This window comes from Triturus cristatus, chromosome 5_2 (assembly GCF_964204655.1).
Source record: "Triturus cristatus chromosome 5_2, aTriCri1.1, whole genome shotgun sequence".
Classification (NCBI taxonomy): Eukaryota; Metazoa; Chordata; class Amphibia; order Caudata; family Salamandridae; genus Triturus; species Triturus cristatus.
In genome coordinates, this window is record NC_140588.1 from 630,467,138 (window position 1) to 630,539,226 (window position 72,089).

The following is a 72,089-nucleotide window of genomic DNA, read 5'->3' on the forward strand; positions in this document are numbered from 1 at the left end:
CAACAAACTGTATATCCATAATTGCATTCCACATCTTCAGAATGACAGGAATGCAGTCATTAATGTACTTGGAGACCACTGTTCTTCTTAGGTTGTAGGTATGTTTTGGCAATTTCCGTGTTAGGGTGTGTTCGACTGCAGACAAATAGCTGTTCACTTTTCCTCCTGAGATGACAGGTCATGGGAATATAAAATGGCATCTCGTGTAAAATATTCCTTTGCATCTGTATTTTCTATAACTGTATTTTCCACACCAATGATTTTCGAATTGTAGAACTTGTCTTAAGATCTTGTCACCAGCATCCTTTGGGATTACTCTAGTCATATACTGCTCTATGAAAGACAACACTGACTCATCAGTATCTGTTCCAAACATTGATGCATCTTCTACCCATAGCAGCATGTGAATATGAGGAGCACCTCTAGCTTGGTACTCTTTGTGCCAAAAGAAATCATTCACTCTACTGAGAGGAGGATTAGTCTTGTTGCAGATAAAAGCCATCATGGCTTCAAATCTGTGGTTAAAATATCTGCCAACATTTGCAGGGTCCAAAGAGCAGAGTTTTCCTGGTGTCTTCAGATTGACGTCTTTTATATTTGAATCTGCCTCTCGCAAGAATTGATGCAGGTCATCTTATACATACTCAGCAAAACAGCGTGTTAGTAACCATGTAGGTGCTCTTAGATTTCTCAACATGCATTTCAGATCACCATGACGATGATACCAATATTTCCTGATCCCACTTTGACATGCCATGAGATTATTTAAATTGTATTCCGGCTGTTCAACTTTTCTTGAGTTTTCTCCCAAAATGTTCTTTCTGATAGATTTTGAAGAGTTATACCTGTTTTCAAAATGTAATCTACGGCAAAAGAAAGTGCAGAGAAGGCACTTTCACATAGTAGATGAAACACATAAGGGGTACATTGGTGAAATCTAAGGTCCTCTGAATAAAGTCTAGTAGGTCTATACTCAGACGATGGTATTTGTACAGGCAGATCATCATACCTACCACCTGCTCCAGTAGAAAAAAGATAATGAAAACAGCCAGTTTCTAAGCTTTTTTCCAATACACTTACGAGAGCCCTTTCTGCTTCTTTTAGTTGATATAGATCAATAGCATCACCCACAATTCCTGTAGGAGGATGAATACTATAATTTTCATAAATTTCTTCTACTCTTGATCAATTCAGTTTTGATATGTTACCTGTGGATGGTGATGTGTTGTCCATATGTGTTATATCTTGAAGAATATCTACATTTTTATAATATATGTTATTTTTTACCAGATATAAAGTTGCCTGTTTAACTTTAGTAACATCTACTAACTCTCGCCATATTTTTTGACTCTCAGGGCGTCATTACAATAGCGGGCGGATCGTTATGTGGCGGGGGGGACCCCGGCGGACGGGAAGACCGTCCGCCGGTTTTCCGCCGGTAGGCAATCCGCCCGAAAAGCCTTGCAGGCACCGCCATCCATATTAGGGTGATGGCGGGGAATTGCCTTTCCATGGCGGAGACTCCGTCATGGAAAGGCAGGCGGTTTTGGCTTTGCGTTGCGGGCCTCCAGGGTGTTCAGGGGTGCGGGGTCATGGACATGGTGGCAGGCACCTCGCGGTGCCTGTCACCTTGTGCATGACAATGCACACAGTGTATTCCCAGCATTGTGGCGGGCAGTGCTGTGAGCACTGCCCGCCACAATGCTGGGAATAGAGGATGCCACTGCCACGGTGGCGGTGGCATCCTAATTGCAGGTGCAGGACCGCCGCACCACTGGCGGCCGGTCCCAGCACCGCTTGGGTGGCGGGCAGACTAAAGTCTGCTCGCCATCCTAATGGGCCCCTTAGTAGGGACAACATTTACTAGATTTACAAGTCCCTCTTCCAAATGTGTCTTTACCCTATAGTTTCAACATTTTGCTTCAAATCTAATGGCAAGTACACAACCATCCGTTGGAGGTAATTTTCATGTCTTAGGCTCCATACGAACTATAACTTGAAATGGATGTATCCATTGGATCAATATGGATTCATAAACATGCTAAACTGTACCCCAAAACACAATACAAGGGACAATTCTCTGCATATTAGACTGGGAAATAGTCAGTTCTTTACCAAATTTGTGAATGGATATCTGACTTCGTATCTGCGGCTGTCGTTGTATATGTATTTAGGTGTCTGGATACATGATTGCCTCCCTTTCTAACTTCTATGGCTCTCTATATGTGCCTCTAAGGAACTGCATGTTTGTCTCCTGGATGCGTTAGTGAGCATTTGTTTGTTTTAGGTGTGTGTGCAACGGCCTTCAAAGCAGACTTAAACATTGTAAACAAAAGTGTAAGTAATGTGTAGGACTTTGAAATGTGAAGTTTGGCCTAGCACTAAAACTATATGGAAAGCCTGAACTGTACAAGGCCTAAATATAAGAGTACTTCTCTAGATGTTAGATTTAAATTACTCTGTTCTTTAGCAGATATGTGAATCAGTGTCTCTGTCTGTATCTAAGGTGTGATTGTATGCGTATGCAAGTTTTTTCCTAAACAAGTATATATTTTCATAACCTCTATGATTCTCTATTTATATCTGTATGGTTTGTGTGAGTTGCCTCCTGAATGTCTTAGTGAGTATAAGGTTTCTTAGATATGTGTGGCGCTATCTTCATTAGTGCTATATAGATATCACTTGTGCCTGTCTATATCGGTGAATCTTTAGATGTTTCTGTCACTATGTCCCTTGGTGTTTTAGTGTATGTCTGATTTTCTTCTAAGGTGTGTCATATTAAACTCTGGTTGGCAAACTGGATGTTTAATGTGGCAAATGAATGTGTATTAATGCATATAGCTCAGTGAATCTTCAGAGTACATGTGTTACCTTTTCAGCACATACCAACCTGTCCTATGGCCTTGCTACAGCCTACCTAAGTGGTGACTCATATTTAATAAAAGATCAGTTCATGCCTTGTTTAGGACTTAAAAACATGAGGGTGAGGCTAGCAGTAAAAGTGCATCCAGATTCTAAACTGTGCAAGGACCAAAACATGATGGGCTATGTCTGTGCATATTATAATTGAAAGTGTCAGTTGTGTAGCAAATATGTGAACAAACGTCTCAGTCATTTCTGGAGCTTTCATTGGAAGTGTATGTCAGTTTGTGGGTATATGACTGCTTCTCTTCGTAACCTGTACGTTTATCTAAATGTGTCTATAAAGGGCTGCATTGTTTGCCTCCTGGATGTGTCAATGAGAATTCGTTTTTTAGGTGTGTGTGCAGGTACCTTCATTAGCGCTAAACAGATATCACTTGTGTCTGTCTATATCAGTGAATCTTTAGATGATTGTGTCACTATGTCAGTGGGTGCTTTAGTGCGTGTCTGCTTTCTTACTAAGGTGTGTCATATTAAATTCTGATTGGCAAATGTCTCAATCCATTTCTGGGGGCTGTCATTGCATGGGTATGTAAAGTTGTGTGTAAATTATTGCCTCTCTTCATAACCTCTATGGTTCTGTAAATGTGTCTGGAAGGAGCTGCCTGGTTTGCCTCCTGGATGTGTTAGTGAGTGTTATGTTTTTTAGGTGTGTGCACAACCGTATTCATTAGCGCTACATAGATATCATTTGTGCCTGTCTATATCAGTGAATCTTTAGGTGCTTCTGTCACTATGTCAGTGGGTGTTTTGCTGCCTGTCTGCTTTTCTGCTAAGCTGTGTTAGATTCAACTCTGGGCGGCAGGGTGGATGTTTCATGGGGCACATTTGTTTTTATGAGCACATATAGCTCAGTGAATCTTCAGAGTACATGTGTTACCTTTTAAGCACATACCAGCCTGCCCAATGGGCTAGCTACAGCCTGCCTTAGTGGTGAATTATAACTAATAAAATATAAGTTTATGCCTTGTGTAGGAGTTTAAAATATGAAGGTAAAACTGCATTCAGACACTAAACTGCACAAAGCCCAAAAAATGATGCAAGTGCTACTTTTGTGCATGTTAGACTTGAAAGTGTCTGTTTTTTAGCAGCTATGTGAATGAATGTCATATCTGGGGCTGTCATTGCATGTGCATGTAAGTTTGCCTTCAGTAGCACTATATAGATATTACTTATGCCTGTCTATATCAGCAAATCTTTAGATGCTTTTGGCACTGTGTCAGAGGGTGTTGTAGTACCTGTCTGCTTTCCTACTAAGGTGTATCAGATTGAACTGGTTTTCAAACTAGATGTTTAATCGGGCACATGAGTTTGTATGAGCTCATATAGCTCAGTGAATCTTCAGAGTACATGTGTTACCTTTTAAGCACATACTAGCCTGCCCTATAGCTTAGCTACAGACTACCTCAATGGTGACTTATATCTAATAACAGATAGCTGTGTGCCTTGTGTAGGAGTTAAACATATGAAGGTGGGTAAAAATACTTCCAGAAGCTAAACTGTACATGTCCCAAACCAAGATGCAAGGGCTACGTCTCTGCATGTCAGACTTTGAAGTGCCATTTCTTTGGCAGATATGTGAATTAATGGCTCAGTCATATCTGCGGTTGTCATTGCATGGGCATGCATGTTTGTGAGTAAACAACTGCCTCTCTTTATAACCCCTAAGGTTATCTAAATGTGTCTGTTAGGGGCTGCATGGTTTGCCTCCTGGATGTGTTAGTAAGTATTCGTTTTTTTAGCTGTTTCCGCAACTGCCTTCATTTGCGCTACATAGATATCACTTATGCCTGTCTATATCATTCAATCTTTATAGGCTTCTGTCACTATGTTAGTGGTTTTTTTAGTATTTGTCTTCTTTCCTACTAAGGTGTGTCAGAATAAACTCTGGTTGGCAAACTGGATGTTTAATGGGCCACATGAGTTTGCAATAGCACATATAGCTCAGTGAAACTTCAGAGTACGTGTTACCTTTTAAGCACATACAAGCCTGCTCCACTGCCTAGCTACCGCCTACATCAGGACTGACTTATATCTAGTAGAAGATCCCTTTATGACTTGTTTAGCAGTTTAAAATCTGAACATTGGCTTAGCACCAAAACTTCACCAAGACACTAAACTGTACAAGGCCCAAAACATGATGCAAGGGCTACTTCTGTGCATGTAATACTTGAAAGTGTCAGTTATTTATCAGATATGCAAATCTCATTACCTATATGGGGCTGTGATCACATATGTATATAAGTCTGTTTGTAAATAACTGCCACTCTTTGTAACATGTATGGTTTTCTAAATCTCTGTATAAGGGGCTGCATGCTGAGTATTTTAGTGCCTCTATGCTTTTCTATATAGCATGCCGTAGTGCATGTAAAATTGTGAACATTGGTCTATAGTACTGCATATAGCTCAGTGAATCTTCAGAGTACATGTATTACGTTTTAAACATATAGCCTCCTGTGCTATGGCCTAGCTACAGCCATCCTTAGTGGGGAGTTATATGTTCTAGAAGATCAGTTTACACCTTGTGTAGGACTTTTAAATAAGAAGACAGCTCTAACAGTAAAACAGCTTGGACAGCTCAACTATACCACACCCAAGACATAATGTCTAGTTTTCTACTTCAGTCAGATTGAAGTCTGGGTGGCACACTTCATGGATGCTTGAGTACAAGCGTATTTATGAGCACATATAGCTTACTCAAACTTCACTTTACATATCTTACATATTAACCACATAGCACCCTGCCCTGTGGTCTAGCTAGCAGTCCCATCTTTAAGAAACTGTACCAGTATTTGACTGTCTGTTTTGAAAGCTCTAGAAATGTGAACGTACATAGATGAATTTATAACTCAGAGCCTCTATTAGAAATTAGATATATATCTTATTTGTGAGTATCTTAGTGGATATATAAGTGCTTCTGTTGATCCATGAGTGGGTGAGAGAGAGCATATATGTTTTAGACAACATGTTGGGCAGTTGCATCATGGGTGCTATAGTTTATATAGTGATTGGGATAACAGTGTGCACATGGTGACTATGTTACAGAGACTCAAACTTTTTTAACCAGAAAGAACCATGGTTTATGGCATACCTACAGCATATCTCAGAGTTCAGGTATGTGTACTAAAACATGCATATAATACTTCACAAACTTATTTTGCATGCTGCTAGTGAGAGTCCAAAGGCACACTCTCAAAAGTTACCCAATCCACATTTAAACACTGTATGTTTAACTATGCCTAGCAGTGCTATATTACACATGTCACTAAGAATATGTTTAAAGAACATATCTCACCATCTATGCAAATACAAACCTGCCCTGTAATTTTCAAACACCTACACCAAAGAGTATGTAATACATAGCTGTCACCTTTGTCGGATTCATGATTCATATACACCTACAGTGCATGGTTTCCACTTTTCAATTCTGAGCATTCTAGTCCTCTTTTATAATGAAACAAATATGACTACAACTCCCACAATTCAAATAAAAACATTGGGTCCTATTCACAGAACTAACTTCCTACAAGATCCTAAACCTACTACCATTTTGGTATTCACAGAAGGCACTTACTCATTTTGGTAATCACAGAATGCACTTACTCATTTTGGTATTCACAGAATGTACTTACTCATACTAACTTTATGTCCGCAGTCGGGCCGGAGATTCCGGCCCGGTGACAGATATTCCGGCCCAATGGCAGAATCTCCGCCTCTGGGCCGGGCTTTCAGCCTCTGGCCCGGAAACTCGGCTTCCGGGCCGGAATAGCCACATTTTGGCAGTTTGAGCCTTACCTCAATGCTAAACACCTGTCCAAATGCCTACCATCCCCCATGATGCATCAGCTTACACACTGCAGCCAATCCCAGCCCTGCAGCACATATGAAAGTAGAGCAGACACACAGAAACTCTTTCAACTTGTAGCTGAATGTATTTGTTGCTCTGCCACTTGCCATGCGGCAAGAAGACTTGAGAAGGAGAAGGAGAAGAGAGAGGATCTTCAGACAGAGGATCAACATCTTTGGGATGTCCACCCAAGATGTAAAGGCCAGATACAGCTTCCCTCCAGAAGTCATCTTGGAGATGGTATGTCATTGTGAGGAGGAATTGACTCTGTTACCTGCTGCTCCCATGACATTCCAGCCTATCTGAAGGTCCTTTCTGCTCTCCATTTTTTTGCGACCGGGTCATTCCAAAGGGTCACCAGTGATGTGGGCATCTCCCAGGCTACCCAGTCGCGGTGCTTGCATCAGGTACTGAGTTGCATCAATTCTAGAGCCCACCTTCACATAGGAATGCCCCATACACTGGCCAGCAGAGAAAGGGAAGCTAGGGATTTTTTTATCATCTCCCGCTTCCCACGTGTGCTGGGTGCAATTGACTGTACCCATGTGTCCCTTCAGCCACCTCGCCACATTGCACACATATTTCCAGACAGTACCCAATACAGCTTCGTATTCCGCATGTCACCTCTTGCCCGGCAGATGGCTGCGGGCGAATTTGGCAACAAGTGGTTACTGGGTAAGTACCAAGTACAAAAAAGAGTTATGTATGCTTCTGAAAGGGCTCATATATAAGCCCCATGCGCTTCCGGTATGTCACTTTCTCACATATGAAAAGTGACACAATGGTGGCGCAAATGGCCTGTCAAGAAGCCCAGTAATGAATGAATGCCACCTTATATCAACAACCATTTTACAATAAGAATCACCAAGCCACATACACGGTCTCAACAGACACTGCATGTAGTAAGTATAGATCATGTTCAGTTCAAATTTAAGATTGAAATGTAACCTATTGCCCTATCTTACCTCCTCAGGCATGCTGTGTATACACTCTCCCCTCAACTCCCCTCAACTCCTTACACCATACAGACATCCAACAACTGTACCTCAGCATAGGTACATTCGGGCACACATACGAACTTGAGCCATCATAGAGCACACTTTTGGTCTGTTGAAGTTGCGTTTGAGATGTCTCAGCCGTACAGGGGGTGTGTTGACGTACTACCCTGAAGTTGTGTGCAAGATCATTACGGCCTGTTGTGTCTTGCACAATATTGTTTTAATGCATGGCTTACCCCTCCTTGTCCCAGCCCAAATCTCATAACATGGTAATTTCAGGTTTCTCTGCTACAGAATAACAGGATGGCAGTGGAATTGTTCTGTGATTGTGAATGAATCAGAATGAACTCAAAATGGCTGACAACTACTTCCTGTGATGTATTTCCTGTCTCCCACTTCCTGTATGTTATTTCCTGTATGTAATTATGGGTTCCCGTCATTTTACGGAGTACTCTGCATATGCGGAAATTGCGTTTTGGGCCGCAAACTCCATAAAATGACTGGAACCCATAATTTCCTACAGAAAATGACATACAGGTAGTGGGAGACAGGAAATACATCACAGGAGGTTGGTGGCAGCCATTTTGTGTTCATTCTGAGTCATTCTCTCTCACAGATCAGATCCTCTGCCATCCTGCTGCTCTTATTAACCTTATTACCCCTCAAATGGCTGATGGTTATGAAGAGAAAGAACCCCCTTTTCAGTGAAAGGGAATTAGACATCCTAGCTGAGGGGGTGATCCAGAAATATCCTCAGCTATGTGGGGGGCCAGAGGAACAGCTGAGTAATGTTGCACGGGTCAGATTATGGGCCAGAACTGGTGAGCCATAGTTGAGTGTCGGCAGTACAGACGTGCAAGCCACCCATAATCTTGTGAGATGTCCATGCCAGACTCAAATCAGGAGATGACAGTGAACATGCACGTAATTTAAGCTCATAAACACTGACAACTCTATAGTGCGATCAGAGGAGAACAAAGTCTGACCTTGGCTCATCTTGATATTTGTCTTGTCCTGACGTGTACAACAACTACATAATGATTTTTCTCACATTTCAGTGGACTCAGCTGGCCAAGAGTACCCGGTTCGGAGCAGGACATCTGTGGTGTGCCGACGCCTACGACCTCTTTCCAGTACTGAGGAAGAAGACGATGAGGCGGGACCCTCAACATCAGGAGGCATGGGGATTGCAACCACCCAGACTGACCAGGAAGACAACTCTGGTGCTACAGACCGGGTGGAGGCTGAGGACATTGAAGAGGGTGGGGTGATGAACTGGACACCTCTGGCCAGGGGGGGTGGAGAGCCACTCTCCCACGGACCATTCACCTGTGAGTTTTGCCGAGGTGGCCCCGGGGCAGGCCACTACGCAACCAGCCCTACCATCAGCCCCTCCCTAACTCCAGAGGCCCCCATTCCATCAGGGCCTCCAGCTGCATCCCTACAATCTGTCCCCCTCATCGTAGCTACCAGGTCGCCACCGACATTGGCTCCGAACCCGAGGTACCACACCCCTCACATGCAACCCAAAACCCTCCCTGTGTTGTTCTGTCTGTGGCTGTACCAGATGACTTGATGTGGGCATGTGAGGGTCAGCCAGACATGTCCTCTCGCATCTTGCTACAATTGTGTCTAGAGGTGCACATGATGCAAGAGGAAAATGCACAAGCTCTGGCCACCCTCACTGCCAGTTTCAATTCCCTGAGTGCAGCTATGTCATCTGTTGGGTCCCTACCTTCCTCCCACACCACCGTCAATGTCTCCCTCTGTCCGTTGCCCCACACTCTTTCACCCCCTACTCCTCGTGTGTCCAGACCCCGTGTGGTGCCTGTTCATGCACTTGCCAGCCAAGAGCACGCATGGGACTCAGAGGATCTGGACATGGTGGTCCTAGAGGATGACCAGAAGGACACTTGAACAGTTGGACAGGTTTTTCTTTGTGGACAATGTTTACTGTTCCCCTTGTAAATGGACTGGTTTTCCTGACGCTCCCTGACGTGTTATGTTTATGTTTCCCCACCCCAGTCCAAGTTCTCTTCTCCTTCTGCAGTAAGGACATCATTTGTTTTCCTTTCTCCCTTCCAAACGGACTGTTGTTGTTTTTTTATCCCCACATATTTTTTTACATAAAAACTTCTTTTGAGTCATACTTTCTCTATCTTGTTTGACTTCATTGTTAATGTCTTGTACAAATAATGCACAGGTATTTTGGTGGTCATCTGCTCTGCACAAATAGGGCATGCTGCAATGATGGGGTTACACTTGAACAAGTGTCACACACTCACATCTCTACCCCAACAAACTTGGTGAACATTAGCCTATCAGGACATGATATGCAACAGAGTTTTGACTTGGGAACAGATTTTATTTTTATTTACACATATTCACACTTTTCAAAAAGTTCCTGGGATGTGATCAATGGGGATCGTGCTTGTGACTTCGCAATTTCTGAGGTGATGATCGATGTGAGGGATTAAGTCTGGGTTGATGTCGAGGTGAAGGTTGGGGTTGTGCATGTGCCTGTACAGGGTAAAGGTCATGTGTAGGGGCGGATTGTGTCTGAACACTTGGTGTATGTGCATGGATAGGGGGTTGTTGTGCAGGTAGTGGTAGTGGCTGTTCAGGAGGTGGTGGTGGATGTGCAGGTGGGGGGAGTACCTGGATGGGGCAGTGGTGGGTGTATACCCTTGTTGTGGTTCTATGCAGTTTGTGGTACAGGTGTGTGGGTGTGATGTCCTGCAGGCAGATGTGATGGCTCCCCTCCCTGCATTGACCGTGAAGTGAGACTTTAGACCACTTTCATCATCTATCCATCATCTTCATGGCCAAGGCACGGTGTCTTAAACTCTCTTCCCTTTGGAAAGATATCATGTCTCTGATATTCTTGGACATCTTTTGCCAAGTTCTATCCAACCTAACCAAAACATGGGTCTGTCTGTCCATCACCTGAGGGAATTGGCGCAGGGCCTCAGACATGTCTGACAGGGTGGCTCCTATGGCACGAATGTCCTGCCTCACATCTGTCTGCTGTTTGAAGAAGTCCTGCTCCCACTGGCCACCACGGCCATGTGCAGGCCCTCTCTGCACAGGTCGGCTGGATGAGACCGCCAGGTCCAACAGCAGGGGGGTGTCGCATGTGGAAGCCTGTTGACAGGAGAATGGTGCCCAGGGGATACTTGCCCCACAACAGGGTTGGTACTTACCTAAAATGGTGAAGAGAATGCCTGGGAAACACTGTATGGGGAGGAGTGTTTAGGGGAACCACCATGTCTGTCCCAGATATGAGGGCTGTGAGGGAGTGAGGTCTGTGTTGGTGTGTGGGTGAGCTGTGGCTGGTTACCTCTACGCTGTTAACAGGCAATCTTTTTCATTGGAGGAGGCTGACGCACTTTGCTGGGCGAAGGGTGTGAGGCCTTGCTAAATGTGGGAAAATTACTGTCCATGGCATCAGATTCTTCATCCTCTTGTTGAAAACTAAAACAGCGATATGATTAAGCATTCACTAAAGACATGAATTCTCTCTAGTTAAAGCATGTTTCTTGTCTTATGTTGACTAATGTCTGGACTCCATTTTGTATTGTCATGTCTCCACGTGCTTTGCACGAGAAGAGTCCTATCTTTACGCTAGTTGCTCTTGTAATCTGCCTAGTAACAGTCTATAAATAGCTCCTTTGTCCGTCTGGCGCATGTCCAGACTTGACCACATCTGTTATCAGTTAGTCCTTGTTTGACCATGTTTTCGCGGGCTCAGGAAATTGTTAACTCCGCCCATATATTGATCCTGTATCGAAAATGTCCATAAATGGTAATGAATTTTGCTCTATGTTGTATCCACCCACTTATGAGCCCCTCTGTTGTGTATAAAAGGGGACCATGTACGCAAGTTCTTTGTGCTACTCTATGCAATACTGAAGAGTGTTGTGTAGGTTGTATTTTGCGGGCCTAGCTGGGGCCTGTACTCATCACTCTGAGGGAATGAACAGACAGTCACTATCCTCCAATCCTTCATACTCCTCAGGTACTTCTTCCTCCTCCTCTTGCACAGTACTTACAGCTGACATTACTGCCTGGAGGAGCAGTGGATTTTCACCTCTGATTGCCCGTCGCCCAACACTGGTGGAAGGTCAATCCTCCTCATCGTCATCATCACCTGGAACACAGAGATTGCAACAGGATAAGTAATTTACCTAGTATGATATGTGGTGCAACACAACGGTTGGATCTACTGTGTTTTTTCATCAACAGATGACGCACAATTGACCTGGTTTGGTACCCCTACAAGTGACAGCTAACACAATAGCACTGAGGGGTGAAACGGAGATGTAAAATGCACAAGCAAACTTACCAGCTCCATCCACAGCTTTGTGTCCTCTTGCGATCCTCCATGATGTCAACTGCTGAACAATGCTCCTCATAGGTACTGTTGACGAAGTGGTCCCCAATCCAGCAGCTGTAGAGGGAAGTGGCACCAATCTCAATCATCTGCATTACCAATTTGCAAACAGGCACATGTGACACTTATGAAATGTAGGAAACTTTGTCGACAGCAACTGCAGGTTCTATGCAAAAGGGAATTTTGATGTTTGTCATGGTTTGATAGGGAGACACTTCACACCACATTTACCTGATGGACAGGTGTGAGAGGGTTTCACTGCTGCAGCCAGGATGTCTTGCATTCCACGGGATGGTGTTGTACACTACACTGGTGTCATCCTGTCAGCAGCTGTGATGAGGCATCCATATCCATATTTCAGTACACCAGATGGTAGCTATGAGCTAACATGTATGTGTCATTCTTAATGACCATTGATATGATATTCCTGGACAATGTGCAGCATGTTTATCTCATGGACTTTACATGTGGGCCCCTGCTCACATGCAGCAATTGGCAGCTGTTACCCCCACACAGCACTGACATCAATGAGATGGCACATCAACAGACAAACGTATATGAGAAGGCTACTGATATAGGAAGGAAGGGGAGAAATGATCAGGACGCCACCACATTACATTGATTACACCTTCACCGTTGAGACTAACATGTCTCATGAGAATGATGTTGTCTGTTGACAAGTTGAAAGGAGTGTACATCCACAGGCTGACCAGTTTCACATTTGCACATCAATTCAAACATTGCATTGCAGAGTTCATATGTGAGATGTGCAATAGTCTGGTACATTTTGTGTGTCATTTGTGCTTCCCTACCAATGGAGTCACAAAGCTCATTTTGGATTGAGAGATCACACATTTGTTATGTCCATCCTTGGAGTATCCTCTGTTCCCATTATCCATTTCTTACATCATGGTAGAACTGAGCTGACAACGAATGATGTCTTGTACCACAGACATCCTTACATCATATATCATACACTCACTTATATAGGTGGATACAGTAGAAGAGGAGGCCAACAGAGTGCAACATTTGACTAGGATCCCACATTGTGGGTAAGTTGTGAATCTGTGATGGTTGCTGCCTACACTGGATTTGGTTTGGGCCTTTTAGCCAAGAGATTCTGAATTGTGACTTCCTGAAGAATCACCTTGGCAGCCCATACATCCATCACAAAAGTACAGAACTGGCATCAGTGCGAGCCTCATCCACACCAATTTCAAATTGTTTTGTCCTTTGGAATTCTGCTAGGGAGTTTTCATATCATTGACTTACAATCCAGCTGTGTCTATGTCAGAGGCTGTGCTTTCACGATGCACGGGAGCAGAATGTCGCTAGCTCCCAATGCCCCTCCAAGATTTCCAGCAATACGCAATACTTGATACACAGTGCTTAGAAACCTCAGGGGGGAAAGGGGATGGGACAGAGAAGAGACGGCCACACTAGTCTGATTCTTCCTTCAGCTTCAGACTCCTGCTGCTCGTCTTCCTTCGGCAATTGTTTTGTTTGCTGTGGAAATAAGATATGCGCTTAGCTTCCCAAGCCTTCCTTCTTCCCGCTCCACTCCCACTTATTTTAAACCTACCCTGAAGTTGTGTGACCTAGGCTCCTATTCTATGAGTGATGCTTGACTGTTGAATGCTGCAACTAAATAAATATGCGTGTTAATCCTCTTGTTCTAGTTCTTATTTAATTTTCTCCTATTTATTTTGGTTTTTTTTAGATTCCTCACCTCAAGTATCACTGCTGTTGCTTCTAAGAATTCTCAGGTAAGTGTTCTCTGTAATTCTTCTCTTTCTCTATTTAATTCTTAATTTCTCAACCTTTTTTACTATACTAATTCTGTGGAACTAATTCTTCTTCTTCCGATATTTACACCAGACTAATCTCTTCATCTGTCGCTTCGAACCCTTTCAAGTTACTAAGTAATCTCTTCCACATGTAGGGTACGTTAATATTCTGGTTCTCAACTTGTGCTGACGCTTAATCTTGCCTCACGATAAAGAAACTATTCTCCAAGGGTTGCGCATGCCTAACGCTACACCTGGTCAAACCACTGCGCACGCTCCCTTCTGAAACTCTAATTTCTCAGCGCATGCCTGACTTCAAATAACAGAACAGTCTTACTGCCGATATCTTCTTCAAAACTTCCGTGCTCAGTAGACCGAAAGTACTGGTCTTGTTTTATTAATCTCGAACTCTTCACTGCTTGAATTAACCAACATCCGTCTCTCTTCCCTATACTGGTGAAGTGCGCCACAGCGCGAGCTCAGCACCTGGACATTCCAGATTGCTGCCTCACACTAGAGACTGAACCTGCTTCCATAGATGGCGCCTGTTGGCCGCCATTTTTAGGGATTGTTAACAATCGCCTTCTTAGCCTTTCTTGCCCAGTTATTCTCTTTGTCCTGTTTTTAAGAGTAAAAACACCCACAGGGAGTCTTGTTCTTCGTGGAGTTTTAGCGATCCTGACAGTCTAGTACAATTCACGTGACACCATATACTATTTTTATGTCCTTTCTGCACTCACTTGTCATATGTTTTGTGACATCCTTTCACTAGCCACCATGGTGTGATCTGGTATATGGTTCAATGCCATATGTAGGCTTATTGTGATGCAGGACAAAAGTTATGTGAAACACATACAACATACAGCGGAGATTAAAGGCACATTAATGGGCATGGTCATTCAGGTTCATTGTTCCTGGGTTTACTTACCATGGCCATGCACCTGCCCAGTGTCCCCGACCAGATGTCACAGCCAAACTTGTAGCGGAAGTCAATGTGTGTCTTGGAATCTGGGATATGTGTTTGTTAATGTGTAAAAAACGTACAAAGATGAAAGTATATATTGTACAGAATGTACACCATTTGTAAGATTTTGCTTTGAAATTGTATTAAATGTTAGAAAGAATCTATCAGTAGTGCAGATTGCAGTCCTAGTAATCTTTTAAGTACAAGGCCACTTACCAAGTCATTTCACATGCCCCGCAAGCACATTGCAATGCTGCACGCATATCAAGAAAAATTCAGTCTTATACTCCCAGAAATCTGAGTGCGTTCACCACCCACTTCCACGTTGGAATCTGGGAGGACATCAGTGGACATACAATGATAAGTGTGTTTGCAACTTTACATTTCTGCTGCCACATGTGATGCACTCAATTTGAGGCACAAAAGATGAGCACAAGCAGAGTGGGCCCTACCGTTGCAGAAGTGTCTGCCACAAATTATCATGAGTGATCCCACATTCAACTTATTATGGCCCCACTGCCTAGAAGCAATGTCTATTAAATTGACACAACAACAATTCCTGAAGCAAGGTTCACTATCATGTTTTGTTAATGGACCAAAAGACATACCATAACATGATGATATCTATGACCAGCTGGTTGGACTGGACAAATTCATGTATGGAAAAGAAACATTTTAAGTTGGACAGTGGACGCAGTCTCAATCCTGATATTTGAATCTCACTTATTGTTCATCATTGGTATATTTGTTATCATTGGATTTTATTGATTTAGTCTACAAAATTAATTGCAATCTAGAGGTAGATACATTTAGTCTTGCGATGGCACTTGATTGCACGATCGAGTTCCCAGTCCTGGAACTGTTGGTGGAATACATGTAATGTTCAGAAAACAGAATGATATGATGAGCCTAGATATGTAAAATTTTGTCTTTCGCTATTCACAAATATAATTTGCTAAAGGTAAAAGTCCTTTGATGAATTCTAATAGTTGTTAGGCTAGTTTTTCCTCTGCAGTTGCCTTTGAGATGCAGACACTATGTATCTCCCTCTGTTGTCTGCTGCCTATGTATGCATTTTGACCATCTCCTGACAAACTTGACTTACCAGTTAGTGAGGGTGCTCTGCGTTGCTCTGGATGATGTTTCCTCCCAGAAGATGCAGGGACCTCTGCTACTGTGGTTGCCTGTACTCTGGATGAATGTGACAATGGGAAAGAAGTGAGAAAAATCAACATATGGAAAATGTACATGTGGAACTTGTCGACATTTCCTCATATCTTGTGTATGCTAACAGTATTGTGCAGTACTGCCACGGCCGGTGACGGTAGGAGCAGTGGGGTGTTGGTGATGTGTTGGCGTAGCAGGGTGGGAATTAAACAATGGGATATGGGAATTAAATATTTTAAAATAAGGATTCTCTCACCTTCTGTTTTGTGATTCCGGCAGGCCCAAGGTGAATTGATTTTTGGATATTTTGTAGTTATTTTCCCTATTCCGTTGTCTGTTGATTTGCCTCTGCGCCGCACCCCCACCCCCTTACATTCTTGACTGACCCAGCCGCGTCTGGGTAAGTGGAAGGGGCACTTTGACAATTGCTACTTAACTGTGTTAGGCATATACAGCAGCAGTACTGGGACTTTGTATTTAATAGTGTGAAAGGGATTTGCCATTTCTAATACAAAGCATTCTGGAACTTGTGGTGCAACATACAGAGGCAAACACATGAGTCTCTGACTGACCATATTTGTATTTGAACTTTGGACAACTTCCTTACTCACAATAGCAGTGAGAAACAGACATTCATTTTGTATACTTGCTCTTGTCACCCCATTTACCTGGTACCACGTTGCGGACATCACTCACAGGCAGCCCATGGATCAGGTGGAGGTGTATTGTAGTGAGGAAATCCTCCTCAAGTGGGGTGAGACATAGGTGGGTTCCAGAGTGTGGGGCAGGGAGTATCCTGTTCAACTCGATCCTTGAGTACTTCTCCTTCGCACTCTGCTTTTCATCCTGCCACTTCCTCTTTATTTCACAGGCTGTGCGCACATCCACCCCCAATGCTGTAACAGCAGTGGCTTACTGCTGCCAGAGAGCTGCCTTCTGTGTGCTACTGGTGCAGTAAGGTGGGAGACCATGTAGAAGTTTGTGGTGCCTCACAATGAACTCCGTAATCATGGTGGTCTCCTAAGTTGTGAAGTTCTTCTTCCTCCTCAGTTTGTAAATTCTCCAGAAGTGATGAACAGCAAAGCAAACAGGAACTCTCTGTGGCCAAACCTGGTCCTTGAATGTGTGCATATTTTATGTGGTTTGTGGTGCTGGTTTTGCAGTTAGTCTTAATTGACTTCAGCTGGGGCATGGTGGGGTATGGTAGGCACTTGAAATGCTCAAATGGGCAAACTGCAGTTATTACAGCCCGGAGTCGGAGTTTCCAGGCCGGAGATAGAGTTTCAGGGCCAGAGTCGGAGATTTCGGCCTGGATGCGGAGATTCTGCCATCGGGCCGGATGTAAAGTTAGTATGAGTAAGTGCATTCTGTGAATACCAAAATGAGTAAGTGCCTTCTGTGAATACCAAAATGGTAGGAAGTTTAGGATTTTGTAGTAAGTTAGTTCTGTGAAACGGGCCCAATCTTTGTGACAAGCACATCATGTGCACACATGTAAAACTTTAACATCTTATACTACAGTATTATATATAAATGTAACCATTATTGGGCAGTCTTTCCTTCTACCCATTACAGAATGGCATAAAGAAGCACAACTACAATATACATATCTCCATTAAGAAACATTGTAAACTAACTTCACACACACCAATCTGCACCTGATACAAACTACAGATATATAAAAACACTCAGAGTATCAGTTATAAACCATCTTATCTTTTTTTAAATACTTTTGTTTATATTTCAAACTGTTGTATTACAATATGACATAGTTATTCCTTGTTCATGTTTTTTTCACTTATAAAGAAATGTAATTGCAGACCATAACATTTAGTTTGTTGGTAAAATAGCTTTTTTTTCTTATTAGATAGGTGCAATGCTCTCAGGTTTTGTAAAAACTTAGCACAAGAATGGCACACTACTCTCATACAAAGCAACAATAAATGGCAACCTTCTGAACATTCCATTGCCTGATACTGCAAAACTCACCAAATAGAAACATTCCTTTCATTTTTATTGTTGTAACTGCATTTCTAAATGGTTTCTGTCTGTTAATCTTTTCACTTACTTTTAGAGATAGCCCTAAAGATAACCTTTGTTTCAATACTTGTGACATAATCGCGATCATCACAAAGAATCTGCACAAAAAAAGAGTCATCGAAAAAACTACATTCCATTAGTTTTATTTTTTAAACACTATATTACAGTTTATTCTAAAATCCTGACTAGGTAATGTTACCTGCCTTATAAAACAATTAACCTAAACCTCTCCAATTTGTAAAAACAGATACCTCTCTATTTAATACCCTTATTTCCAATACACACTCAGCACATTCTCCATAGAAACCCACTTGGACCAGTAGGTCACAGGTTCACAGCACATTCCAGAAGGGCGATACTAGTTACAAAATGAACTACAGCAGGTGTGGTTTACTGCACATTCTGTAAAACATATTCAAGTCTCAATTACGTTTTGTTCTATTTACCAGAGCCAATGAAACCTCTATTTACTGATAAGTTGCAAATGCTACATATTTTTATTCACCTGCATGTTCCCTCCATCCAATCAACCACCACAAATGCATTTTAACTGACTTTCATTCTACCAGGTTCCTCATTCAGCTCTAGCCTTCTACTGTCTGCTACTGCTATATCACTTCAAAGTGCTTAGAGTGTGGATTGTGGGCCACAGCTATCTCTATTTGGCTAGTGAGGCTGCAAGAAAGAGATGTATTGTCAGGGATTTGGGTTTGGCTAATGTGGAAATTACTTAGATTGGGCAGAGAGGATTAAAGTTTCATCAATTGGTGCCTTTGGTTAAAACCTTGGTGGATTCACCAGCCCTTGACCTCATGATTGTGCACTGTGGTGGCAATGACCTAGGCACATTGGCTGGGGCAGGACTGGAAATCCGAATGAAGGATACCTTTGCTAAATTGATGATGCTTTTCTCCTCATACTGTCGTGGTGTACTCTAAAATAGGCTAATGGCAGAAATAGAAGTGGTCTAATCAATTCTGTCCACAGATTGACATAGCTGGGTCTGAACTGGGGTGGCGAAGTGAGCTAAAGAATGATGATGGATTCAACACAGATCTGTGACTTGGGATGAATGTCTGAAAAGTTTCAGCGCTCCGGCCATCATCTCCTTGTGTTTGCTTCACAGATTGACAAAGCCAGGAAATATGTTAATACATCTGTTTCTGCATTCCTCAAGGACCATAACATGGGCTCTATCTACAACAACAAACTGTGTTTTTATGTGCATGGAATCTATAGAAATAATGAGGCATACTTTACAGACAAAGGCAACAGGGTGTTTCTAAGCAATCTTAAACTCTGCATTGGGTCTTATGTATAGCTCTCATATACACACAATCAACACAAAGTCTCTTGTCAGAGCCACCCTAGTACCCAAAATATTATACATTTTCTTGATAAAGATCCTTTTATGGTTTTTGGGAAAGTTCACAACGACGTTGCGATAATTGTGAATATGTCATGCAATTGCAAAACAAAAGCACAAATTCAATGGCCACCACCACATAAAAAATTATAAATAAATAAAAAATTCTAAATCTTACTCTACACACACTACTATCTATATGGCTGTATGAAAAACATGTTTAAAATCAGGTTTTTCTAGTAAGTTTCTTTAAACCTACCTTTAAAACCTATTCTCTGCTTTCAAAGTGATACCGGGAGTCACGATGACGTTGTTAACTGCGGCATTTTTTGCCTTTTCTATAAAGTGTAAAACACATATATGCACACATTTTACAGCATTTTAGACATCAGGTTTTTATTACTGTACTGTTTAACTCATATTTTTCTAGTGATTATCTATGAAAAACATCTTTACATCCTATTTTCCGCTTTAGCTGTGATGCCAGGAGTCGCAATTACATCGTTAACCGCAACAATCACGTATACATCTCGAAAACCTAAAGCAAAAGAAGGAATTCAATAGCCACCGCCACATTAAAAATGTATATCTATATAATTCATTCTAACATCACACTGGATTCTTCACTAATTAAATATCTCTATAAAAACATATATCAGTCTTTGAATGTCTCTGTGACATTGTGTATGGATGATTTATTGGGTTATGTGGCTGGCTCTGCAAACGTGTCACTGAGTTTCTGAGTTAGTGTATAAGGGTCTAAGTGGGTCTGTGACTGGATATGTAAGAGTCTCAGTGGATCTGTCAGTGGATACATATATATCCAAGTGGGTCTATGACTGGGTGTATCAGACTCTTAGTGGGTCTTTGAGTGGGTGCATGATGGTATCAGTGTGAACTGTGAATGGCTGTATGATTGTGTGACTAGGTCTGTCAGTGGGTATATGAGTCTCTTATTGGCTCTGTCAGTAGACGCATCTGTCTTTGAGTGGGTGGGTGACTGGGTGCATGAATATCTGAGTGGACCTATCACTGGGTGCATCAGTGTCTCAGTGGGTCTGTGAGGAATTGCCTCTTTGTACATCTCTTATTTGGTGTATGAGTATCTGAGTGGGTGTGTGAGTGATTGCATGAGAACAACAGTGGTCCTGTTAGTAAGTGCATAAGTGTCTGTATTGGTGTCTCTGAGAGTGCATGCGTATATGACTGGGTGTCTGAGTGAGTCCTTGAGACTCTCAATAAATCTGTGAGTGGGTCTGAAAGTGGGTGTATGAATCTCTTAGTGCTTATGTGAGTGGTTGCATCACTGACTGGATTTATAACTGGGTATATGACTCTCTTAGTGGGTTTATGACTAGGTGTGTGTCTCTACCAAAGTATCTGTTAGTGAGTGTGTCCATCTCAGAGTGAGGATTTCACTGGGTGCATGACACTGAGTGGGTTGGTGAGTGGCTGTCTAAATCTCTAACAGGATCTGTGACAGGATGCATGTGTCTGACTAGGTCTGTGAATAGGTGCACAACCATTTTATTGGGTGACTGGGTGGGTACATAAGTGTCTCAGTGGTTGTGACAGTGGATGCAAAAGTCTTTGATCGCACTGTGGGTGTGTGTGTGTGAGTCTCTGAGTGGCTCTGTCAGTGGGTGCCTGAGCCTCTGAGTGGATGAGATACGTGGTGCAAATGTGTCTGAATAGGTCTGTGACTGGGTGCATGAACACTTAACTGGGTGAATGAGTGGGTGCATAGCTGTGTCAGTGGGTCTGTGATTGAGTGTATCAGTCTCTGAGAGGGTCTGTGAGTGGGTTCATGAGTGTCTGACTGGGTCAATGAGTGGCTGCATGTGTCTGTGCATTGTTCTCGCAGAGGGTGCAACACTGCCTGAATGGGTCCATAAGTCAATGCATCAGTGTCTAAGTAGGTCTGTGGCCGGGCGTGTCTGTGTCTGAGTGGATCTGAGAGTTGGTGCATCAGTATCTGAGTGGATTTCTGACTGGGTGGATCAGTGTCTGAGTGGGTCTCAAAGTGGATCTGTCAGTGTATTAGCGGGTCTCTGAATGGGTGCATCAGTCTCTGAGTGGATCTGTGAGTCAGTCTTTCAGTGTCTAAGTGGGCCTTTGAGTCAGGCATTTCAGAGTTTGAGTCTTTCTATGAGTGGGTGTCTGAGTATCTCACTGAGTCTCCCAGTTGCTGCATCACTGTCTTACTGGGTTTGTGAGTGAGTGCATGCATCTGTGGCTGAGTGCATACGTCTCTAATTGGGTCTGTGAGTGGGTGCATGACTCTTTGACTACAACTGTAAAAGGGTTTCAGTGCTGTCTCAATCTGGCAGGGTCTGTAACAGGATGCATGTGTCTGACTAGGTCTGTGCGTGGGTGCATAACCATTTCATTGGGTGACTGAGTGGGTACATGAGTGTCACAGTCGGTTTGACAGTGGGTGCATGAGTCTTGAATTGCACTTCTGAGTGGGTACATAAGCCTCTGAGTGATTCTTTGACTACATCTGTAAGAGGGTGTGTCAGTGTTTGAAAGCAACTGTCAGTATGTATATGAGTTTCTGAATGGGGTGTCATTGGGTACAAGAGTGTATATTTGTGGGTGTGTGTGTGTATAAGTAAAATAGTCGGCAAGTGTGCGCATATATAGATATATGTTTTTATTTTCGCCAATATTCGCAAAGACACTGATAGTCGCGACCTCCCCGCAACAGTACACGGGAGGGCCATGATGATGGTAGTGGTGTCCTTTTGAATATCGCACATGATTAACAAAAATCCATTTTGGACACATAATGCGTCACTAACACCCCATTTCTCAAACATGGGGTCAGAGAACCTCCACCCTGACCCTTTATATTAACTTTAATAGAACTTTTCAGCCCCAGGAACTGTTCCTGACGATAAAATGGTGGCCGCAACTTTCTCTTCAGGTTGCGTCCAGACAATCACAGCATTCCTGTTGGCGCATGTGTAGAAGATTAATTGTGAAATCATGGCAAAATATTTGTGGCCACAGATATCACTATATTTTTCAACATACATTTCTTAAGAACTGCTAAATGAATTTCCACCAAATAAGGAAAAGCACAATCTGCACAACAACATCTACCTTTCTGCCAAATATGGTGTAATTCCATCCAGCGGTTCGGGCTGTAGGTTTGACTACGCATCCTATGGCAATTAACATGGGAAAATGTACTTTTTGAGCGCTCTTTTTCTCAGCCCCCGCTTAATGGATCACCCATGCGCCACACAATCTACTATGGGACCTTTCTGGGGAAGTTTTGTGAAGATTTGTTTGCTGGCTACACAGATTTAGGCAAGTCAAAAAATGCTTTGAAACTAGGCCCTAACTATAACTACCTACTGGCGTCCTTTGAGATGTCATGTCGTAAGTGATGTCACTGACCATGTCATGAGTGATGTAATATGTGAGGTCATAGGCAGTACATTGCACGGATGTGAGTTATAGTCAGCTCACTAACTATAAAGGCTGAATTTCTCTGGATTTGTATGAGTAAAACGTCAGCCTGATTATAAAGTTCCTGTAATGTTTTCTCAGAGAATTTCTAAGTATTGTTTTATTCCTTTTCCTAATTATAACGTTCTTGTAACCCTTGCTTCTTTCAGTGAATTTCTAAGGTTTTTTAAATGCTTATGCCTACCTATAACATCCCTGTAACCTTTAATTCTTTTCAGTGAATTTCTATGTTTTTTTAACTAGCAGTACATTTGCAGAGTGGTGGAGAAAGAGACCTGGCCTCCGACTAACACTCCTGACTCCCACTGTGTAGAACTTACAAGAGGTACCTGGAGGGCTCCTTGACTTCAAGGGCCCTAAGGAGTAAAGTGGACTTCATGACCCAACAAGTAGTGCACCATGAGCCTCATTTGCAGATTGGTGGTGAAAGGGGGCATGGCCTCTGAAGATCTCTTAGTAATCCTGCTGCGTGGTACATATTGGAGAAAACAGGAGGGGTGGTTGGCCCCCAAGGACATCATTCGGGGCCACCTACCCCTCCTGTTACCTCAGGTAAGTCCCACACAGCAGTATTGCTGAAATCTGGCTGGAAGCCCCCTTTGTCTACAACTCTGCAAATGTGCCTCCTTTGCACTACTAGTTGGGGGTGAAGTTCCCTTTGCTCTTGAGTGTCCTTGGAGGCCAACTAGCCCTTCTGTTACCTCTAGTAACACCCACACAGCTGGATTGCTGAGAGGTCATCAGAGGCCATGCCCCCTTACTCCACCACTCTGTAAACACAGCTCCTGGTACACTCCTGGTTGGGGTAAGAAGTCCACTTTAGTAGTGCGGCCCTGAGACATTTTTTTTAAAAGGGAAGGGGGGCTTGTGGTTCCCTTCTCTGGGCCATTTTCAGACCCAAGGACACCACCCCCTGGGGCATGGCCTTTTAATTGTTTTAAAAATATTTATTTAAAGGGTGGGGTCCTGCCTCATTTAAATGTTTTAAAAAAAAGAACATGGGAGGAGGGCCTGGCCTGTACTGTGGGTGCCCTGGTCCCAGCCCAGGGCACCTAGTACCAATGATAGCGAACGCTGGGGGAGCCTGAAAGCCCCTGCAGTGCCTGCTGTCTCCCCGCCTCCTGTGGGAGCCTGCAAGGGACTGCTAAGTCTGTTTCCCTGCTTGCTTCAAAGCGAGCAGGGAAACAGACATTCTCTTCTTTCTGCAAACGGAGAGCTTTCTATGGCTTGACCGAAGCACCGCTCCTGCCATGCCATAGCAAATTGCAATGTCCTGAAGGGGAGCACCCTGGGACATTACTGGAGCTGGCCCTGAGGGCTGGTGGTCCCCAGGGCCCTGTGTGGCTCCAGGCGGGGGGGGCTCCCTGTCCCCCTCCTTCCTTGAGTAGGGTCCTATCCCGGGCAGGTAACAGTCTCCAGTGCCAAGAACGTCTCTGGAGGGTGGCCACAAAGCCCCCTCCCATTATTTTAATATATAGTTAGGCCCCAGGGAGGTGGTGATCTCCGGGACCAGGGTGTCCTTGTGCCCCCCCATTGAAAAATCTTTAAAGGCCCAGGGATACCTACTGGCAATATTTATATATCAGTAGTAGGTAGTTACAGCTACAACCTAGTTTCCATTGGAAAAGCATGTTTTGACTTGCTTATTAATTTATCATTGTTTGACCAATCTTGATCAATCGCTAGCAAGGCCCCCTCACTTCCCATCATGGGGACATCGTTAATATTGAGGTAACACCATGAACATTGGTAGAAATATAAAAAACATATATATATTTGTATTTTGTATATTTGGTCACCATCACAGACTCACGTATGCACTCACATACCAACTCACACACTTATACATTCAGTCACATACCCACTCAGATACTCATTCACCCACTGATATACCCATTCAGGTACTCATGTACAGACCCACTCAGAGACTCATGCTCCTACTTAGAGACCCACTCATAGACTCATGCATACAGTCTCATATCCACTTAGAAAAGTTTACACCCACTCACAGACCCACGTGGGCATTCATGCACCCACTCACAGACCCACTCAGATACTCCTGCACCCACTTACAGTCTCACTTGGAGAATCATGCACCCATGTACAGACCCACTAAGAGACTCATACACCCACTCATGTACTCACAGACCAATTGAGACACTCATACACCAACTCACACACACATACAGTCACTCCCACACTGAGTCACAGGCCCTCTCAGAGACTTATGCACTCAGTTACTCACTCATTCACTCAGAAACTCACCCACCCACTCGCAAAGCCACTCAGATATATACACACCCACTCACTCAGCCACTCAAGGCTCAAAAATTCACTCACAGACCCACCCAGACACTCACCCTCCCAGTCACAGACCCACTCATGCACCCATTAACTCACCCACACAGAGCCTTATGCTCTTATTCACAGACCCATTGAGACACTGATACACCCACTCACAGATCCACTCAGACACTCATACATCCACTCACAGACCCACTCAGAATCTCACACACCCATACAGTCACTCACAAACCCACTAACATACCCATTCAGACACTCATGCACCCACTTACAAACTCACTTAGAGAGTGATGCACCCATGTACAGATCCACTCAGACACTCATGTACCTAGAGACCCACTCATAGACTTGCGTATGTACTCACAGACCCACTGAGACACTCATACACCCACTTACAGGTATACTCAGCATTCATACACCCACTCACACACACATACAGTCACTCCCACACTCAGTCACAGACCTGCCCAGAGACTGATGGGCTCAGTGACTCACTCTTACTCTCAGAACCTCATACATTCAGTCACAAACTTACTTAGATATAAACACCCACTCGCTCACCTACTCAAGGCTCATGCATCCACTCACAGACCCACCCAGATACTTGCCCTTCCAGTCACTGACCTGCTCAGACACTCATGTATGCACCCAGTCACTCACCCACACAGAAACCTATGCTCTCACTCACAGACCCATTGATACACTGATACACCCACTCTCAGATTCACTCAAACACTCATACACCCACTCACAGACCGACTCAGATACTCACACACCCATACAGTCACTCACACACCCATTCATAGACCCACTCAGAGACGTATGCACCCAGTCAGTTATACACTCACAGACTCATGTACCCACTCACAGTCACACTCAAAGACCCATGCACCCATTGACAGAACATATCAGACCTTCACACTGCCAATGATAGACTCACTGAGAGACTTATGCACTCACCCACAGACCCATTCAGACACTCATGCACCCACTCACTCACCCACTCAGACACCCACTTAGAAACGCATGTAGCCACTCACAGATTCTGTCAAACAGATATATACCTAGTTACAAATGCACAAAGGCACTCATGCACCTACTCACATATTGAGTGAGAGACTTATGCAACCAATCACAGATCCATTGTGATACTGATGCACCCACTCATAGATGCTCAGAGGCAGTCACACAGTTAGTTACAGAAGTATTGATAGACTGATATACCATCTTTCAGATTCACTCAAATACTTATACAGTGAATCAGAGATTTACTGATACAGTGAAGCATGCAGTTATAGATGACACTGAAAAAAGTATGCTCTGTGTCATAGAGATATTAAGGGAATTGTGTATGCTATTATACAGTCTTTTAGATAGTAATGAGTTTAGTCTGTTGGTCATAATCCATTTTACAGTTATAAGTTTTAAATATGGTGGTGGCTATTTAATGTCTGCATTAGATTCGTAATTTTGCGATGTATTTGCGGTGACCGTGGCTACCGATATCATTGCGACATCCGTCTACACTGCAAAAATGAAAATTTGGTTTGAATGATTGGTTTTATTCAAAACTCCGTACAAAAATATGACTGTAATAAACCGCAAGTGACTAAAATACTGTCAAATGTGTGCATGTATGTGTTTTGCACTTCCTTAAAAAGGCGTGATCATTGTTTTGTTATCGAAGTCATCGTGACTCTTGGCATAGTCATGAAAACAGGAAGTAGGGTTCAAACCCAGTTTCTTAATAAACGTACTTGAAAAATATGTGTACAAATATGTTTTTAAAACAGTGATGTAGTTATTACTGTATGTATTGTAATACTTAGAATGAATTTGTTAGCTTACATTTTTTTTAATGTTGTGGTGGTCTTTGAATATCTGCATTTGTTGTGTGACATGATCATAGCAACGTCGTCATAGATTAAAAAATTCACACAAAAATAATTTTTTCAAGAAAATGAACTTCCTTTTTGGATCTTTGGTGGCTCTAACTAGAGCCTTTGTGTTGAGAGTCTTTATAGGACAGCTATCATAAGACCGGATGCAGAGTTTCAGGTTACTTATCAACATCTTGTTGCCCTCATCTGTAAAGTGCACTCTATCATTTCTATACATTCCATGCATGTTAAAACACAGATAGTTGTTGTAGATAGAGGCCATGTTATGGTCTCTGAGGAAAGCAAAAACAGGTTTGTTAACATGTCTCCTGGTTTTGTCAATCCGTGAACAGAATTCATTTGAACACTTCCTCTGTTTTTGGCATATATTAGAGTACACCAAGGCAATGAGGGAAAAGCAACATCAGTTCTGCAAAGGTAGCCTTCATTAGGATTTCCAGCCCTACCCCAGTCAATGGGCAGAGGTCATTTCCACCACAGTGCACAATCATAAGTTGAGGAGTTCGGTAATCCACAATGCTTTTAATCAAAGCACCAACTGATGAAACTTTAACCCTCTCTGGCCAAACCAAGTAATCTCCACATTTGGCAAGCCCAAGTTTCTGTCAATACCTCTCTTTTTTGCACCCTCTTAGCCCAATAGACATAGCTGTGACCAACAACCCAAACTCTAAGCGTTTTGAAGTGAAGGAGCTGTAGCAGTCAAAGGAAGGCTGGAGCTGAATGAGGTTGTTTTCCAAATAAAAAGCAGTTACAATGGAGGTGTGTATGCACAGGGGGGCACCATAGGTGACCCCTTGGCCCCCAACAGGAAGCCACAAACTCGTATGCTCAATAAAACATTTAACTTTTAACCTAATGTGCGCAAATTAATTGTGCTCTACCGCAGCTTAATACTTTGCATTGAAAACTCGTATGCTCAATAAAACTTGCTGTATTAAATGTCCGTAAGCCGTATTTAATAATAGACACAACAAAGCCTTCAGTTCTATAGTACTCGTCTACAATTGTAGCAACGTGAACTGATGTAAGTTTTGTTATCGGCAACATTATTTAAATGAGGCGGCTTACGGACATTTAACACGGCAAGTTTTTTTGAGCATACGAGTTTTCAATACAAAGTATTAAGCTGCGGTAGAGCACAATTAATTTGCGCACATTAGGTTAAATGATTAATACATTATTATGTATCAGAATAATGAATAAGTATTTTTGCACAATATCTAATGTTTAAATGTCAGAACTTTGCAGTATTTCTTTTATGTCTAGAGCACGTGACCGGCACTTGCACTTTAAAATACTCTCTGTTGACCGTGAAAAAGGAGTGCCATTAACTCCGAAACGCGTCGGACCTAGTGTTTGAAATAAACACCGTTCTCAAATGAGGCCACGGCTCCAGTGTTTGTTCTTTCACCCGTAACCCAGGAGTTAGACGCAGTGGAGTTTTTGTGGATATATATGTATATATATATATATTCACTGAAAAAACATAGGTTTCAGGGGCGTTATAGTTAGCTGGACATTTCCCTTGTACAAAACCCTAGAAATTCATCAGCGATGTCATCAGTGATGTCACTGACCATGTCATGAGTGATGTAATATGTGACATCATCAGCAGTGCATTGTGGGGGCACGAGTTATAGTTAGCTGAACTAACTATAACAGGGGAATTTCTAGGTTTTTGTACGATGGAAATGTCCAACTAACTATAATGCCCCTGAAACCTATGGTTTTTTCAGTGAATTTCTAAGGTTTTTCAAATGCCAATTCCTAACTATAACGCCCCTGAAACCTTTAGTTTTTTCAGTGAATTTCAAAGCTTTTTTAAATGCCAATTCCTAACTATAACGTGCATGAAACCTATGTTTTTTTCCTTGAATTTCAAAGGTTTTTTAAATGCTAATTCCTATCTATAACTTATCTCTAAAGATATCATGTTTAATGATTTTCATTGGATTTCTATATTTTTCAAATTCAGTGTGTCAATTTCATTAATTATGTTTTTTTTAAAATACGTTTTTATCACCATTTTTTAAACTTATTTTTTCAATTAATTCTTTTAAAAATTAAAACATATTATTTGAATTTAATGGGTTTTTCAAACATATTTTTTTATATTTTTCAAAATATTTTTTTAACTATGTGTTCAAAACTTTATTTTAAATATATTTTTTCCATGTTTTTGGATCCGCCCACCCTATGTGCACCGTTCTCGATCCCTACGCGTTAGCATCCGCGCATGGTATGCGTTGGGTACGTGTTTAGTGTGCGATCGCAATGCGACTGGTATGCGACTCCCAATAGGTCCTAACATAACTATCTACTGTAGATAGTTATAGTTAGGACCTATTTTCCATAGGAAATCCGCAACATTCTATTCCCAATAAGTCTGGGGCCGGTTGATGAATCCTCGCAAAATTTTCCAAACTTTTGGCCAGCTTCGCTCCACTCCTACCCTGAAAGTTTTGTGGTGATTCGTCAAGCGGGGGCGGAGAAAAAAGGGGGGGTCCCAAAACGCGTTTTCCCCTTGCAATTTCCCATAGGATCTGTTGTCGCAGCTACAGCCCGAACCGCTGAACGGAATGACACCAAATTTGGCAAAGAGGTAGTTCTCAGTTCAGACTCGTGCCTTTTGCATACATGGTGTGAATCTGTTCAGTAGTTCCTGCGAAAATTAGGGTAAAATATTTGTGATATCTATGGCCGGGGAGGATCCGCGCACCGTAAGCGCACCCTCTCCGAACCGAGCACGCACCCTTATGATCATGCGCTGAATGCTAATTGGCTGTCGAGTGTCTGTCTACATTCGAAACCAGGAACTGTTAGTGGCCATTTTCTGCCTCGGTAGAAGTGAGTCCGAAGAAGCAAGGGGAATAAGTGTGTAAAACATATAAAGGGGGCAGAGTGGAAAAACTCTGACTCTCTAGATCTGCTTAGGGGTCCCAGAAGGACCCCCTGGGGTCCCCATTTTTTTTTAAACAGCGAAATGCGCGCAGGGTGCGCGTATCCTATCGCGTTGGGTGCACGGATTCTCTCGCGTTGGGTGCGCGGATCCAAGGGAAAAAAAATTGCAATTTTTGGGAGATAAACATCAAGCTTAAGTGTTTTGTTCTTGAGTGGCTCTAAAAAGAGCCGTTGTGTTCATTGAGAGTTTTTGGTACTTATAAGTAAGTACCTATTCAGAGTCTAAAGTTGTTTAGGAAGACTCTGTTTCCTTCATCAGTAAAGTGTACTCCATATCTCCTATACATCTCTTGCATATGAAAGCGCAGATTGTTATTGTAAATGGACCCCATTCTATAGTCTCGGAGAAAAGCAGAAACAGATTTATTCACATGTTTCCTATTTTTCTCAATTTATGGACACAAATGATCAGACCAGATCCATTTCTGCCTTTGGCATATGTTAGAATACACAAAGGCAGTTTTGGGGAAAAGTGAAATCAGTTCTGCAAAGGTGTCCTTCATAAGCATTTCAAGACCTACCCCAGTCAAAGTGCCTAGGTCATTGCCACCACAGTGCACTATTATGAGGTCAGGGTGTTGGATATGCATGAAGGATTTCACCAATGGCATCAATTGGTGCCACTTTAACCCTCTGTGTCCAATCCATTTAATGTCTACATTTGGCAAACCTAGGTCTTTGTGAATGCCTTTGTTTCCTGCATACCTTTGGCTCCAGAAAATATAGCTGTGTCCCACAATCCGCACTCTAAGCATCTTGAAAGGAGGTCTGGATGCACTCAGATGGTCTCTGTAAATGAAATGGCAGTTTGGAAAGTAAGATGTTTCTAAAATGGTGGCTAGGTTGCAGTTTTGAAAAAAGACAAGAAATCATTGGTTGTTTGACAACCTTCTACACTGAAAGGTAGGGTGTATATTTCTGTTTTTTAAACACATGATTCTTATTGGTTAACAAAAACTGATTGTAAGGAACATTATATATGATAAGCTGATATGTTGAAAAGTCAAGCACACTTGCTGTTTTTATTAGCAACATTGTGTGCTGAACGTGTGACCTGTGTGCTCAGTACAGTGTTCCATGACCTGTTTCTATGGTAACGGGCAGAAGGCAGATTGGGGGAAGGGTTCAAATGTATGTCATTTGGAAAGGGTTGAAATGTTTAACCAATAGAAATGTGTGTTTGCGTTTGAATTTATGTGGGAAGGAATGTGATTTGATGTTTACATGTATATGTGTGGAAAATGAGAGGGAAACTTTGCCATTTTTTGGTTTTGCTGAGAGGTGCACAGTGCAGAGATTATGTATAAGAAAATCTGGTGTGTGACTGATATCTGGTGTATGACTGATATACTTCTTAATCTACAAAACAACTTGAAAGGTGAGTTATTTAATTGTGAGGGGATGTATGTAGACTATTTTGATTTTAATCAGACTAATGTGTTTCTCCTGCTAAAGTGTAGGGAGTACTTTTTTGTCTACAATCTTATTGACAGTGTGTGTGCATGTAGAAACAATTCTGTGATAAGCATTTGTGTTTTTCATGTGTTTGCAGACAGATAACTGTGCTGTTTTTATATTTTGGTAGAATTAGAAACCAGTCATTGTTTATGAATTTGTGAAATGAGTTATGTTTCTACACTAAAATGTAGTACTCCTTCTAGATGAAGAAATGTGTTTTGGTATAGTGCAAGGGATAGTGTTGTTTGTCTAGAATCACACAGTGAGTCTGTGTGCATTTGGGAAACACTGTGAGATAATCAATTGGTAACATTGTGTATTTGATGACAGTTAACTGTTTTAAAACCTGCCTTGTTGTCAAGTTTTAGTAGCATTAGAAGGCAGTTTTTGCTTATGCTTTGATTAAATGAGTCAGGCTTTGAATCTAAAGTGCAGTTCTGAAATATGTAGTTTGTGTATATTCCCCTTACCTCTTCCACTGTAGTGAATGAGTTTTGGTAAACTCCTAGGAATAGTGGTGCTTGTCTAGAATTACACTGTGAGTGTGTGTGCTTTTGGGAACCACTGTGAGAGAAGCATTTGGTAACATAATGTATTTTCTGACAGATAACTCTTTTAGAACCTGTCATGTTGTCAAGTTTTAGTAGCATTAGAAACCAGTCTTTGCTTATGCATTGATAAAAAGAGTCAGGCTTTGACACTAATGTGCTGTACTTTAATATGTATATTGTGTGTAGTCCCCTTACCCCTTGCACAGTAGTAAATGAGTTTTGGTAAGCTGCTAGAGATAGTGTTGCTTGTCTAGAATGACACTGTGAGTCTGTGTGCATTTGGGAACCACTGCGAGAGAAGCATTTGGTAACAGTGTGTATTTGCTGACAGATAACTGTTTTAAAACCTGTCTTGTTGTCAAAATTTAGTAGCATTAGAAGGCAGTTTTTGCTTATGCTTTGATTAAATGATTCAGGCTTTGACACAAAAGTGCAGTCCTGAAATATGTAGTTTGTGTGCAGTCCCCTTACCTCTTCCACTATAGTGAATGAGTTTTGGTAAACTCCTAGAGAGAGTGGTGCTTGTCAGGAATCACACCTGGGAGTGTGTGTGCTTTTGGGAACCACTGTGAGAGAAGCATTTGGTAACATCATGTATTTTCTGACAGATAACTCCTTTTAAACCTGACATGTTGTCAAGTTTTCGTAGCATTAGACGCCAGTCTTTGCTTATGCGTTGATTAAATGAGTCAGGCTTTGACACAAAAGTGCAGTCTTGAAATATGTAGATTGTGTGCAGTTTCCTTACAACTTCCACAGTAGTGAATGAGTTTTGGTAAACTCCTAGGGATAGTGGTTGTTGTCTAGAATCACACTGTGAGTCTGTGTGCATTTGGGAACCACTGTGAGAGAAGCATTTGGTAACATTGTGTATTTGCTGAAAGATAACGTTTTAAAACCTGTCTTGTTGTCAAGTTTTAGTAGCATTAGAAGGCAGTTTTTGCTTATGGTTTGATTACATGAGTCAGGCTTTGACACAAAAGTGCTGTCCTGAAATATGTAGATTGTGTGCAGTTCCCTTACCACTTCCACAGTAGTGAATGAGTTTTGGTAAACTCCTAGGGATAGTGGTTGTTGTCTAGAATCACACTGTGAGTCTGTGTGCATTTGTGTAACCACTGTGAGAGAAGCATTTGAGTAGTTCATTTCTTTGAATATGCATAACTGGTTAAAAAATTTCCTGTTGTCAAGTTTAGGTAGAGTTAAAAGGTAGTCATTCCTTATGTATTCACCGAGGAACTGTCCTTGCAATACTGTAAACATTCAGTTAATATTCAAGTAGTAATGGAGTGAGGCAGGCCTTTGCACATGCATTGATGCAAATGCTTATCTACTATGCATGCAGCTCTCTAACCATCTACATAGTTCTCTTTTATACCTTTAATTCCACAGTCAGTATCCATACAATGCAAGTAAACACCCTGTCACTCCCCATGTACTCCTCTAGTGACCCATTCAGCACCATGTACTAATCCATTCACTGCGCAAAAACCCAAACACTTATAAATTCTCCCAGGCACTCTCTTTGCAGTACTTTAATCATTCAGTCAGTGTCTAAGTACTCATGGTGTGAGCCAAGCCTTTCAACATGGACTGCTTTAAATCCTATACAGTATGCATACAGGCTTCTAGTCACCTACACACTTGTCTTTCACTTCTTTAATTAACTCGTCAGTATCTATATATTTCAATAAACATCTTGTCAGTCATCTTGCACTCATCCAGTGACTGATTCAGTACCATGTACTATTCTGTTCACTGCGCCAGAACTGAAAATTTAAAAGTTTTACCCAGGCACTGTCCTAGCAGTAGTCTGATGATTTAGTCAGTTTCCAAGTACTCATGTTGTGAACCATGCATTACCACATAGACTGCTTCAAATGTGTGTGCAGTATTTATGCAGTCTTCTAACATACTATACACTTGTCTTTAACAGCTTCAATTCCCCAGTCAGTATCCATGTACTTCCAGCAAACATTCTGTCACTCCCGTTGCACTGTTCTAGTGACCCATTCAGCACCACGTAGTAATGCATTCAGTGCGCCAAAACTGAAACACTTATAAATTCACCCAGGCACTCTTCTTGCAATAGTATAATCATTCAGTCAGTACCCAAGTACTAATGGAGTGAGACAGGCCTTTGCACATAGTTTGATTCAAACGTGTTTCCACTATGCATGGAGGCCTCTAACTAGGCCTGGGCAGCAAATTCCGTTCCACTCGCGAAATTTGCGGAATTTCGGTAATTTTGCGTTCCGCGGAGAACGCGAAATTGCCCATAATTCTGCTTTCCGCCACTCCGCGAAATTTTTTCTTGTTCGCGTTCTCAAAATGCGTGTTCGCGAGATATTTCTCCCCGAGCACGCAAACAGCACCTGTGAACAGGAAAAAAGCATCGCAAACAAGCAATTCCGCATGTTCGCGGAATTTCTGCATGTTCGCGGAGATTTTTTACCATTTCGCAGAGATTTGCGTAACGCGATTACGCAAATTCCGCCCACCCCTACCTCTAACTACCAACACAATTGTCTTTCACACCTTTAATTCCCCAGTCAGTATATATACACTCCAGCAAATACCCTGTCACTCCCCTTGCACTTCTCTCGTGACCCATTCAGTACCATGTACTAATCCATTCACTGCTCCAAAACCCAAACACTTATAAATTCACCCATGCACTCTCCTTGCAGTACTGTAATCATTCAGTCAGTACCCAAGTACTCATGCAGCGACACAGGCCTTAGCACATAGACTGCTTCAAACGCCTATTCACTATGCATGCTGTCCTCTAACCACCTACACAGTTGTTTTTCACACCTTCAATTCCCCAGTCAGTATTCATTCACTTCCAGCAAACACCCTGTCACATCTTTAGTACTCCTATAGTGACCTATTCAGCACCATGTACTAATCCAATCACTGTGCCAAAACCCAAACACTTATAAATTCACCAAGGCACTCTCCTTGCAGTACTCTAATCATTCAGCCAGTGCCCAAGTATTTATGCACTGAGCCAGGCCTTAGCACATGGACTGCTTCAAACGCCTATCCACTATGCATGCAGTCCTCTAACCACCTACATACTTGTTTTTCATACCTTCAATTCCCCAGTCAGTATATATACACTCCAGCAAACACCCTGTCACTCCCCTTGCACTTCTCTAGTGACCCATTCAGTACCATGTACTAATCCATTCACTGCGCCAAAACCCAAACACTTATAAATTCACCCATGCACTCTCCTTGCAGTACTGTAATCATTCAGTCAGTACCCAAGTACTCATTCAGCGACCCAGGCCTTAGCACATGGACTGCTTCAAACCCTTATCCACTATGCATGCAGTCTTCTAACCACCTACACACTTGTCTTTCACACCTTCAATTCCCTAGTCAGTATCCATTAAGGGTGGGCATAGTGGGCGTAGTGGGGCTACGTGAAGCAGCGCGTAGTGTGCCCAAATCTACGCACACTACGTGCTCCGCGTAGCCCCACTACGCGCCACCTGCCTCCCGCCCGCCCTCCTTTTAAAACATACCCTAATTGTAAATTAAACAAAAGTAAAGACACTTACCTGAAGCTCCCTCTTCCTGGTTTCCAACTTCTTCTGACAAATGTGCATGCGCGGATATAGTGCATCAGAGAGATGATCATTTAGAATCTCAGTTGATTAATCTGATGGCATGTCAGCGTGGGACTAATGAATATTGGTACCGTCGACATGGAGAACTGAAATGTATGCGACGGAACTTGGGAACTCCTACATGGTTTGTTACACTAAGCTGTGCTGAGTATGCTTGGGATGATTTACTTGAATTTCTTCGAGAGGCAAATTCCAATATGAAAAATATTGAATACAAGACATCCGGAGAATTGTGCTCTTTGGATCCTGTCAATGTATGCAGATATTTCAATCATAGATTTGAAGCTATGGTGTCTTTCATCTGCAAAAAAAAGAATCCTCCTCTTGGAGAAGTTGTGGAGTTCTTTTGAGAAAGGAGTATTAAGCAAGAGGTGCTCCTCACATACATATGTTGTTATGGATCAAGGACGCCCCCAAATTTGGAACAGATTCAGATGAAACTGTTTTGTCTTTCATTGAAGATTATGCTACATGTGCTCTTCCCAATAGCAGAGAAGATAAAAACTTAAAACAACAAGTCTTACGATTCCAAAGCCACAGATGTGGAAAATACTGTCGACGAAAGTACAAGTCAAAGGATAAGTTCTATACCAAATGTCGTTTTGGATTTCCACGTCCTGTATTATCCAAAGGAAGAGTGAACAGTTTTATGTCAGCTATGCGACATACCATCACAAGAAAGTCTCTGAAAAACACCGACAACTTAAAAAGAAGCGAAGAATCGAAATACATAAATGACTATAATCCAGTTATTTTATCCATGTGGATTGCTAACATGGATATTCAGTATGTTGCGGACAATTCCATTGCTGTTGCTCGATATGTAACGTCTTACATTACTAAATCAGAAAAGACTGAATTGAAAGAAATGTGGGAAGAGATTGCTCACGAGAAGACTCTAAGTAAGAAATTATACAGTTTCAGTTTGAAGATGTTATCGCATCGTGAAATTGGAGCATATGAATGTTCAGATCAGTTATCATCTGCAAGTCTATATTCCAAAAGTAGAAGAATCATTTGGGTGAGTCTAGGTCTTGCAGGAATGCAAAATCGGGTACTGAAATCTGTTCAAGAAATTGAATATTTAGCAAAAAATTAACCAGAAAATACAGATATTTTGAAAACGAATATTTTGGACACATACTACCCAAATAGAAGTCATCATCTTGAGAACATATGTCTCTATGAAGTGCTGCAAAACTACACATTTAAACGGAATACTACAGAGATCATCAACGATGGAAAATATGCAGTGATTGGTTCCGAAGGATGTCTGGTGAAACAAAGGAAAGGAAATTTAAATAATCACAGGAAACTGAGCTGCGACACTGCTGACAAAAGGGAATTTTACTATTTAGCCCTTTTGCAAATGTTCAAACCATGGCGTTCAGAACTGGAATTACTTGGAGATTATCCCAGCTATGAAGATTCATTTAATACTTCTAAAGATAGCATACAATGCAGTGCTTTCGCAAATTATGTCAAAATGTTGAATGATGAAACATTTCAGACAGTTCTCAAGACAGTCAAAGTTCTGCTGCACTGAGTCAAGATCCACTAGGACAACCAATTGTTGAAAATGAAGCAGTGATTGCAATGAATGAGGTGGAAACAGCAATGTATCAAGCTCAAGAAGATGCAATACAGTTAGGAAACTTGGAAGAACAACTAAATGTTGAACAGAAACAAATATATCAGCAAGTGAAAGAGCAGACTGACCATGGATTACTTCATGAAAAGAGAGGGTGCTCATGTACATCATTTCAACCTATCCGAATGTATGTGAGTGGTCAAGCTGGAACAGGAAAAAGTTTCTTAATTAAAGTAATTACAAGTTATCTGCAGAAAACAACTGATTCGCATTTGTCTTGTGTTGTCACTGCTCCAACTGGGTTGGCAGCACATAACATTAAAGGAATTACTTTACATCGTTTACTAATGCTGCCAGTAGAGGATGAGATCTATCTGGAGAAGTTTGTTGTGAAGTTTCAAGAGTCCTGAAGAAAATGAAACTTCTCATTATTGATGAGGTGAGCATGGTTGCAAACTTGATGCTTGCCTTTGTGCATTTAAGAATGCAGCAAATTCTTAAAACAGAGTATGACGTATTACTTTGCAATGTTTTTCCAAATGAAAATGCAGTTCCTGCAAAAGTGTACGTGGAAATTGCTAAAAATAAATCAGTGATTTGCTTAATGCCAACACTGCGCGAGTGTTCCATATTCAACGAAGAACTATTGAAACTGGAAAATGAAGAAATTGTAAAAATCGAAGCCATCGATAAAATACAGCATGAAGGAATCACTAATATTTTGGCGGGAAAGTTGAGATTAAAACTGGATTGTTTAGAAAAAAAAATATCTAAAACTTCTGGTTTAGAAAAGACACTATATGCGTGTGTAAACTGTCGGGTAATTTTAAGGCGTAATTTGGATGTAGAGAAAGGTTTAGTTAATGGTGCAATGGGTAAAGTGGTGGATTTTGTGAATTATCAGAAAAAAGAATGAATTAAATTTTTAAAAATTAAATTTGATCAGATTGATGAAGTTAAAGAAATTGGTCGTTGTTCAGTTTGTTTTTTGCTTGTTAAAGATTTATATGTCCGTAGGAAACAATTTCCATTTTCTTTGGCATACGCAGTGACTATTCATAAATCTCAAGGATTAAGTGTAGACAGTGCATGGGTGAACATTGGATCTACCGTACTTAAAGAGGGTATGGCATATGTTGCTTTGTCACGAGTCAGAAAATTATCTGGTTTGTTTTTGATTGATTTTGATGAGACGAAGGTTACTGCAGATGCAAACTGTGTAAAACAGTATAATAGGTTAAGAAGGGAGTATGCTTCAAATTTAGGTCAATATCCTATATTTGAAAAGCGTGTGGTTGGTCGAAAAAGAAGGTTTGAGAATATCTGTACTGAAGATGTCAAGAAGGTAAAAGAACAAGATAATGTTGTGATTGCAGGTAAAAAGAAAGTGGACACTGTTGAAGAGATTGTTGGTTATCAGTTTTAAAATAGTTCAGGTGTCAACTGCTATGCTAATGTAGTGGTCAATGTTGTTTTTTATCTGGAAGCTTTGCGAGAACAAATTATCCAGAATCGGCAAAAAAGATTTTGTTCTCCGTTGCATTCTGTTTATGAAAAATTGACAACAGATACAAGTAAAATACAATCTGTTTCAGACGTTCGTAGTGTTTTGGAAGTGTGTTCTGGTTCTACACAATTTTCACAAAATATCCAACAAGATGCTCAGGAATTTTTAATGTATATGCTTACCATTTTTGAAAATGAAGGTGTAGAAATAGAAAATATTTTTGGCCTTTCTTACAAATGGGAACATGATTGTGAAAATTCCATGTATACATGTAGCACCAATGTAGATACTGAGAGATTTCTGTATTTAACATTACCAGACTGTAAATCAGTGTCTTTCAATACATTAGTTAAAGGTGCAAATCAAAACATGGAGTGTAGCCAATGTAAATCAGAAATGTTATCCACATTATTCTTAACAAAATATGGAAAATACATAATTTTAATGATGCAACGATGTACAGCTGACGGAAGAAAATTGGATACTTTAATAAAGCAATTTGTAGCAGCACAACTATCAATACCAGGAAGGACTTTTGTAGCAATTGCTATAATTTTCCATGATGGTCCTTCCACCACATCTGGACATTACACTGCCTATCTAAAATGTGACAAAGGCTGGACACTTTGGTGCCGATTCCGATCCTGGAAAAACCGGGTACGAACCGTCGGTCGGAGGGTTTTCTCCGTCCGACTTGGACCCGGTAAAAAAACATTACAAACATGGAAGTACGATTCGCACGGAAACACCATTTCCGTACGAATCGTAGAAAACACCGACCGACGAAGATATACATACAATTGTGATCCGGGAAAGCGCCGACGTGACGTCGGGACGCAGTCAGGCTCCGTTTTACGAACAAGGAAGTACGATTCGAACCGACACCAGTCCGGACGGCAATATTTTTACGGCACCCAAAAAGTGCCGGAAAAGCGAAGTACGGCGCGATGCGAGCGGAATTGGGGGCCCGGTACGCACCGAACCCCCCCAGACCCCGCGGATGTACGTGCCGTACCCCCACCCGTGTATGTACGTGCCGTACCCCCACCCGTGTATGTACGAGTCGAACCCCCACCCGTGTATGTACATCCGTGTATGTACACCCATGTATGTACGAGTCGTACCCCCACCCGTGTATGTATGACTCGTACCCCCACCAGTGTATTTACACCCGTGTATGTACACTCGTGTATGTATGACTCGTACCCCCACCCGTGTATGTACACCTGTGTATGTACACCCGTGTATGTACGAGTCGTACCCCCACCCGTGTATTTACACCCATGTATGTACACCCGCTTATGTACACCCGTGTATGTACGAGTCGTACCCCCACCCGTGTATGTGTGGTGCGTACCCCCAGCGCTACGCGCTGGGGGTACGCACCGTACATACACGGGTGGGGGTACGACTCGTACATACACAGGTGTACATACACGGGTGTACATACACGGATGTATATACACGGGTGGGGGTTCGACTCGTACATACACGGGTGGGGGTACGACTCGTACATACACGGGTGTACATACATGGGTGTACATACACGGGTGGGGGTACGACTCGTACATCCGCGGGGTCTGGGGGGGGTTCGGCGCATATGCGGGCACATGTCTCCATGGTTGCTATTGCAGTTCGGTCCGTACGGTGTATTTTCCATACGGTTGTAAAATTGGAAGGACGGGACGGATCGTACTTGCGCGGTCGGACTTCATTTTTCCGATTCGTAGGGTAAATCGTCCGAGGATGTGTCGGACACATTTTCCGACCCAAGGATGTGTCGGGGAATTTTCCCAATGCGATTCGTATGTATTTTTTCCCATACGAATCGTACTTGCCAGTTTGTACGGTACTTGTACGATTCGAACGGAAAAAAATCCGGATACGATTCGTACAGGGAAAATTTCTCCAGGATCGGAATCGGCACCTCTGTAATGATTCTCAGTTGGTTTTTAAACAACGTTTGCCTAGGGAATTACAAAATTCCTACCTAATATTTTTAAAGTCAAAGTTTTAGGAAGATAATTAATTCTCGGAGGAATTTATTATTATAACTTAATAGGACTACCATTGGACAATTTACATAAAGAAGGAGTGCAAAAATACCATTTGGCCTCAAGGAAAGGTATATTTTTGAATTATGGACTTTTTGGTGGTCATTGATTCTGTGAATATTTTAAAGCGGCAATATTTACAGTTTTTATAAGTTAAAGTTATAAAATGTTGTAAGCCGTAAGCATTTCATATATGTGTGATTTGTATTTTCTGGTATTTTACTGAGAATAGCATGTTGGCTTTTTTTTTAACAATCTTTCTGATTGTTTTTTTTTGCCTGCTGTTAATTGATGAGTACGATTGAAATCACTATTTCTAGTGAAATTCAATATATTCTGAGAACAGCAGAAAAGGCAAACAAATTACTTTGTGGGAATTATGCTGTGTTGTAAAAAATGTATTATTACATGTTATAATTTTTTATTCCTTTTCTTTCACAGATCCAAATTTTAAAATAAGCAATTTATATCAATTTAGATTGCAATGAAAATCTGGAAAAAATGTATACCATTTTTTATTCCTATTACTGTGAAGGTAAGTTTAACTAAGTCTCAATATGCAGACTGAGGAGGTCTGCAAGAAGCTACAAAGTTAAAAACACTCTGTTTATACCTATGTAGTTTTAAAATCTGACCATAATCAGATATCATGTGACCTGCAAAAAATGAGATTTGAGGGGTTCATAATATTTCCCATTGTACCTATTGAAGGACCCCAATCATTTCAATCATTCTTCTTTGAACATCTTTGTAGACAAAACTCTGTGCTTACCTTCTATCATTCTCAAGCAATTTTAAAAACAGAAATATGTCAATTTTTGTAACATAGTTATTGCGCAAGACAGTCTTTCATATTTACAAAGAGAGGAAAAGGCACTCTGTGCACTTTTTCTACTCCATGTAAATACAACGTCATCATACACACCACTTTGCGTTGAAAGCGTGTTCTATAAGTGTTGTTGTGCATGATTGCACTGAATACTCATAGAACAAGACACATCTCTAGATTTATCATAAATCATAAACCTCAATATGTGTGTGAATGCTGCACCATTCTTAAATTGGTATAGGAAAGCACAATAAGGAGAATTATTTTCATTTCTCAACATTTTTACATCTTCAATGCATGCTAAAATGTTCAGCATACATTGAAGGAGAAAAATGCATTTTCTCATTGTTTTTGTGCAGGAAGGTGTGTTTTCCTGCAGAAAAACAAACAGCACATGACACAGATATCCTTGCACTATGGTGCAAGGGTGCCTGTGTCACCACATGGCTGCAGTTTAAGCAGCCGTGCAGAGAGAAGCATAGATTTGCAACATATTTATGTACATATGTTGCATCCCTGTGCTTCGGAAGTACTACAGCACACTGCAGTTAAAGAGGTTACTGTGTGATGCTGCAGCACTTCCTCATAGTTCTGCACTTATACATTCACCATATGCTACTTATGCATTCATTCAGTCAATTACGTACTACACATACATTCATCTAAACTTTCACACACTAACAAAGAAATTTAGCTCTTTTTTTAAACCAGGAAAATTAGTTCTTAGAAGAACTTTTTTTTTTCTTCTTTCTTCTTTTATATTTTTTTTTTGGTTTTTCCAACAATTTTGTGTTTTTTTTTGGTTTTTCTGGAAAAAAAACAAAAAACAAAACAGGAGGAACCAAACAATGAACTTCAGGGAACAAAATAAAACAACAAAAAAAAAACTAGCAATTGTGACTTTCTTGCCAGCGGCAGATCAGATCGCTCACCGTAGCACAAAGTCGCATTGCACTTAGTGCAGAGCAGTTTTAAAAATTGAAATTGAGGACGGATGTCCAAGTTTTGGGCTGATGGATGCACTCTTGAAGTGCTCGGCTGCGATGAGGTGGAAGGCGCAGGAGCAGGAGTGTCTCTCATCCGTCGGCATTCTTCTCGTGCAAGGTTGTTAGGATGAAGGGTCCTTAGGTGCTTCATCATACTAGCCGTCCCGCACGAGTATTTCTTGTTAGGATCCCCTCGAGACAGCACTCTTTTGCAAATCTTGCACGTGACCAAGGGTGCATTGGTCTTCGTTTGCCCCTCGGGAAAAGTAAAAAATTTCCACACCACTGAAGAAAAACGTGGTGTGCGTGGTGTCTCCTCCAAAAATTCATCCTCAGATGTATGAGGAGATGCAGGTGATGCCTGCTGCCCTGAAGCCATTTTTAGTAGAAAAAAGTTAGAGCTAAGTGTAAACTCACTCTAAAAAATCTACTTCTCTGCAAAGAGATGCTCCTCAAAAGAAGGTCAAAGAAGAATTATTGAATTGGGTGGGGTCTTTCAATAGTTAGAACAGGAAGTGTAATGAACCAACCAAATCTCTTTTTTGCAGGTCAAATGGGATCCGTGCACCGTGCGCATACACAGCACGCACCCAGCACGCATCCGCAAAATTGAATTAAAAAGAAATATAGGATTAGATGTAAAAATATATTACTTTTAAGACTAGTTCAGAGTTTGTCTTCAATTAATATTCACATGAAATACATATACATGTTTTTTTAAATGTTAAATATTTCGTGGGATCCGCGCACCGACCGTGTCATAGACGCAGATGAAGCATCACAGAAGCGCGTAAACGTCGCATTACGTACATCGAACGTGTCGCGTATAGGCTGGGAGTCGCGTACCGGTCGCATTGCAATTGCGCACTAAACACGTACCCAACGCATACCATGTGCGGATGTTATCGCGTAGGGATCGAGAACGGTGCGCATAGGGTGCACGGATCCAAAAAACATGGAAAAAAATATATAAAATAAAGTTTTGAACATATAGTTAAAAAAATATTTTTAAAAATATAAAAAAATATGTTTGAAAAACCCAATAAATACAAATAATATTTTTTAATTTTGAAAAGATTTAAATGAAAAAATAGGTTAAAAAAATAGTGTTAAAAAAACATAATTAATGAAATTGACACACTGAAATTGAAAAATATAGAAATCCAATGAAAATCATTAAACATGATATCTTTAGAGATAAGTTATAGATAGGAATTAGCATTTAAAAAACCTTTGAAATTCACTGACAAAACCATAGGTTTCATGCACGTTATAGTTAGGAATTTGCATTTAAAAAACCTTTGAAATTCACTGAAAAAACCAAAGGTTTCAGGGGCGTTATAGTTAGGAATTGCCATTTAAAAAACCTTAGAAATTCACTGAAAAAACCATAGGTTTCAGGGGCGTTATAGTTAGCTGGACATTTCCCTCGTACAAAACCCTAGAAATTCCCCCGTTATAGTTAGTTCAGCTAACTATAACTCGTGCCCCCGCAATGCACTGCTGATGACGTCACATATTACATCACTCATTACATGGTCAGTGACATCACTGATGATATCACTGATGACATCTGAAATGACATCACTGATGACATCACTGATGATGTCATCCATGTGATAAATTAGTGCATCTTCTCACACCCTTTGATATACTCAATCAAAATTTCAGACGTCCATTCTCAAAACCATATATACTCCAATACCAATAACTACATACCCACTCAGATCCACACACATCCACTCACTCACCTGTACAGTCACTCATACTTACAGTCACTCAGTACAGGACTATCATATGCATTTATACACCTACATAGACACTCACACACCATAGAGGTACTCTCACACCTAATCAGTCATGCAAATAATTAATCACACTCCCATTTACTCACCTATGCAGTTATACACACACAAGTTCACTTACTCATAAAAATAGTACCACATTTTTACGCTCTTATACAATCACTCTTACAAGCACACACTCATCCATACAGCCACTCTCACAATCACACACTCTCACATATACCCACTTATATACTCTTACACACATACATACTGCCTTTCACATATGTAGTTAGTCACACATGTACCACTGAGATATATATTCAATCCCTAACACACCCATACATACACTCACCCAACCATACAGTCCATCACAGATGCACTCTTAAAACCATGCACCCATAGAATCACCCATTCACACATGTATGTATATACAGAGTCACACACACCCCACCCACACAAACACTCAGGCACCCATACAGATACTCAGACAACCAATCAATAACCCATAGAGACACTCATATAGCTATTCACAAACCCATGCAGCCGCTTACACTCCAACAGACAGACAGATACAGACATTCACACAGTTTAGTCACTAGTCTGCAGTAAGATACGTTTAATGACTCACTTATAGAGTCAGCCACGCACCTACTAAATCATCCATTCACACAATTATACACCCACTCATTCTTCTATAGGTTTTTTCCTATATATATATTAAACATATTTAAAATTTACAGAAACACACACTCACTGGATGATGTCATCAGTGATATCATTTCAGATGTCATCAATGATGTCATCAGTGATGTCACTGACCATGTCATGAGTGATGTAATATGTGACGTCCTCAGCAGTGCATTGCGGGGACGCGAGTTATAGTTAGCTGAACTAACTATAACGGGGTAATTTCTAGGGTTTTGTATGAGGGAAATGTCCAGCTAACTATAACGCCCCTGAAACCTATGGTTATTTCAGTGAATTTCTAAGGTTTTTTAAATGCCAATTCCTAACTATAACGCCCCAGAAACCTTTGTTTTTTTCAGTGAATATATATATATATAAATATATATATATATATATATATAAATATATATATATATATTTCGCTCTATTTCCTCAGTCGTAAAGAAATACTGCACTCACGGGGGGCGCTTGAAATTTTTTAATTCAGCAACCAACAGCAAACAATCGCGTTTCGGCGAAAAACATTTTTCGGTGTTCATGACACATCGACGGAGGAATGTTTAAACGGCATTCCAACGGAGCACTGAAATCAAGAAGGGACAAGCACTCTCTTACTAACGTGAGTGCCATTTTGAAGTTGTGTATACATATACAGTTCCTCATAAATTCATTGACAATATACTTCCTTCTTTACATGATTATAATCCAAATTAATGTTTGTAAATCAAATTGTCGCTGACTTAGCCATGTATCGGCTATTCTGTATTATACCACATAACATCATACTGAATCTAGCCGTGGATCAGCATACGTCCCTTCCTCTCAAACTCCATGTTTACGCGCTATACATTTTGAATCACATATATTATCATCAAATGTTCAGAAAACAATCTACATTCTGATATTAATAACTCAAGAAACTCATGTATCCACTGAAGCTAATGTGAACTAGGAGCCTATATGAACAGCTAATTCTTCCCCACTGTTCAATCCTCTCGGACATTTTGTGAGCAAATCTATAATATATCTTGATTCTAGTCTCCGTAATTTACATAGTCTATTTCCCCCACGGGCATTTATTGGAACACAATCTAAACCAAAATATTGTAATTGATTTCTATCACTTTGATGGTATTCGGCAAAATGACGTGCCACAGGATATGCAGTTTCTACTTTATCTATGGCTGTTAAATGTTCCAATATCCTGATTTTCAACTGATGTATAGTGCTACCTATATAGCGTATCCCGCATGGACATACCAAGCAGTATACCGCATGCGGTGTACTGCAGGTTAAAAACTTAGTTATTTCTTTTGTTTTCCCTGTGTCTGGTATTTTATATGATAGGACCCTTCTGCTGTTAGAACAAGCTTTACATCTACTACAGGGAAAAAAAGCCCTTAATTTCTTTCAGAGTATTCATTCTTTCAGGTACTTTCTCTAGATGGCTTCTTACCAACATATCCCATAGAGACCTTGCTTTCTTGAAAGTTACTAAAGGATAGGCCGGAATGTCCTCACAGATAACACTATCTGTTTTCAAAATATGCCAGGTTTTTTTAAGCATATGTTTCAGATGGTTAGCCTCTGAAGAATAAGGGGTGACCATCCGGAATTTGCCCTTATTATCCTTCTCAGTCTGTTTCTGTTTATCATCAAGAGTCTATCTCTTGGGATCCCTCGCACCTTCTGCAAAGTTTTTTCTAGGGCTACCGGTTCGTACCCAACCACAGTGAATCTGGCAATGCACTCTGTGGCAGCCGCCTCAAAGTCCTTCTCTCTAGTACTGTTTCTCTTTAATCTGAGAAGTTCGCCATATGGAATACTTTGGATGAGTTTAGGTGGATGATTACTGGTGGCAAACAATGTGGAATTACCCACTGTGGATTTGCGGTATAATGCCGTATGTATATTCCCATCCTCTATAAACACCCTCAGATCCAGGTAGTCCACTGCCACTGGACTCACTGTTCCCGAGAAGTATAGATTAAGATCGTTGTTGTTGAGGGCATCGACATATCTAAGAGCCAAATCCACTGTCCCTTGCCACACAATGAACAGGTCATCGATATATCGATACCACTCCACCACTTTGCCACTACTCTCACCTATATAGGTTTTGGGCACCCTCTCCTCCCACCAGCCAACGAACAAGTTCGCATAACTGGGGGCAAAGCAGGTGCCCATCGCCGTACCAGATCTTTGTCTGAAATATTGATTCTCAAACAAGAAGATGTTATTCGTGAGACAAAACTCCAAAAACTCTATCAACATTTGATTGTGTTCCAAATAACGTAACTGACGTTTCTCCAGATAAAACTGTGCAGCCTTTATACCATGCTTATGATCTATACAAGTATATAAGCTTGTGATATCCAGTACCATTAATAGATAAGTATGGTCCCATATTATCTTTGAAACTTTGTTCAAAAAATCCTTAGTGTCTTTGATATAAGATTGAAGTTGTACCACAAAAGAAAATAAGAAATGATCAATAAACATTGATAGATGCTCTGTCAAACTGTTCAAGGAAGAAACAATCGGTTTGCCCGGGGATCTACACTATCCTTGTGCAGTTTCGGGATGTGGTAAAAGGTGGGTACCACCGGATTGTTACTGCGAAGAAACATGTATTCTTCCGTCCCTAACATTGATTTATCATACCACTTGCGGATTAGTTCATCATACAATTTGATGCTGTTTTGATAGACGTCACTGGTTGTTTTTTCTTAATATTTTAAAAAATTCTCAAAATTTCAGGCATAGAGTGACTCAAACATAATGAAAAAAATAAGCAGGTGACTCTTGGTAGTTCTCAAGTTTAGGTGGAAAGCAGCTCCTGTATAGAACACTCTCAACAACAGCAACACTCTAGATCTGCTCACCTCAAATGTCTGATTTTCTATCAAAGTATTTAAGCATAGTATTAGCACAGTGCCATCCATGCCAAGAAAGAAAAGGACAAAGTCTTTTGTATTTCTACAGCAAAAGTCTTTAAGCATAGGACTAGCACAGTGCTGTCCACTCCAAGCTGTCAATAACAAATGCCATTTACCACTCCAGGCACAATATTACAGATTTGAATTGATAAAATACCATCCAAACCAACCTGATATGAGTAAAAGCAACCCCAGACACAGTGTCTCACTCTAGTTAGAGCTCTTCAGTGAAGTATATATTTCATTTGATGTTGTCAGCATGAAAGTGAATAAAATTAGGTAGTGTGTTGGATGCATTAGCAAGAAGTCCTATTAAAAACATGTAATACAGGAATGGGTGTGCTTTAGAGTCTGTGGAGTAAACCCCACCTGCTGTATCTGTTTATGAAGTAGCATGTTCCTTATAGAAGGTGTTTTGATCTTGTGACCTACTGGTTCCACTAAGTGGCTAGGTACATTGAACCAAGAGTGTATGGGGTAAGGGTGTTAAGGAGACAGAACATTTTTTTTTTGGTTAAGGAGCTATGACACTATTTACGTAATGGGAAAGTTTTATTTCCAAATTAGGACTAAGTAATAAACTGTTGTGCAGTATTCAAATTAAAAAACTGAAGCTAAATATTGGTTTGCACTTCAATTTTTTTCAAGATTTCTCCAAGATAATCACAAAAACATTGCGAACACGTGGTGACAGGAACCTCGTTTTGAAACAGAGAGAAAGGGTTAACAGATACTAACCATTCATAAGTGGGGATACAGTTATCTAAAATCAAATACATAATTTAATTTACTGCCTTTCTCATGATCATAGAGTGGAAAGTTGAAGAGGTTGCCATTTTATGGTTGTGCTTAGTTTTTACAAAAAAACGGTCTCAAAACAATCCCCAAAGAGCTAAAACAACAATATAATCTATAAACTCAATTCACTGGTATGTATATAACTTTTTAATTATTTAAAAAAATTACATTACAAATTGAAGATGTGTATGGGAATTTGATTAAAAATTGTATCATAGTGATGTGAAAGTAAATGTATCAGATGAACGGTATCTGGCAGAGGGTATGTGTTAAAGACGTTAGTACTGTTGAAAGTTACCTTGAGCAATGCCTTTAAAAATGACAATGCTTTAAATGACTAAGCATCATGTGCAGAACCAATAGATCTATGTTATTTGCTTCTTGGGAACTGTAGTACTTTTAGTCACATTATTAAATAGGAGTAGTGTAGTTATGAATACAATATAAAAATGTGCTCTGCCTGTATATGAGTTATAAAATAATAATATTTGTTGGATATGTATTAGGAAGTGTTTTGCAATGTGTTTTTTAAATTATATGTGCAGTTTGCATATGTTTAGATGGTGAGATATGGTTTTTCTGGTTGCAGATTGTGATATATATACGATGAGGCTCTTAAGTTTACTTAAAGATGTAGAGAACTATACATTCCTGGAAAGATGGCCTGAAGGTGTGTATCTATTATTAAATAACATATATGTTTGCAAAGTGATCCAGGTTCTTTAAGGCTATTGAAAAGGTCATGTACATTGTCAGAGTGCTGCATTTCTTTATACATACTCTGTTTAAGATAGAGGACATTATTAGTGCAGAATGTCTCTTGAGAGTTCTTTCAATTGGTGTGTAACATTTCTTTGAGAAATGGTAAATATATGTTTTAACCCCTTCAGTGCCCATGACGAGCTGGACTCGTCATGGAGCACAGTCGCGCTGTGCCCATGACGAGTCCAGCTCGTCATGGGACCCACCCTTGGGGGAAGCGCTGGCGCTCCCCCCGTGATTCCGCGATCTTTTTTTTTTTGCTTGGGAGGCAGGGGAAGACCTTCCCCTGCCTCCCCCCGCCCCCCCCGCCCGCGTCATCAATGACGTCAGCGCGGGAGCCGCGCTGACGTCACCGGAGGCTTCCCCTTTGCTCTCCGAGGCGCTGGAAGCCATTTGCTTCCTGCGCGTCGGAGAGTAAAGGTCAGTTTTGGGGCTGGGGAGGGGGTATCAGTGGATGTGTGCGGTAGGTAGGGTGGGGGCACAATGTCGGGGGGGGGTGTAAGTGGGTTTTTGAAAACTCTGCTTTGTTTCTGCTCTTTGATCGTCAAAGCGCAGGCGATTTTATGAGAATTTAGAAAAAAAAAAAAACGCTCGTTTTCGTTTCTTTGTCTGTTTCACCTGGTTGGTGCTGCTAGCGTGGGATGGGGGTGGGGGGCGTAATAAAGTCACTCCTAGGGGTTCCAAAGTGGCCAGATTGATTTTATTTGCTTATAAAAACACCATCATCCAAGTTTGCCAGTGCAGTGTGACTTTCGTTTTCTCGTGTAATTTTGAACTGCATTGTTGTACCAAGGGGGGGCGAAAGAAAGTGAGACAGGGGTTGCAAAGTGGCCAGATTGATTTTATTTGCTTCCAAGTACACCAGCATCAGAGTTTGCCAGTGATGTGCTTTTTTCGTTTTTTTGTCTTCCTTTGAACTGTATTGTTGTTCCCAGGGGGCAAAGTAAAGTTAGACAGAGGGATTGCAAAGTGGCCAGATTGATTTCATTTGCATCCAAGCACACCAGCATCAGAGTTTGCCAGTGCAGTGCGACTTTCGTTTTCTCGGCCTAACTTTGAACAGTATTCTTGTTCCCTGGGTGGGCGAAATAAAGTAAGACAGAGGGGTTGCCAAGTGGCCAGATTATTTTTATTTGGATCCAAGTACACCAGCATCAGAGTTTGCCAGTGATGTGCTTCTTTCGTTTTTTTGTCTTCTTTTGAACAGTGTTGTTGTTTCCAGGGGGGGCGAAATAAAGTTAGACTGAGGGATTGCAAAGTGGCCAGATTGATTTTATTTGCATCCAAGTACACCAGCATCAGAGTTTGCCAGTGATGTGCTTCTTTCGTTTTTTTGTCTTCCTTTGAACAGTGTTGTTGTTCCCAGGGGGGGCGAAATAAAGTTAGACTGAGGGATTGCAAAGTGGCCAGATTGATTTTATTTGCATCCAAGCACACCAGCATCAGAGTTTGCCAGTGCAGTGCGTCTTTAGTTTTTTCGCCTAACTTTGAACAGTATTGTTGTTCCCAGGGGGGGCGAAATAAAGTTAGACAGAGGGATTGCAAAGTGGCCAGAATGATTTTATTTGCATCCATGCACACCAGCATCAGAGTTTGCCAGTGCAGTGCGTCTTTAGTTTTCTCGCCTAACTTTGAACAGTATTGTTGTTCCCAGGGGGGGCGAAATAAAGTTAGACAGAGGGATTGCAAAGTGGCCAGATTGATTTTATTTGCATCCAAGCACACCAGCATCTGAGTTTGCCAGTGCAGTGCGTCTTTAGTTTTCTCGCCTAACTTTGACCAGTATTGTTGTTCCCAGGGGGGGCGAAATAAAGTTAGACAGAGGGATTGAAAGTGGCCAGATTGATTGTATTTGCATCCAAGCACACCAGCATCAGAGTTTGCCAGTGCAGTGCGTCTTTAGTTTTCTCGCCTAACTTTGAACAGTATTGTTGTTCCCAGGGGGGGCGAAATAAAGTTAGACAGAGGGATTGCAAAGTGGCCAGATTGATTTTATTTGCATCCAAGCACACCAGCATCAGAGTTTGCCAGTGCAGTGCGTCTTTAGTTTTCTCGCCTAACTTTGAACAGTATTGTTTTTCCCAGGGGGGGCGAAATAAAGTTAGACAGAGGGATTGCAAAGTGGCCAGATTGCTTTTATTTGCATCCAAGCACACCAGCATCAGAGTTTGCCAGTGCAGTGCGTCTTTAGTTTTCTCGCCTAACTTTGAACAGTATTGTTGTTCCCAGGGGGGGGCGAAATAAAGTTAGACAGAGGGATTGCAAAGTGGCCAGATTGATTTTATTTGCATCCAGGCACACCAGCATCAGAGTTTTCCAGTGCAGTGCGTCTTTAGTTTTCTCGCCCAGCTTTGAACAGTATTGTTGTTCCCAGGGGGGGCGAAATAAAGTTAGACAGAGGGATTGCAAAGTGGCCAGATTGATTTTATTTGCATCCAAGCACACCAGCATCAGAGTTTGCCAGTGCAGTGCATCTTTAGTTTCCTCGCCTAACTTTGAACAGTATTGTTGTTCCCAGGGGGGGGCGAAATAAAGTTAGACAGAGGGATTGCAAAGTGGCCAGATTGATTTTATTTGCATCCAAGCACACCAGCATCAGAGTTTGCCAGTGCAGTGCGTCTTTAGTTTTCTCGCCCGGCTTTGAACAGTATTGTTGTTCCCAGGGGGGGCGAAATAAAGTTAGACAGAGGGATTGCAAAGTGGCCAGATTGATTTTATTTGCATCCAAGCACACCAGCATCAGAGTTTGCCAGTGCAGTGCGTCTTTAGTTTTCTCGCCTAACTTTGAACAGTATTTTTGTTTCCAGGGGGGGCGAAATAAAGTTAGACAGAGGGATTGCAAAGTGGCCAGATTGATTTTATTTGCATCCAAGCACACCAGCATCTGAGTTTGCCAGTGCAGTGCGTCTTTAGTTTTTTCGCCTAACTTTGAACAGTATTGTTGTTCCCAGGGGGGGGCGAAATAAAGTTAGACAGAGGGATTGCAAAGTGGCCAGATTGATTTTATTTGCATCCAAGCACACCAGCATCAGATTTTGCCAGTGCAGTGCGTCTTTAGTTTTTTCGCCTAACTTTGAACAGTATTGTTGTTCCCAGGGGGGGGCGAAATAAAGTTAGACAGAGGGATTGCAAAGTGGCCAGATTGATTTTATTTGCATCCAAGCACACCAGCATCAGAGTTTGCCAGTGCAGTGCGTCTTTAGTTTTCTCGCCTAACTTTGAACAGTATTGTTGTTCCCAGGGGGGGCGAAATAAAGTTAGACAGAGGGATTGCAATGTGGCCAGATTGATTTTATTTGCATCCAAGCACACCAGCATCAGAGTTTGCCAGTGCAGTGCGTCTTTAGTTTTCTCGCCTAACTTTGAACAGTATTGTTGTTCCCAGGGGGGGCGAAATAAAGTTAGACAGAGGGATTGCAAAGTGGCCAGATTGATTTTATTTGCATCCAAGCACACCAGCATCTGAGTTTGCCAGTGCAGTGCGTCTTTAGTTTTTTCGCCTAACTTTGAACAGTATTGTTGTTCCCAGGGGGGGCGAAATAAAGTTAGACAGAGGGATTGCAAAGTGGCCAGATTGATTTTATGTGCATCCAAGCACACCAGCATCAGAGTTTGCCAGTGCAGTGCGTCTTTAGTTTTCTCGCCTAACTTTGAACAGTATTGTTGTTCCCAGGGGGGGCGAAATAAAGTTAGACAGAGGGATTGCAAAGTGGCCAGATTGATTTTATTTGCATCCAAGCACACCAGCATCAGAGTTTGCCAGTGCAGTGCGTCTTTAGTTTTCTCGCCTAACTTTGAACAGTATTGTTGTTCCCAGGGGGGGCGAAATAAAGTTAGACAGAGGGATTGCAAAGTGGCCAGATTGATTTTATTTGCATCCAAGCACACCAGCATCTGAGTTTGCCAGTGCAGTGCGTCTTTAGTTTTTTCGCCTATCTTTGAACAGTATTGTTGTTCCCAGGGGGGGGCGAAATAAAGTTAGACAGAGGGATTGCAAAGTGGCCAGATTGATTTTATTTGCATCCAAGCACACCAGCATCAGATTTTGCCAGTGCAGTGCGTCTTTAGTTTTTTTGCCTAACTTTGAACAGTATTGTTGTTCCCAGGGGGGGCGAAATAAAGTTAGACAGAGGGATTGCAAAGTGGCCAGATTGATTTTATTTGCATCCAAGCACACCAGCATCAGAGTTTGCCAGTGCAGTGCGTCTTTAGTTTTCTCACCTAACTTTGAACAGTATTTTTGTTTCCAGGGGGGGCGAAATAAAGTTAGACAGAGGGATTGCAAAGTGGCCAGATTGATTTTATTTGCATCCAAGCACACCAGCATCTGAGTTTGCCAGTGCAGTGCGTCTTTAGTTTTTTCGCCTAACTTTGAACAGTATTGTTGTTCCCAGGGGGGGGCGAAATAAAGTTAGACAGAGGGATTGCAAAGTGGCCAGATTGATTTTATTTGCATCCAAGCACACCAGCATCAGATTTTGCCAGTGCAGTGCGTCTTTAGTTTTTTCGCCTAACTTTGAACAGTATTGTTGTTCCCAGGGGGGGCGAAATAAAGTTAGACAGAGGGATTGCAAAGTGGCCAGATTGATTTTATTTGCATCCAAGCACACCAGCATCAGAGTTTGCCAGTGCAGTGCGTCTTTAGTTTTCTCGCCTAACTTTGAACAGTATTGTTGTTCCCAGGGGGGGCGAAATAAAGTTAGACAGAGGGATTGCAAAGTGGCCAGATTGATTTTATTTGCATCCAAGCACACCAGCATCCGAGTTTGCCAGTGCAGTGCGTCTTTAGTTTTCTCGCCTAACTTTGAACAGTATTGTTGTTCCCAGGGGGGGCGAAATAAAGTTAGACAGAGGGATTGCAAAGTGGCCAGATTGATTTTATTTGCATCCAAGCACACCAGCATCTGAGTTTGCCAGTGCAGTGCGTCTTTAGTTTTCTCGCCTAACTTTGAACAGTATTGTTGTTCCCAGGGGGGGCGAAATAAAGTTAGACAGAGGGATTGCAAAGTGGCCAGATTGATTTTATTTGCATCCAAGCACACCAGCATCAGAGTTTGCCAGTGCAGTGCGTCTTTAGTTTTTTCGCCTAACTTTGAACAGTATTGTTGTTCCCGGGGGGGGCGAAATAAAGTTAGACAGAGGGATTGCCAAGTTGCCAGATTGTTTTTATTTGCATCCAAGTACACCAGCTTCAGAGTTTGCCAGTGTATTGCTACTTTCGTTTTCTCATCTAACTTTGAACAGCATTGTTGTTTCCAGGGGGGGCGAACTATTGTAAGACAGAGGGGTTGCAAAGTGGCCAGATTGATTTCATTTGCATCCAAGTACACCAGCGTCAGAGTTTGCCAGTGTTTTGCTACTTTCGTTTTCTCGTCTTCCTTTGAACAGCATTGTTGTTTCTAGGGTGGGAGAGGTTACCATTTCTGTAGGTACTGCAATACCTGGTTGATGGGTGAATTGGAAAACACAATGTGCACCATGGTTCTGTGTTTATGGATGTGGTCTACCATACTGCTTATGTTTTGTAAGGATGTAAGCAATGGACAGTGAAACGTTTCCCTTCAGGGCCCTCTAGTCATGTCCATAACTCTTCCGGTGAAACCACTCGCTGATTTCTGAATAGGTAGTGAGAGATAGTTTAGGTAACCATGTTGTTTCTGCTTACATTTCACATGCTTGGCATTCCCTAGGAGTTTTTTTTTTTTGTCTGCGTATTACTCTTATCAAGTGCATAATTTGAATTGTGCCACATCCAAGTGTTTGTAGCGGGCACAATTAGGTTATAGCTGAAGGCAGTGCGAGTTTCTCTCAGTGGGCAAGTATGGCGTTCAGTGGGGATGTGGCACTATGGCCGGAGCTGTTGAATTTGGAAATGGGGAACCGGGTTCAGCATTCATGACCAGTCCACCACACCACTGTACTGAGGGAGCGCATTCCCATGCTACACCGTAGAAGGCCCCAATGGACCTTAGAAGGCTTGATGTCTTAGCACAAGCAGGTGTAATGTAGTGGTGTCAACTTACAAAGAGTATAAAGTACAAGTAGAGGTATAAAAGTGCAATAAATGGCAGACACGCAAAACACAGGAACACACTGGGTAGGCACTTCTACGGGCATGGAGAACAGAATTTCCTATAATGTAAAGACTTACTTCACACAATGGAGAGGGTGTGAATTAAGTTTGGAAGTGTCTTTGCAGGAGGAGAAATTTGAGGTTAGTTTTGAAGGATTGGGAAGAGGGAGGGGGTGGTCCGGAGCTGAGGCTCAGTTCCAGAATCTTGCCGCGTTGCTTGTAAAGGATTGGGCCATCAATTTTTCCTTTTTGAAAGTGGGAGGGTCAAGCAATACATTTTGCGCAGTACGTGATGGTCTAGAGCATTATATGCATATGTTACAATAAATTTTTTTTTCCTCTTTTTTTTCTAGACTAAAGCTTTTCAACGGTGGCTGTTCTGCAGTTTTGTGTAGTTGCATTGTGTTGGTAAGAATTTTTTTGTTGTTGTATTTACACCAAATGAGTAATAATATAATGTCCGAATGAATTTTTTTGTAAGTGATGTCATAATGGCGGCATATTTAGTTAGTGGTTTGAGCATGAAAATCTTTGCGATGTGTTTTGCATAGTCTTATGTGTAATTGTTTTTCTCTTTCTTCTTTAGTGGGATATTGTTGATCCATACTGTGTCTGTACAGAGTTGGTGGTGGTGAGTAGTTTTGCTGCCTCTGGCAAGTGAGTGGTATTGTTTTGGAGTATATTTGAGTTTTTGGTAAAGGTGCTTTTTGCTTATTACTTATTTTACAAAGAGTTTGTTGTTGTTGACAAGTTACATTTATTAGTAAGCAATATGGCTAGCCGTAGAATGACTGCTCAACAGGTGGTCGGTATGCTTCTTGAATCTTCCTCTGATCATGATTATGAGACTGACAGTGCGTCTGAGGGAGAGGAGGGAGGGAAAGATTCTGGCAGTGAGTTTTCACTCAACATGGAATCATCGGATGATGAAGGTACTCTCAGTGCAGATGAAGGTACTCTTGGTGTGGATGAAGCAACTCTCAGTGCGGATGAAGTGCCTGTCTTAGAGGAGGAAACTGCTGTGCCGATGGTGCAAGAGGCATCTGGATTGCAGTCTGAGGCTGCTAGGCTTCCTACTGGAAGTGCTGAACTTTGGGTTGATCCAAACATGGTGCAGCCGGTGTTGCCTGCCTTTAGTGGTGTTGCAGGGTGTACAGTGAATTGTGAAAACTTTTTGCCTATTCAGTTTTTTCAGTTGTTTATGGATGATGTATTTTTGGGTGAGATTGTTGAGCAGACGAATTTGTATGCTGAACAGTTTTTGAGGATCAACAGCGACAAACTTAGGCCCCAGTCTAGAGCTACCCGGTGGACTCCCACATATCTGGAAGAGATTAAGAAGTTTTTGGGTTTGACTTTATTGATGGGTGTGGTAAGGAAGCCAACCTTGGCTTCATATTGGTCTACTAGCCCCTTGTTGGCAACTGCCATATTTCCTGCAGTTATGACTCGTAATCGGTATTTACTTTTGCTACGTATGCTGCATTTTGTTGATAATTCAATGGCGTTGCCACGAGATCACCCTGACTGTGACCGTCTTTTTAAGATTCGGCCCGTTCTTGATCACTTTGTGGGTCGGTTTTCTGAGATCTATACTCCAGGGAAAGAAATATCTATTGATGAGTCTTTGGTCTTGTTCAAGGGCCGTTTGGTTTTTAGGCAGTACATCCCTAGCAAGAGGGCACGCTATGGAATTAAGCTGTATATGTTGTCTGAGAGTAGGACAGGATATGTATTTAATTTTCGTGTGTATACTGGTAGAGATTCTGCCATTGACCCCCCAGGATGTCCGTCCACTTTTGGAGTTGCAGAGAAAATTGTGTGGGATCTTGCTAGGAGACTGTTTAACAGAGGCCACCATTTGTACCTTGATAACTTCTATACTGCTGTGCAATTATTTAAGGAATTGTATAAAGTGGACACTTTTGCATGTGGCACAATCCGCTCTAACCGTAAAGCTTATCCGAAAGAGCTTGTTTGCAAAAAACTTCAGAGGGGGCAGTGCAGTTCCTTGCGTAGTGATGAACTACTAGCTGTGAAATTTGTGGACAGGAGGGATGTGTACATGCTGACTACCATCCATGATGAGAGTACTTCACCTGTGGCTGTTTGGGGTCAGGTTGCTGAAGTGCGCAAACCTGTGTGCATTCTAGACTACAATAAGCACATGGGTGGTGTTGACAGAGTAGATCAGAGGTTGGAACCTTACTCTGCTATTCGTAAGGCTTATGTTTGGTATAAGAAGTTGGCCATCCATTTCTTCGAATTAGCAATGTTCAATGCTTTTATTGTGTTCAAGGAGTGTTTTCCTGCGTCAAAGTTGACATTTATTCAGTTTCAGCACTCTGTGATAGCTAGCCTTGTTGTTGTGGAACAGGCAAGTGTTCCTAGATTTGGAGTGGTGGAGGATGTGGTTCGATTGAAAGATCGCCACTTTCCTGATTTCATCCCTCCCACACCGGCAAAAGATTTTCCCACTAGGAGATGTAGAGTCTGTTGGCGAAGAGATAAGCGGAAGGAGACTCGTATGTACTGCTCCGACTGTCCATCTAAACCTGGGCTGTGTGTCCCTGCTTGTTTTAGAGCGTACCATACCCAAAAGAAGTTTTGGGAGCAATCATGAGTGGTAAAGTTAACTGATTGGTTTGTTTTCTTTGGAAAATGTGATTCTGTTTCAAGGTTGGCTTTAGTGCAATGTGTTAAGTTTCTGATTTTGTGTTTGTAGATTTTTATGTATTTGTGATTTGTTTGTGTTTTTATTTTTGGCTAAAAAAATCCTAAATGTGTTGGCAGTGTGTGTGGACTGGCACTTCTTTGGCGGTGTACGTGGAATGGTGCTTGGCTGGCGGTGTGCGTGGACTGGTGCTTGGCTGTTGGCGTGCGTGGCCTGGTGCTTGGCTGGCGGTGTGCGTGGACTGGTGCTTGGCTGGCGGTGTGCGTGGACTGGTGCTTGGCTGGCGGTGTGTGTGGACTGGTGCTTGGCTGGCGGTGTGCGTGGACTGGTGCTTGGCTGGCGGTGTGCGTGGACTGGTGCTTGGCTGGCGGTGTGCGTGGACTGGTGCTTGGCTGGCGGTGTGCGTGGACTGGTGTTTAGCTGGCGGTGTGCGTGAACTGGTGCTTGGCTGGGGGTGTGCGTGGACTGGTGCTTGGCTGGCGGTGTGCGTGGACTGGTGTTTAGCTGGCGGTGTGCGTGAACTGGTGTTCGGCTAGCGGTGTGCGTGGACTGGCGCTCGGCTGGCTGTGTGAGTAGTGACTTGCTGCTGGTCACTACACACACTGCTAGCTGAGTGCCACTCCACGCAATCCATCTACTTGTGTAGTTTCTGTTTCAGGAATGTGGGCGTGTGAAAGTGATGGGCCCTTGAATGGCGCTGTGTGCTGGTGGGAGTTTTGTTATGTGATGGGCCCGTGGCTGGCGGTATGAATGGTTTTGTATGTCTCACGCGTATGAAAGGTGTATGAATGGCCTGTAAAGAGGTCGGTGCCTTGTTGTGGCTTTACAGCTCACGAGCTGTGAGTCAATGGTTCAGTTTCTCGCCCTTTCAATTATTAACAGTGCATTTCATTGTTGTGAAATCACTTGCTAATACAATTGTATATTCTAAACCATCACTCACTCTCGTGCCAAATCCAACCAGTATGTGTGTGTGCTTGAGGATTAGATGGCTGTGCAGTAATATTTGCCTTTCTGAAGCAGGGTGCACCTTGTCCCTTTTGTGAATTTTGTAATGTGTTTTTTTTGTGCCTGGTGGTGTGAATGGTCTTGTGTGTATCACGTATGAAAGATGTGTGAATGGCCTGTAAAGCGGTTGGTGCCTTGCCGTGGCTTTACAGCTCATGAGCTGCGAGTCATTGGTTCAGTTTTTTCTCCATTGAATTATTGACAGTGCATTTCATTTTTGTGAAATCTCTTGTTAATAAAATTTAATATACTGAACCATCATTCGCCCTCGTGCCAAATCCAACCAGTATGTGTGTGTGTTTGAGGAATAGGTGGCTGTGCAGGATTCTTTGTCTTTTTAGTTTCTCTGCCAAAGTGTATGTTCCATGTAAAAATAACCCACCGACTGTAGATATTGTGGTAAACCCATGGGAGTTCATGGTGATGTCTCTCTTGTGAATTTCAAAAAGGTTTTTTATCCTCAATGTCCTGCAAACCTCAAAATATCGATCACATTGTCCATGCAATATTGTTCCAAAATTCTCACGTTGTAGAAACAATGTCGAAACTTTCTTGTTTTGCAAGGGGGTCAACTGTCTTTTTGGCCCGTGCTCGGCGGCCATCTAGGGAAACCTACCAAACCCAACATTTCTGAAAACTAGACACCCGGCGGCTTCCAGGGAGGTATGGCTTGCGTGGATCCCCCAACGTTTCCTTACCCAGAATCCCCTGCAAACCTCAATTTTTGCTGAAAAAATCACTTTTTTCACACATTTTGGGGTGGGAAAGTAGTGGCATCACCGGGCTCACACAAATTTACCACCACCCAGCGTTCCCCCAGGTCTCCCGGTAAAAATGGTGCCTCACTTGTGTGGGAGGCCCAAGTACCCGCCGCAGGCAAGGGCCCAAAACGCAGTGAGGCGACATCAAAATGGCCTGTCGCAAAACCACCTGGTTTTGCAAGGGGGGTCACTTGGGTTTTGGTCCGGTGCTCGGCGGCCATCTAGGGAAACCAACCAAACCCACACATTTCTGAAAACTAGACACCCGGCGGCTTCCAGGGAGGTATGGCTTGCGTGGATCCCCCAACGATTCCTTACCCAGAATCCCCTGCAAACCTCAATTTTTGCTGGAAAAATCACTTTTTTCACACATTTTGGGGTGGGAAAGTAGTGGCATCACCGGGCTCACACAAATTTACCACCACCCAGCGTTCCCCCAGGTCTCCCGGTAAAAATGGTGCCTCACTTGTGTGGGAGGCCCAAGTACCCGCCGCAGGCAAGGGCCCAAAACGCAGTGAGGCGACATCAAAAGGGCCTGTCGCAAAACCACCTGGTTTTGCAAGGGGGGTCACTTGGGTTTTTGGCCCGGTGCTCGGCGGACATCTAGGGAAACCTACCAAACCCACACATTTCTGAAAACTAGACACCCGGCGGCTTCCAGGGAGGTATGGCTTGCGTGGATCCCCCAACGTTTCCTTACCCAGAATCCCCTGCAAACCTCAATTTTTGCTGGAAAAATCACTTTTTTCACACATTTTGGGGTGGGAAAGTAGTGGCATCACCGGGCTCACACAAATTTACCACCACCCAGCGTTCCCCCAGGTCTCCCGGTAAAAATGGTGCCTCACTTGTGTGGGAGGCCCAAGTACCCGCCGCAGGCAAGGGCCCAAAACGCAGTGAGGCAACATCAAAATGGCCTGTCGCAAAACCACCTGGTTTTGCAAGGGGGGTCACTTGGGTTTTTGGCCCGGTGCTCGGCGGCCATCTAGGGAAACCTACCAAACCCACGCATTTCTGAAAACTAGACACCCGGCGGCTTCCAGGGAGGTATGGCTTGCGTGGATCCCCCAACGTTTCCTTACCCAGAATCCCCTGCTAACCTCAATTTTTGCTGGAAAAATCACTTTTTTCACACATTTTGGGGTGGGAAAGTAGTGGCATCACCGGGCTCACACAAATTTACCACCACCCAGCGTTCCCCCAGGTCTCCCAGTAAAAATGGTGCCTCACTTGTGTGGGAGGCCCAAGTACCCGCCGCAGGCAAGGGCCCAAAACGCAGTGAGGCGACATCAAAATGGCCTGTCGCAAAACCACCTGGTTTTGCAAGGGGGGTCACTTGGGTTTTTGGCCCGGTGCTCGGCGGCCATCTAGGGAAACCTACCAAACCCATGCATTTCTGAAAACTAGACACCCGGCGGCTTCCAGGGAGGTATGGCTTGCGTGGATCCCCCAACGTTTCCTTACCCAGAATCCCCTGCAAACCTCAATTTTTGCTGAAAAAATCACTTTTTTCACACATTTTGGGGTGGGAAAGTAGTGGCATCACCAGGCTCACACAAATTTACCACCACCCAGCGTTCCCCCAGGTCTCCCGGTAAAAATGGTGCCTCACTTGTGTGGGAGGCCCAAGTACCCGCCGCAGGCAAGGGCCCAAAACGCATTGTGGCAACATCAAAATGGCCTGTCGCAAAACCACCTGGTTTTTCAAGGGGGGTCACTTGGGTTTTTGGCCCGGTGCTCGGCGGCCATCTAGGGAAACCTACCAAACCCACACATTTCTGAAAACTAGACACCCGGCGGCTTCCAGGGAGGTATGGCTTGCGTGGATCCCCCAACGTTTCCTTACCCAGAATCCCCTGCTAACCTCAATTTTTGCTGGAAAAATCACTTTTTTCACACATTTTGGGGTGGGAAAGTAGTGGCATCACCGGGCTCACACAAATTTACCACCACCCAGCGTTCCCCCAGGTCTCCCGGTAAAAATGGTGCCTCACTTGTGTGGGAGGCCCAAGTACCCGCCGCAGGCAAGGGCCCAAAACGCAGTGAGGCGACATCAAAATGGCCTGTCGCAAAACCACCTGGTTTTGCAAGGGGGGTCACTTGGGTTTTTGGCCCGGTGCTCGGCAGCCATCTAGGGAAACCTACCAAACCCACGCATTTCTGAAAACTAGACACCCGGCGGCTTCCAGGGAGGTATGGCTTGCGTGGATCCCCCAACGTTTCCTTACCCAGAATCCCCTGCAAACCTCAATTTTTGCTGAAAAAATCACTTTTTTCACACATTTTGGGGTGGGAAAGTAGTGGCATCACCAGGCTCACACAAATTTACCACCACCCAGCGTTCCCCGAGGTCTCCCGGTAAAAATGGTGCCTCACTTGTGTGGGAGGCCCAAGTACCCGCCGCAGGGAAGGGCCAAAAACGCAGTGAGGCGACATCAAAAGGGCCTGTCGCAAAACCACCTGGTTTTGCAAGGGGGGTCACTTGGGTTTTTGGCCCGGTGCTCGGCGGCCATCTAGGGAAACCTACCAAACCCACACATTTCTGAAAACTAGACACCCGGCGGCTTCCAGGAAGGTATGGCTTGCGTGGATCCCCCAACGTTTCCTTACCCAGAATCCCCTGCAAACCTCAATTTTTGCTGGAAAAATCACTTTTTTCACACATTTTGGGGTGGGAAAGTAGTGGCATCACCGGGCTCACACAAATTTACCACCACCCAGCGTTCCCCCAGGTCTCCCGGTAAAAATGGTGCCTCACTTGTGTGGGAGGCCCAAGTACCCGCCGCAGGCAAGGGCCCAAAACGCAGTGAGGCGACATCAAAATGGCCTGTTGCAAAACCACCTGGTTTTGCAATGGGGGTCACTTGGGTTTTTGGCCCGGTGCTCGGCGGCCATCTAGGGAAACCTACCAAACCCACGCATTTCTGAAAACTAGACACCCGGCGGCTTCCAGGGAGGTATGGCTTGCGTGGATCCCCCAACGTTTCCTTACCCAGAATCCCCTGCAAACCTCAATTTTTGCTGAAAAAAGCACTTTTTTCACACATTTTGGGGTGGGAAAGTAGTGGCATCACCGGGCTCACACAAATTTACCACCACCCAGCGTTCCCCCAGGTCTCCCGGTAAAAATGGTGCCTCACTTGTGTGGGAGGCCCAAGTACCCGCCGCAGGCAAGGGCCCAAAACGCAGTGAGGCGACATCAAAATGGCCTGTCGCAAAACCACCTGGTGGCACCATTTTTACCGGGAGACCTGATTTTTTCAGCAAAAATTGAGGTTTGCAGGGGATTCTGGGTAAGAAAACGTTGGGGGATCCACGCAAGCCATACCTCCCTGGAAGCCGCCGGGTGTCTAGTTTTCAGAAATGCGTGGGTTTGGTAGGTTTCCCTAGATGGCCGCCGAGCACCGGGCCAAAAACCCAAGTGACCCCCCTTGCAAAACCAGGTGGTTTTGCGACAGGCCATTTTGATGTCGCCTCACTGCGTTTTGTGCCCTTGCCTGCGGCGGGTACTTGGGCCTCCCACACAAGTGAGGCACCATTTTTACCGGGAGACCTGGGGGAACGCTGGGTGGTGGTAAATTTGTGTGAGCCCGGTGATGCCACTACTTTCCCACCCCAAAATGTGTGAAAAAAGTGATTTTTTCAGCAAAAATTGAGGTTTGCAGGGGATTCTGGGTAAGGAAACGTTGGGGGATCCACGCAAGCCATACCTCCCTGGAAGCCGCCGGGTGTCTAGTTTTCAGAAATGCATGGGTTTGGTAGGTTTCCCTAGATGGCCGCCGAGCACCGGGCCAAAAACCCAAGTGACCCCCCTTGCAAAACCAGGTGGTTTTGCGACAGGCCATTTTGATGTCGCCTCACTGCGTTTTGTGCCCTTGCCTGCGGCGGGTACTTGGGCCTCCCACACAAGTGAGGCACCATTTTTACCGGGAGACCTGGGGGAACGCTGGGTGGTGGTAAATTTGTGTGAGCCCAGTGATGCCACTACTTTCCAACCCCAAAATGTGTGAAAAAAGTGATTTTTCCAGCAAAAATTGAGGTTTGCAGGGGATTCTGGGTAAGGAAACGTTGGGGGATCCACGCAAGCCATACCTCCCTGGAAGCCGCCGGGTGTCTAGTTTTCAGAAATGCGTGGGTTTGGTAGGTTTCCCTAGATGGCCGCCGAGCACCGGGCCAAAAACCCAAGTGACCCCCCTTGCAAAACCAGGTGGTTTTGCGACAGGCCATTTTGATGTTGCCTCACTGCGTTTTGGGCCCTTGCCTGCTGCGGGTACTTGGGCCTCCCACACAAGTGAGGCACCATTTTTACCGGGAGACCTGGGGGAACGCTGGGTGGTGGTAAATTTGTGTGAGCCCGGTGATGCCACTACTTTCCCACCCCAAAATGTGTGAAAAAAGTGATTTTTCCAGCAAAAATTGAGGTTTGCAGGGGATTCTGGGTAAGGAAACGTTGGGGGATCCACGCAAGCCATACCTCCCTGGAAGCCGCCGGGTGTCTAGTTTTCAGAAATGTGTGGGTTTGGTAGGTTTCCCTAGATGGCCGCCGAGCACCGGGCCAAAAACCCAAGTGACCCCCCTTGCAAAACCAGGTGGTTTTGCGACAGGCCATTTTGATGTTGCCTCACTGCGTTTTTGGCCCTTGCCTGCGGCGGGTACTTGGGCCTCCCACACAAGTGAGGCACCATTTTTACCGGGAGACCTGGGGGAACGCTGGGTGGTGGTAAATTTGTGTGAGCCCGGTGATGCCACTACTTTCCCACCCCAAAATGTGTGAAAAAAATGATTTTTACAGCAAAAATTGAGGTTTGCAGGGGATTCTGGGTAAGGAAACGTTGGGGGATCCACGCAAGCCATACCTCCCTGGAAGCCGCCGGGTGTCTAGTTTTCAGAAATGTGTGGGTTTGGTAGGTTTCCCTAGATGGCCGCCGAGCACCGGGCCAAAAACCCAAGTGACCCCCCTTGCAAAACCAGGTGGTTTTGCGACAGGCCCTTTTGATGTCGCCTCACTGCGTTTTGGGCCCTTGCCTGCGGCGGGTACTTGGGCCTCCCACACAAGTGAGGCACCATTTTTACCGGGAGACCTGGGGGAACGCTGGGTGGTGGTAAATTTGTGTGAGCCCGGTGATGCCACTACTTTCCCACCCCAAAATGTGTGAAAAAAGTGATTTTTTCAGCAAAAATTGAGGTTTGCAGGGGATTCTGGGTAAGGAAACGTTGGGGGATCCACGCAAGCCATACCTCCCTGGAAGCCGCCGGGTGTCTAGTTTTCAGAAATGCGTGGGTTTGGTAGGTTTCCCTAGATGGCCGCCGAGCACCGGTCCAAAAACCCAAGTGACCCCCCTTGCAAAACCAGGTGGTTTTGCGACAGGCCATTTTGATGTCGCCTCACTGCGTTTTGGGCCCTTGCCTGCGGCGGGTACTTGGGCCTCCCACACAAGTGAGGCACCATTTTTACCGGGAGACCTGGGGGAACGCTGGGTGGTGGTAAATTTGTGTGAGCCCGGTGATGCCACTACTTTCCCACCCCAAAATGTGTGAAAAAAGTGATTTTTTCAGCAAAAATTGAGGTTTGCAGGGGATTCTGGGTAAGGAAACATTGGGGGATCCACGCAAGCCATACCTCCCTGGAAGCCGCCGGGTGTCTAGTTTTCAGAAATGTGTGGGTTTGGTAGGTTTCCCTAGATGGCCGCCGAGCACCGGTCCAAAAACCCAAGTGACCCCCCTTGCAAAACCAGGTGGTTTTGCGACAGGCCATTTTGATGTCGCCTCACTGCGTTTTGGGCCCTTGCCTGCGGCGGGTACTTGGGCCTCCCACACAAGTGAGGCACCATTTTTACCGGGAGACCTGGGGGAACGCTGGGTGGTGGTAAATTTGTGTGAGCCCGGTGATGCCACTACTTTCCCACCCCAAAATGTGTGAAAAAAGTTATTTTTTCAGCAAAAATTGAGGTTTGCAGGGGATTCTGGGTAAGGAAACATTGGGGGATCCACGCAAGCCATACCTCCCTGGAAGCCGCCGGGTGTCTAGTTTTCAGAAATGTGTGGGTTTGGTAGGTTTCCCTAGATGGCCGCCGTGCCCCGGGCCAAAAAGCCAAGAGACCCCCCTTGCAAAACCAGGTGGTTTTGAGATAGGCAATTTTGATGTCACCTCACTATGTTTTGCGCCGTTTCCTGTCGCGGGTACTAGGCCGACCCACACAAGTGAGGTACCGTTTTTCTCGAAAGACTTTGGGGAACGCGGGGTGAGTGGAAATTTGTGGATCCACGCAGATTCCGGAACTTTCCACGACAGAATTGTGGGGAAAATGGGGGTTTTTTGCCAATTTTTTAGGTTTGCATGGGATTCTGGGTAACAGACCCTGGTGGGAGGCAGTCAAGTCACCCCATCCTGGATTCCCCTGGGTGTCTACTTTTCAAAAATGTATAGGTTTGCTAGGTTTCCCCAGGTGCCCGCAGAGCTAGGGTTCAAAAACTACAGCTAGTCATTTTTCCAAAAAAGGGTCAATTTTCACTGCGAAATTGAGGTGTGACCAGGTTGCGTTTTGCGCCGTTTCCTGTCGCGGGCACTAGGCCGACCCACACAAGTGAGGTACCGTTTTTGTCGTAAGACTTTGGGGAACGCGGGGTGGGTGGAAATTTGTGGATTCACGCAGAATCCGGAACTTTCCACTACAGAAATGTGTGGAAAATGTGGTTTTTTTCACAATTTTTTAGGTTTGCAAGGGATTCTGGGTAACAGACCCTGGTGGGAGCCATTCAAGTCACCCCATCCTGGATTCCCCTGGGTGTCTAGTTTTCAAAAATGTATAGGTTTGCTAGGTTTCCCCAGGTGCCCGCAGAGCTAGGGTTCAAAAACTACAGCTAGTCATTTTTCCAAAAAAGGGTCATTTTTCACTGCGAAATTGAGGTGTGACCAGGTTGCGTTTTGCGCCGTTTCCTGTCGCGGGCAGTAGGCCGATCCACACAAGTGAGGTATCGTTTTTCTCGTAAGACTTTGGGGAACGCGGGGTGGGTGGAAATTTGTGGATCCACGCAGATTCCGGAACTTTCCACGACAGAATTGTGGGGAAAATGTGTTTTTTTTGCCAATGTTTTAGGTTTGCAAGGGATTCTGGGTAACAGACCCTGGTGGGAGGCAGTCAAGTCACCCCATCCTGGATTCCCCTGGGTGTCTAGTTTTCAAAAATGTATAGGTTTGCTAGGTTTCCCCAGGTGCCCGCAGAGCTAGGGTTCAAAAACTACAGCTAGTCATTTTTCCCAAAAAGGGTCAATTTTCACGGCGAAATTGAGGTGCGACCAGGTTGCGTTTTGCGCCGTTTCCTGTCGCGGGCACTAGGCCGACCCACACAAGTGAGGTACCGTTTTTCTCGTAAGACTTTGGGGAACGCGGGGTGGGTGGAAATTTGTGGATCCACGCAGATTCCGGAACTTTCCACGACAGAAATGTGGGGAAAATGTGTTTTTTTTGCCAATTTTTTAGGTTTGCAAGGGATTCTGGGTAACAGACCCTGGTGGGAGGCAGTCAAGTCACCCCATCCTGGATTCCCCTGGGTGTCTAGTTTTCAAAAATGTATAGGTTTGCTAGGTTTCCCCAGGTGCCCGCAGAGCTAGGGTTCAAAAACTACAGCTAGTCATTTTTCCAAAAAAGGGTCATTTTTCACTGCGAAATTGAGGTGTGACCAGGTTGCGTTTTGCGCCGTTTCCTGTCGCGGGCACTAGGCCGATCCACACAAGTGAGGTACCGTTTTTCTCGTAAGACTTTGGGGAACGCGGGGTGGGTGGAAATTTGTGGAACCACGCAGATTCCGGAACTTTCCACGACAGAAATGTGGGGAAAATGTGTTTTTTTTGCCAATTTTTTAGGTTTGCAAGGGATTCTGGGTAACACACCCTGGTGGGAGGCAGTCAAGTCACCCCATCCTGGATTCCCCTGGGTGTCTAGTTTTCAAAAATGTATAGGTTTGCTAGGTTTCCCCAGGTGCCCGCAGAGCTAGGGTTCAAAAACTACAGCTAGTCAATTTTCCAAAAAAGGGTCATTTTTCACTGCGAAATTGAGGTGTGACCAGGTTGCATTTTGCGCCGTTTTCTGTCGCGGGCACTAGGCCGACCCACACAAGTGAGGTACCGTTTTTCTCGTAAGACTTTGGGGAACGCGGGGTGGGTGGAAATTTGTGGATCCACGCAGATTCCGGAACTTTCCACGACCGAAATGTGGGGAAAATGTGTTTTTTTTGCCAATTTTTTAGGTTTGCAAGGGATTCTGGGTAACAGACCCTGGTGGGAGGCAGTCAAGTCACCCCATCCTGGATTCCCATGGGTGTCTAGTTTTCAAAAATGTATAGGTTTGCTAGGTTTCCCCAGGTGCCCGCAGAGCTAGGGTTCAAAAACTACAGCTAGTCATTTTTCCAAAAAAGGGTCATTTTTCACTGCGAAATTGAGGTGTGACCAGGTTGCGTTTTGCGCCGTTTCCTGTCGCGGGCACTAGGCTGACCCACACAAGTGAGGTACCGTTTTTCTCGTAAGACTTTGGGGAACGCGGGGTGGGTGGAAATTTGTGGATCCACGCAGATTCCGGAACTTTCCACGACCGAAATGTGGGGAAAATGTGTTTTTTTTGCCAATTTTTTAGGTTTGCAAGGGATTCTGGGTAACAGACCCTGGTGGGAGGCAGTCAAGTCACCCCATCCTGGATTCCCCTGGGTGTCTAGTTTTCAAAAATGTATAGGTTTGCTAGGTTTCCCCAGGTGCCCGCAGAGCTAGGGTTCAAAAACTACAGCTAGTCATTTTTCCAAAAAAGGGTAATTTTTCACTGCGAAATTGAGGTGTGACCAGGTTGCGTTTTGCGCCGTTTCCTGTCGCGGGCACTAGGCCGACCCACACAAGTGAGGTACCGTTTTTCTCGTAAGACTTTGGGGAACGCGGGGTGGGTGGAAATTTGTGGATCCACGCAGATTCCAGAACTTTCCACGACAGAAATGTGGGGAAAATGTGTTTTTTTTGCCAATTTTTTAGGTTTGCAAGGGATTCTGGGTAACAGACCCTGGTGGGAGGCAGTCAAGTCACCCCATCCTGGATTCCCCTGGGTGTCTAGTTTTCAAAAATGTATAGGTTTGCTAGGTTTCCCCAGGTGCCCGCAGAGCTAGGGTTCAAAAACTACAGCTAGTCATTTTTCCAAAAAAGGGTCATTTTTCACTGCGAAATTGAGGTGTGACCAGGTTGCGTTTTGCGCCGTTTCCTGTCGCGGGCACTAGGCCGACCCACACAAGTGAGGTACCGTTTTTCTCGTAAGACTTTGGGAAACGCGGGGTGGATGGAAATTTGTGGATCCACGCAGATTCCGGAACTTTCCACGACAGAATTGTGGGGAAAATGTGTTTTTTTTTACAAATTTTTAGGTTTGCAAGGGATTCTGGGTAACAGACCATGGTGGGAGGCAGTCAAGTCACCCCATCCTGGATTCCCATGGGTGTCTAGTTTTCAAAAATGTATAGGTTTGCTAGGTTTCCCCAGGTGCCCGCAGAGCTAGGGTTCAAAAACTACAGCTAGTCATTTTTCCAAAAAAGGGTCAATTTTCACTGCGAAATTGAGGTGCGACCAGGTTGCGTTTTGCGCCGTTTCCTGTCGCGGGCACTAGGCCGACCCACACAAGTGAGGTACCGTTTTTCTCGTAAGACTTTGGGGAACACGGGGTGGGTGGAAATTTGTGGATCCACGCAGATTCCAGAACTTTCCACGACAGAAATGTGGGGAAAATGTGTTTTTTTTGCCAATTTTTTAGGTTTGCAAGGGATTCTGGGTAACAGACCCTGGTGGGAGGCAGTCAAGTCACCCCATCCTGGATTCCCCTGGGTGTCTAGTTTTCAAAAATGTATAGGTTTGCTAGGTTTCCCCAGGTGCCCGCAGAGCTAGGGTTCAAAAACTACAGCTAGTCATTTTTCCAAAAAAGGGTCACTTTTCACTGCGAAATTGAGGTGTGACCAGGTTGCGTTTTGCGCCGTTTCCTGTTGCGGGCACTAGGCCGACCCACACAAGTGAGGTACCGTTTTTCTCGTAAGACTTTGGGAAACGCGGGGTGGGTGGAAATTTGTGGATCCACGCAGATTCCGGAACTTTCCACGACAGAATTGTGGGGAAAATGTGTTTTTTTTGCCAATTTTTTAGGTTTGCAAGGGATTCTGGGTAACAGACCATGGTGGGAGGCAGTCAAGTCACCCCATCCTGGATTCCCATGGGTGTCTAGTTTTCAAAAATGTATAGGTTTGCTAGGTTTCCCCAGGTGCCCGCAGAGCTAGGGTTCAAAAACTACAGCTAGTCATTTTTCCAAAAAAGGGTCAATTTTCACTGCGAAATCGAGGTGCGACCAGGTTGCGTTTTGCGCCGTTTCCTGTCGCGGGCACTAGGCCGACCCACACAAGTGAGGTACCGTTTTTCTCGTAAGACTTTGGGGAACGCGGGGTGGGTGGAAATTTGTGGATCCACGCAGATTCCAGAACTTTCCACGACAGAAATGTGGGGAAAATGTGTTTTTTTTGCCAATTTTTTAGGTTTGCAAGGGATTCTGGGTAACAGACCCTGGTGGGAGGCAGTCAAGTCACCCCATCCTGGATTCCCCTGGGTGTCTAGTTTTCAAAAATGTATAGGTTTGCTAGGTTTCCCCAGGTGCCCGGAGAGCTAGGGTTCAAAAACTACAGCTAGTCATTTTTCCAAAAAAGGGTCACTTTTCACTGCGAAATTGAGGTGTGACCAGGTTGCGTTTTGCGCCGTTTCCTGTTGCGGGCACTAGGCCGACCCACACAAGTGAGGTACCGTTTTTCTTGTAAGACTTTGGGGAACGCGGGGTGGGTGGAAATTTGTGGATCCACGCAGATTCCGGAACTTTCCACGACAGAAATGTGGGGAAAATGTGTTTTTTTTGCCAATTTTTTAGGTTTGCAAGGGATTCTGGGTAACAGACCCTGGTGGGAGGCACTCAAGTCACCCCATCCTGGATTCCCCTGGGTGTCTAGTTTTCAAAAATGTATAGGTTTGCTAGGTTTCCCCAGGTGCCCGCAGAGCTAGGGTTCAAAAACTACAGCTAGTCATTTGTCCAAAAAAGGGTCATTTTTCACTGCGAAATTGAGGTGTGGCCAGGTTGCGTTTTGCGCCGTTTCCTGTCACGGGCACTAGGCCGACCCACACAAGTGAGGTACCGTTTTTCTTGTAAGACTTTGGGGAACGCGGGGTGGGTGGAAATTTGTGGATCCACGCAGATTCCGGAACTTTCCACGACAGAATTGTGGGGAAAATGTGTTTTTTTTGCCAATTTTTTAGGTTTGCAAGGGATTCTGGGTAACAGACCATGGTGGGAGGCAGTCAAGTCACCCCATCCTGGATACCCCTGGGTGTCTAGTTTTCACAAATGTATAGGTTTGCTAGGTTTCCCCAGGTGCCCGCAGAGCTAGGGTTCAAAAACTACAGCTAGTCATTTTTCCAAAAAAGGGTCAATTTTCACTGCGAAATTGAGGTGCGACCAGGTTGCGTTTTGCGCCGTTTCCTGTCGCGGGCACTAGGCTGACCCACACAAGTGAGGTACCGTTTTTCTTGTAAGACTTTGGACAACGCGGGGTGGGTGGGAATTTGTGGATCCACGCAGATTCCGGAACTTTCCACGACAGAAATGTGGGGAAAATGTGTTTTTTTTGCCAATTTTTTAGGTTTGCAAGGGATTCTGGGTAACAGACCCTGGTGGGAGGCAGTCAAGTCACCCCATCCTGGATTCCCCTGGGTGTCTAGTTTTCAAAAATGTATAGGTTTGCTAGGTTTCCCCAGGTGCCCGCAGAGCTAGGGTTCAAAAACTACAGCTAGTCATTT